We start from the raw sequence: 72,089 nt of genomic DNA, 5'->3' as shown, positions 1-72,089 counted from the left end.
AACTGTGGTCTAGCCATGTGAATGCCTGTCATCCCAACACTGGAGAAGCTGAAGCAAGAGGATCAAGAGTTCAAGGGCAGCCTGAGCTACATGGTGAGACTCTGTCTCAAAGAACAGAAAATGCAAAGGAAATATAAAATATTTTTTTTAAATAAAGCTTTGGTTTAAGCTCAACTTTTTACCAGTCCATTTTGAGAAACAGATATTTTCCATAGCTATTAAGAATGACAGGCCTTTTCTTGTTTAGCTACAAGAGGTAAAGTAACTACAGAGATGTTGTTTAGTGACTCAGGAGGATTAGTGGAGGTTTACTTAACTGCAGGGATAAATTCTGATCCCACAAAAACAGTCAACTTTTGCATGAAGAACCAATCATATAAATGTTCTCACATTTAGGCTTGTGTACAATAGTGTGCTCTGACCCTACATTGCCTAGAATAAAGGAGTCTTTTGTCCCTGCGTGCTCATTGTCTTTGCCTTTTAATGTCACTGGTTCATTTCTACTTTTTGGTGTCTCATTTCTCCACTTTGCATTAGAAATTCCAGAGTGAAAGAGCCTCTATTTCTGACTTCCTTACAGCAGGTCCCACCAGATGTGATCAAGCACAAAACTTCCCTCTTCTAGCCATGTCTTAATTACTGAAGTTTTATTCTGAAGTGTGAGAAAAAAAATCTGTGCAACTTGGATAAGTATCATTTTGTTGTTGTTGTTCTGAAATTGAAGGAAAATAAAATAATAAAAAGTTTCCTCAACTTTAGGCAGTTGTTCAAAGAGGTTGGCATTCAACTAAGTAGTAAATGAATAAAATGAACCTTGATCAATGTCACCACTTTCATCATTCTCCCCCATCCCTACACACCCTACCCCATCCCACAATTTTCTTAATTTTGTAGAATATGCACTGAATTTTACAACCACATTTCCCCCTTCCTCTCTTTTTTTTGAGTACTGTCTTTAAACAGACGTTCAATATATGTTGAACATATGGTCAGCATCACATGTTGAATAGTGATTGTTAGAAGATGAAAATGAAAAAAAGCTCTAACATCCAAATGCTGGATCCCTTCATCCAGACAAAAATACAAGCAGGACTGGCGATGTGGTACTGAGGTGATAGTGATGAACTCCCCTTTGAGGCAATCTCTCCTTTTATGCCCAACAAATTTAGGGTCAGTTTGGAAGCCATATCTCATCCCTGCAAGAGTCTGAAAAATGCATCCTACCATTGGAGACCCAGAAGACCAATAGGTGACTGACTTGGACCTGCCTAGAAGCAAACCAACTGCGAAGATTGTGAATCCAAAAAAGGAATTCTACACTGGGACTGAGCCAAAAACAAAAAAAGTACCTCCAGGTAATAAAGCAGATACCTGTCAGGTATGACATACACCCGACACATCATATATATGTCAAAAAGGAATGAATATGGATGAGTTATTTTGCTTCTAAACCAACAGGGCTACTTAGAGGAAGAAGAAGCAGAAAGGAGCTAGGGGAGCTTATGTGTCACAGTTGTCCAGGAAACAATCAAGCCTGAGAGAAAACCCACTAGGCTTCCTCAAGAAGAGCTTAGAAAACACCCAAGAGATTCTAAGTACACCTGTACTCCCAGTTAGTCAGAAGTGGAGGAGACAGGAAGATCATGATTTTCAGATCCAAGAGTAGCCTGGGAGAATTGGCAAAGCCTTGTCTCAAAAAATAAAAAAGAAGAAAAAGAAATAAAAGAAAAGAAAGGGCTCGAACTATAGCTCAAGTAGCATTTGCCTAGTAAGTATGAGGTTCAATCACCAGTACCTCCAAATTTAAAAAAAAAATCAACAGCAAAGAATGACCTCATTTATCTTCCACATTACCGTTGGCTGTTAGAATTAACCACCTGTTCTGTCCAAATATGGTGAAACCCCCTAACCAACCATTGTCCTCCCTCAACCTTGTGATCCCTCCACCCATTACCTTGGCAGCTCTAAACAACAGACAGAGAAGAACAGAGAGGTGATGTGTGTGTGTGTGTGTGTGTGTGTGTGTGTGTGTGTGTGTGTGTGTGTGTGAGAGAGAGAGAGAGAGAGAGAGAGAGAGAGAGAGAGAGAGAGAGAGAGAGAGAGAGAGCACAAAACAGAGAAACAAAGAGCTTGACTAGGGAGGCAGAACAGAGAATTAGCCAAGAAGTCGGCCCTTTCCCTAAAACAGGAAGATCATGAGCATGCAATCAGCCTTGGATACACAGTGAGATGGAAGGTGGGAAGGAATTAAGGAAGGAAGGAAAGAAGGAAGGAAGAAAGAAAGGAAGGAAGGAAGGGAGGGAGGGAAGGAGGGAGGAAGGGAGGGAGACAAGGAGCAGGGAAATCACAAGACTACTAATGTGTAAGCACACAGTGGTAAATGTTTATTCAAACAACATTTTTAACACATTCCAAGCCCCATTCCTGTTCCATGTACTAGGGTTTATTATGTGACTATGTGATCATTTACTTTTGTTCAAGGCACCATACTAAACGCATACTGAATCAATTAGCATCTCAGGAGAAAACAAAAGACATTGTCAAATTAGAATTTTCTTAAGGAAGCTTAGTAAAGGGATTATTTGCCCAAATGTCTCAGAGAGTAGTGTTGTACTCTGAGCCTAGCAAGAGCAGGCTGCTGTTAACCCTGTCCTTTAGTCTAAAGTGGATAGAGAGGGCATCAGCTTTCTGTCATGCGTAGGAGAGGTCCTGAAGAAACTGTTGAGGGAGGAATAGACACAGCCCAAGACCACACTAGAGGGAAAGGGTTCAAAGTAAACACCTACCATCACCCCAGCTTCTTCTTGATGTTTGGTCTGAACTTCATAGGGCCAAACGAAATGGAGCAAAACACAAACGAGCCCCTGGGATCCATGAAATCCAGTCTCATGTCAGAAGGTGACAAGGAGTGAGAAGCATGGAGAGGAAATCTGAGAAAGCAATTGAGATATCAGTTGCATACCTGTATCTCACTCCATTTGCATAATACTACTGGTTAAGCACATCTACAGTTGAGGAAACTGAGGTAAAAGAGATTCAGTCAATCCATCAATTGGATATGCAAAGGAGTCAAGATTTCCTCCCAGCTCTGCCCAGTGCCTATATTAAAACCATTGGTTATGTAAGTTTTATCATTAAGACAGCCCTTGTAAAATATCATTATCTCATATAACTGTAAATCTGCTTGCACTGACATAGTTGTTACAGATATTCAGGTCATATGTTTGGGGTACCAAGAAAAAATAATTATGATGACAATGGTGGGTGCTTTTTGATATCACTTCAACCAAAACTTAAGCCTTAACCTAGATTTTTAAGATCTAGAGTAGCCAAATAATTTTTGCACATATTATTGCTTGCAAAAATTGAAGTAATTAGGAGGAAAACTGGATATGGGATATGAAAAAAATTGAGTTCTATTCTGCTTGACAGAATAAAAATGCTAGCAAGTCTTTGACACATGACCTCTATATTAAAACGAAATAAATTTTTAACCAAAGTACTCAAATCTGGAAAAAAATCTCACAGAAGAACAATAAAAGAAAAAATGATTAATTATTAGAACCTCAGGAATAACCTCTTGAGGATTTTCATTCTTTGATAAGCATTTATTACCACATGGCTCCCCCAGCTGACAAAACCTAGAGATGCAGGCCCAGTGTTTTGTTTTGTTTTTAAACTTCGTTTGTTTCCATACATTTTGTTATTGTTCTTATAAAGGTGACATACAGACAGGTTAAATATACATAAATCAGATAAGCAGTATACTTCTTTTTAAACAATACTACCCCTTCCCTTTCTCTGGCACAGTTTTCCTCCCATGCCATCCACAAGTTGTATAGTTCATTCTTTCTTTTATTTTTCTTTGAAAGGCAGAGAAAGGAGATTTATTCTCTGGAAGCTATGGGAATACAACACTGAGTATATTGTCAACCATCTTTAGAGGTGCTGGAGTTAGATTAAATAAAGAGATGTGGGGGCTGAGGGTAAGAAAGGTACACTGAGTTAAAACAGCCCCAGGTCATGGATGTGGCCTAGTTCAGTCTTTGTCCTTGGAGTAATTCTGAAGAAGCTGTTATTGCAAGGAAATGCCTGGTGGATGGTCTCCGGATCATTTGAATCTTCTCTTCAGGATGATCAAAAGAAGACATGCAGTGGTGGCTCACATCTGTAATCCTAGCTACTCAGGAGGCAGAGATCTAAAGACTCCAGCCCAAGCAGAGAAGCAAGTCTAGCCCCACAAAAGCATGTTTGTGTGTGTGTGTGTGCGCACATGTATGTGTGGGTGTATATGTATATGTGGCCAAGACTGGCAGTCCACCAATTGAGCTCTACTTCCAGCTTCTTAAAAAAACGTATTGTTATTATATAGGTGATATACAAAGGGGCTACAGTTACCTAACTCAGGTCAAGATTGCATTTCTTTTTGGACAATGTTACTTCCTCCCTTGTCCTCTCCCAGTTTTTTCTTCCCATTACCACCCACAAGTGATATACTTCATTTTCAGCATACTGTCTAGGGAGTACCACTGCTGCATTTGTTTAGCCTTTGTCCCACCATTTCTGGGGTCTCCCCTTATCTTCCCAAAGACAGATAAATGAACAAATAAGACAAAAAGAAAAGAAACCAAAAACTGCCATCAGGAAAAAATTTAAAAAAAAAAACCCTTGTTACTATTTTCTTGTGTGCAGTTTGAAAAAATGTTCACTTCTGTGTTCCTCCCTTAGAAATATTTTCCTTTGGTCTCACTGTATGTGAATGCCTAGAGACCTGTATAACTAATCATGGACCATTGAAGCATTTTTTTTACCATCCACTCTGTTTACTTGTAGATTTATAGACACACTTGAGGTACCACAAGTAAGGGAAACCATGCAATCTACGTTTCTCTAGGTCTGGCTTTATAAACCCTCAAAAAAAAGCAATTGATAAATGTGCTGGAGATTTAAAGAATGACTACTCAGGCTGGGAAGGTAGCTCACGCCTGTAATACTAACTACTCAGGAGGCTACAATTTGAGGATCGAAGTTCAAAGGCAGCCCAGGAACAAAAGTCCCTGAGACCCTTATTTCCAGTTAACCACCAGAAAACAGAAAGCAAAAGTGGCTCTATGGCTCCATGTGGTAGAGCTCTACTCAGGGACAATGCCTATGCCCAGAGTTCAAGCCCAAAGACCTAGGGGAGAGAGAGAGAGAGAGAAGGAGGGAGGAAGGAAGGGAAGGAGAGGGAGGAAGAGGGGGAGGGAGAGGGGGAGCGGCAACATCTCTGACAATGAAGGAGATGCAAATCAAAACATTGAGGTTCCATCTCCCCACACTTAGAATGGACATTATAAAAAAATGCTAATAACAACAGATACTGGCTGGGATATAGCCAAAGGGGAACTCTAGTACACTGTTAGTGGAAATGTAAACTTGTTCTACCACTCTGGAAAGCAGTATGGAGGTTCCTCAAAAGACTAAACAAAGAATTTCTCTATGATCCAGCAATCCCACTCCTGAGTATTTATCTAATAGACCACACAAAGCCACACTAAAACTACCAGCACAACCATGTTCATTGCAGTATTGTTTACCATAGCCATGACACGGAATTAGCTCATGCTTATTTTTATTTCCAGAAAAATTCCTTAAAATTCTAGGTTTAGTAATTAGATGTATTGTCTATCATATCAAACCAAATGAAGAGCCTAAGGTAAAATGTGTGCCTTATTCACACAAAATATTTCCCACCAGATGATTAAGCCAACCATGGCACATATATATCACATTATAATACATTTGATTATAGCTAAGAATTTAATTCCTCCAGGTAGCAGTTCTATGTGTCATGTAGAAAAGTAACTACAGGCCGGGAGTTTGGCTTAGAGGTAGAGTGCTTGCCCAGCATGCACGAAGACCCGGGTTCGATTCCTCGGTACCACATTCATAGATAAAAGCTGGAAGTGGTTCTATGGCTCAAATGGTAGAGCTCTAGCCTTGAGAAAGTCCAAGGACAGGGCTCGGGTTCTGAGCTCAAGCCCAGGACTGGCACAAAAAAAAAAAAGAAAAGTAACTACAGCGAAAACCATAGGTCCTTTGAGATAATGTTTCAACAACAACTTAAATGAATCTCAAAGAATACAAATAACCCAGATTTTAAGATCTAGAGAAACAAATAATTTTTACACATACTATTTCTTGCAAGTAGAGGTTGAGGCAACTAGGAGAAAAAAAACATAAAAATTTAAGTTCTACACAACTTCAACAGTATGTCAAATAAAAAAGTAAGACATGATTTTTATATTGGAGGAAAAATGAATGGCTATCCACCTATAGGCACCCCACAATTTTATTACTTTTTTGTTTTTACTTTTTTCTGGCAGTACTTAGCTTTGAACTCTGGCTCTTTGTTCTCATTTATATTTTTGCTCAAGATTAGTGTTCTACAAAGTGAGCCACATCTCCTCTCCTTTTCTTCACTAGCTAATTGGAGTAAGAACCTCAGGAACTTTTCTCCCCTTGCTGGCTTCAAATTGTTATCCTCAGATCTATGCCTCCCGAGTAGCTAAGATTACAGGTATAGGCCACTAGGACTGGGTTTTCTTAACTGTTTTTGAAATATGAGCATAAAAAGAGCAGAATACCAAAGGCTTGTCTGCAATATCTGTAAACATTTTTCCTAGTATTTTAAACAATAAAAGAAAATATTGTACATTGTTTTTTATAGAGTATCCTTCTAATCTTTTTAAAAGTCACCTCAGACTTCATTATGTCTGTTTTGACATTTAGGTAGATAAAATTTGATAGGAGGATTGCAGTCATAGATGAATTTAAAATATTTCTCTAAGGATGGATCAATCATACCTTTTGATTTCATAAATTTTCCCATCAGATGAAAATCCACACCTATAAGGGAAAATATCATCTCTCAAATATCCAGATAAATTGAACCTATATGGCAACACTAACTCCACCTACCATCTCCCTGCAACTCCATGAAAGATTTCAGGTGACATGATTTTCACTGAGAAGCATTATCTGTACATGGAATTGTGATGTGCCAATAAATCCACTTGAACTACCATAGATTGTGATGGTTGTTGTTAGACATAAATCACTGTTGAAAAAAGAAAGCATATAGCCTTCAACTCTATCTAATTATCTCTTACTTAGTTTCATGAAGGATGGATATATTGGGCTGAAGACTTTGGACAGATTCAGACAAAATATTTCTCCATCTAATATTTAGACAATGTGAAAAGTAGCACTTCAGCCATCACACAGAAGGGGTGAATGCCTTCTGCATCAAATACTTTCAGTAGACACAGACACACTGTCAGTCAACTCAACAAGAGAAACACATGAGTTGGATGGTAAAAAAGAAAAAAGTCATCTATGCATACCTGCTAACAGTTATGATAACTATGTCAATTAAAGATACTGCCTTTTACAAAACCATAAGGATCTGAAACTGAGGATTACTGATGCATATTTCCATTTCAGTTCAACACATGGCATAATAATTGACTAAAATTTGCTGATTAATTCACATCTCCAAAACATGAATTTGTGGAGTTGGGAAAGATGATGGAGTACAATAAAGGGTGATATTGACCCAGATGAATTGTACTTACAAACTGAATTGTTAAGCTGCAGCCTTTTTGTTCAACCACTTAAAACAAAGAGAGTGTGTGTGTGTGTGTGTGTACATTTTATGGCCTCATCTCCCAAGCATTCTGCCATATTTGTTGGTGAAAGCAGAGATTATTAAGTGGGTGGAAATTTTGAGTCACCACAAAAACTGTAACCACTCAGCAATAATGAGTTATAATATTGCCTAACCTAGTTCTAAGAAAGTTTCTCCATCAAGCCATAAGATCTTGTTTCTCTGTTTCTGTTTCCACTGTGGTTTGGTTTTGAGGTTGAGGAGTAGAGAGAGTAATTCTTAAAGGTCCCCCAAAGAATGGTGTCACATAGCTATTTATGGACTTGTGAGTCATTAATGTCACATAAGATACTGAATTAAATCATACCCAATTATTTTTTAAATTGTAGGGTTTTCAGTGAGATACGTACTATTAGTGTTTACCATCATCTATCTCTCTTGCCTCCTCAAAGACTCAGTTTTTAAAAGGCAGAAAGAAATATGTAGTGGTACTTTCTTGACCATGATAGGGGTGTTCTACATCTGGAACCATTAATTTGTAGAATTATAGGGATATATGGGGTTTGTTAAATTTAGTAGTCTATTATTTGCCTTGTAGGATAGAATGTATTCTTACAAAATAAACCAACATTTCCTAACAATGAGAGAGTTAGCAAGGGAAACTGACCTGAGTGTCTAACTAATTCCATCATGCTGATTTATCTCACCATACACTGACTTGATAGAACTGGCAGGATGTCAAGAATATACAAGACGTTTTTCAGCAAATTTAAATTATTTCTGTTTTACTTTCAAATAAGAGCCCCGAGGATTAAAATATCATCTGATGTTAATTTTTGTTCATTTCACAATGTTCCACACAGAAATACATTGGGAAAATAACGTAGAGCTTTAAAATTGGTCTTGGTGTTTAGACTCCATTCTGTGTGGTAAGCATTTTGATATATATTTTTTTTCAGTGTTGTCATCTCTATGAAGGTATTCCTCACAAAACTGGAAGAATGAAGAACAAAAATAATAGAGTTATAGGTTAAATTTTAAGATGTGACACAAAAATGTCATTCCAAATTAACAGAGAAAGTGCTTTCACTTTCTTTAATTTCTTCTTGGCTAATTTTTAAATTAGGTTTAAAAATAAAATGCCTGTGTAATGACTAAATCAAGTGAATGGACATTACACAGTATCCATTAAAAAGTAAAGGTGGACTCACCAATAAACATATTCCAGGTAAATTACATATTTAAATAATAAACAATGGAATTTGAAGAGACTTAGAATAATGTACAGAAACTTTTTTTTCTGTATTTGTGTGTGTGTGGCAGAGAGAGGAAGAGGGGGGAACATTTTGGTACATGAAATCAGGATGGGGCACCTTTTGCCCAAGGTTAGTATTCCACCATATCTTTACTTCCTGATTTCTGGTGATTAAGTGGAGCTGGTAATCTCACTCTCAGGGTTTTTTTTTTAAATATATTTTATTTTAATTAATAGAAGGGTTACATTATATTCACCAGACAGAAGGTGCAATACTTAACAAACATTGCTACCCCCTCTCATGTTTTTGTCCCCAATTCCCTCCCCCATCCCTCCCCTCATCTTGTTTTCCCCCCTTCCCAATCCTACTTCAAATAAACAAACAAACATATATATATATATATAATATATCAGATAGCAAGATACTGTAACAATATGAGATAACCAAGGGACAAAAGAGATGAGAAATAACGTAGTACATTAAGAACAACAATCACATATTATATGGGTCTTGTTTCTATATCCTGGAGGTCCTTTCATTAAGCCTCATCCTACACAGCCTTATGTATCTAGGTTATGCCCTATTATAAACCTCTCAGGATCTTTTCTGCTTGGACTGGCTTCAAACCAAAATCTTTATATCTCAGCCACCTGAGTAGCTAGGGTTTTAGGCATGCACCATTAGTACCTAGAGGAAAAATATTTTTAATTTTAAGGACATTTAAAACAAAACTCAAAGCAAAAAAGGAAGAACGATATTTCACTGTCAAATCGTTGGATTTAAATTCTCCCCCACCCAAAAAAAAAGCAATCTTCTAAAATAAAGACACAAAAGATGCATTGAAAAGTATATCTTTAGCTGGGCGGTGGTGGCTCATGCCTGTAATCCTAGCTACTCAGGAGGCTGAGATCTGAGGACCAGCCTAAGCATTTAAGTCTGTGAGACTCTTATCTCCAGTTAACCACAAGGAAACTGGCAGTGGTGCTGTGGCTCCAGGGGTAGGACCTTGAACTGAAGAGCTCAGGGACAACACTCAGCCCCAGAGTGCAATTCCCATGACCGACCAAAAGAAAACCAAGTATATCTTCAACTAATATGACAAAACATAAGTTTTCTCAATATACAAGACAATGTAATTAATCTATAAAGAAAAAGCCAAAAATTTAGCAAAAAATATCAAAAGCCTCTTCAGATAGATAGAAAAATAGATAGATATGCTATAGATAGATATAGATACAGATATACAAATATAGATATGCATAATTTTAAAGCATGCTAGCTTTGGCTGGGAGTTTGGCCTAGTGGTAGAGTGCTTGTCTAGCATACACAAAGACATGGGTTTGATTCCTCAGTACCACATACATAAAAAAAAAGCTGGAAGTAGTTCTGTGGCTCAAGTGGTAGATTGCTAGCCTTGAGAAAGCCCAAGAACAGTGTCCAGGCCCTGAGGTCAAGGCCCAGGATGGACAAAAAAAATGTTAGCTAGAATACCTGGAATGTATCTGTTTTAATGTCTCTGACAAAGACTTTAAATTTCTTAATGTGGTTGGGCACTGGTGGCTCATGCCTGTGACCCTAAGTGTTCAGGAGGCTGAGATCAGAAGATTGCAGTCCCAAGTCATCTCATGCTGAAAAGTCTGTGAAACTCATATCTCCAATTAACTACAAAAAACTACAGGTGATGATGCAGCTCAAGTGGTAGAGCAGTAGCCTTGAGCACAAAAATCTCAAAATCTCAGTAATAGCTCCCATGCCCAGAGTTTATTCCCAAGTACCAACACCAAAAATAAATAAATAAATAAAAAGTAAAAGTTTTCTAATGTGGACCGGGAATGACAAAATGAATAAGTATTCACTCATGCTGTCACTGATTTCATAGAAGCCAATTTATTACTATCAAAATTATAAATACACAATAAAAATATATGTAAAAATTATAAATACAGTTAATTCTGTTTTACCAGTAGCTAGCAGTCTAGATAGTCACTAAAAATGCTTTGTTCATGAATATTAATTATTTCTCCCCAAAAAAATGTAAGAATGGGTTTCACTATGAAAATTATAAATACACAATAAAAATATATGAAAAATTTATAAATATAGTTAATTCTCAGTTTTATCAGTAGCTTGCAGTCTAGATAGTCACTAAAAATGCTTTGTTCATGAATATTAATTATTTTTCCCCAACAAAAATGTAAGAATGGTTTTCTGGAAGTGTCTATCTACAACAGTTTCAGCAATGCATCAGTACACAGTCTTTTTATTATTTTTCATTTATAAGATATTGTCCTTAAGTAGTTGCACAAGGGGTTTTAATTAAACATGTCAGCAATGAGTAGAACATACCTTGATCAGTGTCACCTCTTTCATCATTATCCCCTGCTTGCTCAACTCCACTCATCTCCTTAAGTTTCCTGGTTCCATTTTCACGTACTGAATAATAAGATTTTATTTTCCATCCTTCCTCTGTCCATTCCTCTACCCCTCCTCACCTTTGACTTCATTCTCCCTGGACAACACATGTCCAATCTTCCTAGTATTCATTCTGTTCATCTAAATGTTAGTTGCTCAAAGGAGGTCCACCATGACATGCCTCCTCTGTATATTTTGTGTTTTAGTCAATATGTTTAAACATATAAACATTTTAAAATGTGTGTTCTACCAATGACAATGGCACATGACTGTAATCCTAGCTAATGAAGTGGCTGTCATCAGAATGACTGAAGTTCAAAGTCAGGGCAGAAAGAACTGTGATACGCATGTCCAAAAAAGCCAGCAAAAATCAGGATGGTACCATGATTCAAGGGATAGATCATAACCATGCATTCAAGGCAAGGTAAGTAAGTCTGAAGCCCTAAATTCAAAAACCAGTACAACCAAAAAAGAAGTTAGTAATAAAATAGTGTGTTTCTGTTTAAAGACATTTTACTTAATATAAAATTGACATTCAACTCATGGCCCACAGCATTATCATTCCTGAAGTAAGTTTGCTGGACATGAGTACCTCCTTCAGTTAAAAACTCTTTAGCACTATAGGCTTGAGGGCCATCAGAAATGAAGAAAATGTAATACAAAGTAGCCTATGAAAAGGATGCTGTTTCCACCATGAGACCAGAAACAGGAAGGCAAAACATCAACTCCTTTCCTCTCAGTTGGAAATAAATGCATGAAGCAACTTGAGTGTTTGCTGATCTGCATACAAAGTTGGGTATGAACCCAGAACACAGAAGTCTGAGAGAAAGAATCATGAGTTGAAAGTTAGGAGTGGGAAGTTCACATTCTATTATGTGATCTTACGTATTGTTAGAATATATACATATATATATATATACATATATATAAGATAACCTAGCTGGACACTTCAGCAATCTTCATTACTCAGGAGACTAAAATTTGAAGGCCTTGGTTCAAATCTTCCCCAGGCAAAAGAAAAGTCTGTGAAACTCTTAACTAGCAAAAAGTTCATGAAACTAATAATTGTGAATTACAAAAGGCCACAGTAGAGATGAGGCTCACGTGGTAGAATACCAGCCTGGAGCTAAAAAGTTACAGTCCCGAGTCTAAGCCCTGAGTTCAAGCTCTAGTACTGGTACACATATACAAAAAGATAACCTGATAAGTACATTTGTTCACATAGCATCCTGCTGTCCTCACAATGAAGCATCTTCATCCTGTCTTTGGTAGAAAAGAGACCTAACACTATTCCTGAGCTTAGAATAAGAATGAAAAAGCAGCAAATTTGAAGGTGCAAAAAATAAAGGGGAGAAATGAGTTGCTCACAGAAGCCAATTGAACAATATTCCACAGGAGTTAACAAATGTGTCATACAAGAAGTCAAGTAAGATGAAGATGGAAAATTCATCTTTGGAGTTAGCAATGTGGAAGTTAGGATGCCTTTGTAGAGCGCAGACAGAGTAGCATAGACAAACTCCAGATGGAGTGTATGGGAAAAAGAAAGAAGAATTAAAACAAAACCGAAAATGCATTTATCTTTGCAAAACAAGCATGGTTATACCAAGGATAATGAGGTCAGAAAAGTTTTCTTCGGGTGGAAAAATAATGTGCTTATAAGCTTGTGGGAATGTTCCATAGAGAAAAACAATCATGTTCAAGATAAAAGGGAAGGTACTTGGGACAATTGAATAAATTCAGACCAGCTAAATAGCAAGTTACTACAGTCTCATTTCAATATACTCTCTAGTTTCTGCTTGCTGTTCTGGTACAGAGTCCTTCAAAGGGAAGCCAAGGGATCCAGAATCTTTGCTAGGATTTGTCAGTGAGCTAGTTCAGCTGGCACAACAGAACAAACAAAAAATATATTCTATAATAAGCAAAATCAGATGCAAGCAGGGATAGAAGAGGTATGCCAAGCATTCTTAAATTATCAGAGACATATGCCATCTGAACTCAGGTGGGAGGTCACTGTAAGAACAAAGGGAAGAATAGGGAAAAAAAGTATTTTCAAAAACTGCACAGCTGGATCATTAGAAGCCTACCATGCCTTTTATTTTGATATATTTGCATTCCAATTATTTCTTCCTTATCTAACTTATTATCAAAGTATTTTATTTGTATTTCTTTTTTATTTGTTTTTATCTATATTCCTTTTTAAATTATCTTTAAGTAGCTATGTAATGCGTTTTAATTCCATATCTCAGTTTGTGAGCACATTGCATCTTGATTATCACCTCTTTTCATCATTTCTCCCCATTTATTTTGATCTGACCCATCCTCTCAAGTTTCCTGGTTCCATCTTCACACATGTACATTGGATGTTATGATTCTATTTATCCATCATTCCTTTCTGTATTCATCTGCCTTCCCTCTTCCTCTAATTAACAACAACACCTGTTCCAGCTTCATGGTATTCATTTTGTTACAGTTAGCTGCTCAAATGAGTTACACCACCATAATTCTCCACTGCATATACCATACTTCAGTCAACTGGTTAGTGCATACCTATGTATATCTCTGTATATGTTTTCATGCACGTTTATAATTTAGATCTAATTTCCACATGAGAGATGACATGTGTCTTTGATTTCTCTGAGCCTGACTTATTTCACTTATCATAATTTTTCCAGGTGCATCTATTTCCATACAAATTCCATAATGCTTTTTAAAGTCAGAGATGTTCTGAAGTATTCTCCTGATCTATGCCACCTAATGCTTAGCACTTGCACTATGGTGTAGCCATGTGGCTTAGCTTCTGTTGCTTTTCCTGGTGTGGTTATGCTCTCTTTCTAGTTTCCTTTTTGCCATTCCATGTTGCATTCTCCCTGTACCCCATCTCAAACTTGCCTTTACCCATCATTTTGAAAGTCTCTTGCCCACTCTGTGTGTGTGTGTAGACATGCACATATATGTGCCCTTTAGAGTTCAAACAGGAACTACAAATGAAAAGTTTTTGATAACCCCTTTAGTAAGCCCTTCATCTAGCTCTTCTCACAGATAACAGGGTGAAATGCCATCTAACCAGGTTAGCAGGTCCAGGTAGACAAATGAAAAAGGAAAATGCCCTGTTTAATAGGAACATGAATATATGGTTTCTTAAGGATAGCCCATGGTTACAGTAGCTTGGGATTGCTGAAGAAGTTAGACAATAAATATGTCATGTAGAGACTAGTGTTAGAAAGAGCAGAAGAAACAAAAAGTCCCTTTTAAACATAGGCCCAATGGTTTCCCTCATCTGTAATAATTAGTACATGTCCAAAACTCTCCTAGCAGAGGATTGTAATACCTCAAATCCTAGATATATAAGGCCATATAGGATGAGGACAAATTAATGAACCTTCAGGACATGGAAACAAGAGCTTAATTATAAGTGACTGTTTCTCTTTATTTATTATGTTTTTCTCCTTTCTCTTGTGCTGCCCTTTGGTTAATCTCATATTATTACTGTATCCCACTTTGTTACATGCTATATTATATAGATGTTTACCTGTTCATTTGAAATAGGAGGGGAAAATGAGGGGGGAGGGAAATAGGGACAAAAACGTAAGAAGGGATATCAATATTTGAGAAGTAATGCACCCTCTATCTGGCAATTATAAATGTAACCCCTCTGTATATTGAAATTTTCTAAAGTAAAAAAAAAGTTCTTTTTACCACAGCAAACTATCACAAATATCAACACAGAAAACAGATCTAAATATATATAATATTCCCTTTGGAAAGTAGCTGATGACTCATGCCTGTAATACTAGCTACTTGAGAGGATGAAATCTAAGGATCATGTTTGACACCAACTTGGGCAAAGAAAAATTCTAGAGAATTTTATCTCCAATTAACTAGCAAAATGCTGGAACTAGAAATACAGATCATGTGGTAAAGCCCCAGCCATAAGCAAAAACAAAAAGAAACAAGCCAAGAGGAATATATAGCCCTCAGTTCAAGTTCCAGTACCATTTTTTTAAAAAAAAATATTGGTGGTTTATAATTCAACAAGAACACAACTAAAAATGCTGGTATTGCTTTCCGATTTTAAAAATCCTATAACCAGCCCATGTAACAGACCCAGAACAAATCTCACAGAAGAAAAATAATAATTGAATTTTCCCTTGGGGACAAAAGAAAAGGTAATAAAATAATGAATAAAGGGAACGATGACAGGGAAAAATCTCATAATAGAGATAGAGACAAAATCAAACTCTACAGAAAGAACATGGAAATGGACAAGATAAGAAAAAGTAAAAATCAGAGACTGAGAGCATTACTTGCCTATTAGGTAGGAAAATTAGTCCTAAAAATAGATTGGAGATGATATTTGCATAATTACTTACCCAAATATGAATTAAAGCAACTTTTGAAGGGAAATGTGGGAATACCTGTCAAAAATTTACATGAGATGTACTTAGACCCCAAACTTTCTATCAGCTATAAAAGAGCCAAAAGCAGAACATGTGATTCAAACAAAGTTTATTTCCTCATTCAGTCATGTGAATTGCCATGGCGGATCTGTCCCCAAATGTCCCCAGAGGTCCTGATCATTGTGTTAAGGTAGACCCCTCATCCTTGCAGTCTAAGAACTCTACTACTCATGGTTCAAGCAGCAGGATGGACAAGAGAATGAAGAAAAATGTGGCAGAAATCACAAGCCATTTTCTTTAAAGGAATGTTCCCAGAAGTTACTAGAAAACATTTGGTTTACTATCCACTGTCCATAATTTAGTTATCTTGCCTACCTAATGCAAAGCAGATGGGAAACACACACACACACACACACACACACACACACACACACACACACACACACGAGCACATAAAAATTCTGGAAAAACATGAAGAATTAAAAAACATGGGCTGGATTGTACTTCAGTGGCAAAGCACTTGCCAAGCAAGTGCAATGTCCTGGATTCAATCCCCAGTAACAAAAAAAAAAGTAAAAGAAAAGAAAAAGACAGGAAATTTTAAAAACTAAATAAATAAACAAAGAGTTCCACAACAGGCCAGATGGCAGCAATTCACACTTGCTAATAACCTCAATACTTAAGAAGCTGGTATCTGAGGTTTGAATGCAGCCCAGAGAGATAAATAGGTTAAACATTTATCTGCAATTAAGTAGCCAGTGGTAGAACACTACTCTTGAGCCAATAATGCTCAACAAGATCTCAAGGACAGGAGTTCAAGCCAGACTACTGCATCCAATGCTCCAAGACAGAAGAAAAGAAACATTGGTAACAATTATCTCTGTTTCAAACTTTTGCACAGGATCACACATATCAAATGTCAGTATAAATATTCAATATTTTCTGTGTGTTTCTTTTCTACTCTCTGTGCTTTTGTAATATTTGCAAGTGATTTTTAAAAATTCATTGTTTCTCTCATGTTAAATCAGCTTGTTTCAGAAATAAGCTTTTGTAATAAAGCTTTATAAATGGTTTACTTGGTTTTGTGCCAGCCAGCTTAGGACCTCACATTCTTACTCAGCTTGTTTACTCAAGGCTGGACCTCTACCATGTATGCCATGTTTCCTATCCAGATTTTAACTGGAGTCTCATATGCTTTTCTGCTGAGCCTGGAATTGAAACATTTTCCCCTATGTTTCAGCCATCTGAATAGCTACCATTAGGCCACCTGCACATGGTATTTCAGAATTTTTAATTTTTTGAATTTTGCAGTCTAATATTTTTGGAATGTTCAGGCACTGTGAACGCTGCTCAACTGTTTTGTGTGGATTGTCCAACCTTGTGCTGGAGACCATATTTAGTAGTAGTGACTACTGTATTAGAAAACTAAATTATGGTGGAGCAGGGAAACTCAGTAATGGAGATTTAGTATGCAATGAAAACTGACTGTCCAGGGCCTGGTAGTGTGGCCTAGTGGTAGAGTGCTCACCTAGAATGAATGAAGTCCTGGATTCGATTCCTCTGTACTACATACACAGAAAATGCCAGAAGGGGTGCTATGGTTCAAGGGTAGAGAGTTAACCTTGAGAAAGCCCAAGGACAGTGCCTGAGTTCAAGCCCTGAGACTGGCAAAAAAAAAAAAAAAGATTGACTGTTCAATCCTAGGAGGGATACTGATTAACTTCTAAAATCAATGTTAATCATTTTGGCAATTCAAATACTCTAAACTCCATCTCTAAATTATATTTGAAAATATAAGAACAAATACCAATTTAGCACTGAATTTATCTTTCTTCCTAGGTAAGTAGTAGTGGCAGGAAGATCAAAATAAATCATCCATAGTTGAATTAACTGTATTTTGAATTACAGAAATCAAAAAGATTTATAATGATCATTTCAAGCTATGTCTTTCCTCAGCCTAGAAGGAGCTTTGTTTTCTCTCTAAGCCACAGTAGCAATTAATAGCTGAATTTATATGTACTAAGAATGTATTAATCAACACTTCACAAAAGTTACTTACTGAGAAGAAGCAGAATAGCTACCATGCCTACTATTACTTATTCTTTCCAATTCTGACACTGAATGTGATTAAATAACACCAGCAGTTAGCCCTGCAGAGAACCTTTCTTTGTTCTCCATCAAAGCACCTCATAAATATTTATTGCTATAATTAGGCCTTAAGAAAGCATTTATTCTTTTTTACTGAGAAAGATGAAGAAAAAGACCAAGAAACAATGAATTGTCAAAGGTCGTATTGTCCTTTACTAGTGGTAAACGAGACAACAATCCCCAGAGCTAGTGACCAAACCAAGTTAGTTTACTTTAAAAGAGATCACTTTTACAATAACATTTAAACAGGAAAAAAAAAACGTTTCCAGTGATGGAACAGCTTAGAAATTACAACTGCTGTCTCTCACAGGTGTGAGCAGTACATTGCATGACCCATCACCTAGGTTTACCCACTAAAATGGTTGACACTACTACCAATTGCTCTCTTTGAAGGGTTATTTGTAAAGAATGCTCTTTATAAATACAAAGCTAGCTCATGGTTTAATTCAATTTCAAAGGTTTCAGTAAAATTTCAGTTTCAGTAAATTAGTTTTTTTATATTTTTTATTGTAATTGATAAAAGGGTTACATGGTATTTGCCAGATAGAAGGTGCATTAATTCACATACATTGATACCCTTTCACATGTCTTGGTACCCATTACCCTCCCCCCCACGCCCCTGTCTTGGTTTTCCCCCCTTCCCTATCAAGTTTCAAATAACCAAATACAAATAAATTCAATATATCAGATAACAAAGTGAGATACTGTAACAATATGAGATACCCAAGGGACAGCAAAGGAGATGAGAGATAACATAGTACGTTGAGGACAACAATCATTCGTTATATGGCTTTTGTTTCAATATCCTGGAGGTCCTTTCAATTAGCTTCATACTATATGGCCTTATGTATCAAGGTTTTGCTCTATTGCAGATCTCTGCTAGTAGAGCACAAGGTTTCTACTGATTATGACAATTAGTTTTAATGCTTGATCCTTAGATATAAAATTTTTCCTTTGGGAGTAAAAACTATTAATATGTACCTAAATGGAAAATTATTTTTAGTTTTACTTAATATCTGTAATGCAAAGAAGGCTGAGTAGCTCATATAAGCATATAAGCACTCATCAAAAAAATCTCAAACACTTGATTTTAAAAAGACAATGTCAGGTAGACAATAATCTATGAAAAATGTATTTGAAATTTTTTGTCACCAAGAAAATGCTAATTAAAATTATATGAGGCCACAGCACACGCTAAAATGAATACCAAGTTACCAGTGTTGGAAAGGACATTCAATAAATAGAGTTCATATGTGTCATTGATGGGAGTATTCAAAAAAAATGCTACCACAATTTTGAAAATTACTGGCAGTAACTATGAATTAGACATACATTTACCATATGGAACAGCATAATTATTTCCTACCTCATTGTTCTCCTTCTATTTGTTTTAGAGAAATGAAAAGCCTATCTGCATAAAATAGCTTATATATAATGTTCAGAGCAAGTTTATTTATGAGTCAAAAAGCAGTAACAACCAATTGACCCAAAGAGAATTTACAAAGAAAATCATTCATAAAATGGAATATTTATTAGCAATGAAGTTAAAAATGTTACTTTGTGAAATAAGTACAAAAATTATATATGAATGACTTCCCAACTGTAAGAATTCTAAAATAAGCAAAATGAATAAATGAGGGAAAAAAACAGATTAGTGGACATTCCTGGAAGGAGTTGCTGAAAGAGTGAGAGATTGTAAAAACATTCTGCTTTTTTACACAGTTATGGTAGAGCACGTGGCATATGTGAGGATCTGAGAGTAATGTTCCTGTGTATAATCTACCCTTCCATTGAAAATGGGAAGAGCCTATTTGCAAATTAAATCTGAACTCCAAGCCTCTAGATCTTTTACCATTATAATTTTTATATGCAACCATGTGGTATATCAACATAATTCAAAATAATTCCACCCCCAAAAGGCTGTATAATACAAAAAAAATCTACTGAGATAATACCATTGTGTTTTCATACAAGAACAATTATACCACTAAAACGTCTTTGTCATAAACATTTCTAATAATTGAATGGAGGGAAAACCTTTCTGTTGATGTAGTCTTTTTTAGTAATATAAGTATAGCTGAGTGGTAGAGTACTTGTCTGATGTACACAAAGCTCTGAGGTCTGATTAATAGCGTCAAAGAAAAAAGTTAAAAGGAGGCTAACATACCGTGACAACTTGGAAAGTTACTCTGCGACAGAATGTACATGATGAAGAAATAGTTCCATAATCACATTTTAAATACTTCAAGGCATACGGTTTAGTTCAACCCAACAACTCTTGCTTTGATTTAATTTCAGAGATCATAGCCACATCTAGACAAATGTGACAGGGGTCAGGTGTGTTAGTGGCCTGATCTTACAACATTTCAGTTCAACAGAGGAAAATTAGGACCTCCTGAAACGAGGAGAAATAAAATCAGCTCACTGGCATGGAAACATTCGTCAGCCTCAAGATTCAATTACATCTTCAATCTGCATCTCAGTTTTGACCTCATGTCATCCTGTCTTCAGGTATTTTCAGGACAGCACTTAGAGAACTAAATAGCCAGAAGTCTTTCCTTCTACATGAGTCTGGCATGCGCAGGAATGTTAGTAATCTCTCACTTGCATGCCTGTGTGTCTGTGTGTCTGTCTCTCCCTCTCCCTCTCCCTCTCCCTCCCTCCCTCCCTTCCTCTCTCTCTCTCTCTCTCTGTCTCTGTCTGTCTCTCTCTCTGTCTCTGATTCTCTGTCTCTGTCTCTGTCTCAGCCTCTCTCTCTCTCTCTCTCTCTCTCTCTCTCTCTCTCTCTCTCTCTCTCTCTCTCTCTCTCTCTCTTCTCTCTCTCTCTCTCACCTTAGCCTAAAGATTTAACCGAATCTCTGTGAATGCTGTGGTATGATCACTTGAGTGACCATACATACAAACACTTTACAAAGGATTTCGTAAAAATCACTTAACAAACAAAAACCGTAACGAGCACAAACAACCACTACAGGGAAAGGAGGAGATAAATCTCCAGTGTTGCCACATTAGAACCATTTTCGAATGCTGTGACACTCCACAAAAACTAGGTTGCATTCAAAAGTAATGAGAAGCTTTAATCCATACACAGAAACAAAAAAAGATCCATAGACACCTGCTCCCAGCAAAGCCCAGATACAGACACTTACTGGAGAAAGACCATAAACTTGCTGTTTTAAACAGGCTTCAAATCTAATGATGTTTCAACCAAAAAATTCCAAAACAAATGGAAATTAATTTTTAGGAGACAAAAAAGTATTCTATAGTTGAGGTATAAACCTTCTGGTTCATTCTCTCACATCACCCCTCTTTCCTAGAATCTGTTAGTGGTTGTATCGATAATGCCAATGGAATTCTGTTCTTAAGAAATTAGTCTGGAAGTGAGCTGAAGAGTTCAGAACTCAGAGACAGCACCCAGGCCAAGTTTAAACCCTAAAACTGACAAAAAAAAAAGAAAGAGAGAGGGGGGAGAGAGGCAGAGAGAGAGAGGAAGGGAGGGAGGGAAGGGAGGGAGGGAAGGGAGGAAGGGAGGGAAAGAAAGAAAGAAAGAAAGAAAGAAAGAAAGAAAGAAAGAAAGAAAGAAAGAAAGAAAGAAAGAAAAAAATATTCTGTGCCAAATTCAAGACCATTTTTGATGTGGTTGTATGCATGTGAAAAAAAATCATTCAAAGTGTTTTACTCACAAGAGTCATATGCCTTTTGGAAAGGAGGATGTTTACTTTGTGTTGCTTTTAAAAACCTGGAGAATATATTATAATTTTTTTCTGGGTGTGCTCTGAAACTTTGAAAACATTTTCAAAATATAAGTCAGTCTTTGTGATGTTAGCTACAATATCCTAACTATACCTGTAGTCTTTGAAAAAGAGCTTGAGCAGGTAGACAGCCTGAGGTGCCAGCCAATGTTTGCCCAGCAAGACAGAAAGGGGCATTTGGGAAATGAAGCTTTAACAGAATCCTCCTACTCTAATACCTTGCGGGTTATTCTCCTTCCATTTGAAATCCTAAATGTACAACGGATGAAGGAACTGCTGTAAGAAATGCTAAATGGGTCTTGAACTAGACACATATTCACTAATATAGCAAATTATCTCCTTCTTGTGCCTTGGGCCCACATTCAAAGGAATGTTAGCTAGAAGCATTTACTGTAATCACCTATGTTTTACCCTGATAGCAGATTTAAAAATCTAAAGGAAGAAGGAATTATTTCCAGTTAACACAATGCTCCAAAATTTAATACCCTGCCTTGCAAGGGATTTCTAAGGGCATCAAAAATGAATTTAACTCTGCTTATTATTCAGAACAAGTACTTAAAATGAGTTAGTCTTAGAAAAATCAGTGCTTATTCACCAAATTAAGTTATTTAGTACTCAGAAAAGTACTAGCATTTATACCTTTGTTAATTTACCTTATATATTAACTCCAAAAATAGAATCAACATCTTAATAATGATAAATCTCATGGAAAGAGGAATAAGGAAATCAAGTTCCATTACCTCTAGACCATTTTTATTCAGTTCTCTACTGTTATCATTTCTAAATCTTGAACATGTAAATGCTTCTGATGATAACAGTTTCTGATGAAAATAATTTCCTTTGGTCACACTCACTCTAGTGTGTAAGGGTTTCAGGTTCAGTTCATTCTTTCATAAGTAATGAAAGAAAAAATATGCTTTCTCCTCTTCCTCCCTCCCTGTCTCCTCTCTTGCTATTTTTCTGTCTCTATGTCTGTCTCCTTCCATCTCTGTCTGTCTTCTTCTCTGTCTCTCTTCTCTCTCTCTTTCTTTCTGTCTCTTTCTCTCTCTCTACACACACACACACACACACACAAAGACAAACACACACTACAATCCCACTATGTAATTCACACTGGTCTTGAACTTGTCTCAGCCTCCTTCTGCCTCATCCTCTCAAACATTGCAATTATTAGCATGTGCCACCATACCTGGTCTTACACTGAAAATAGAGTGCATGAGGATTTTCTATTATGGTAACTCATTTTTTCAATATCTCTAGTGATACCCAGGTCCAACATCTATATGATTCTCTTTTCATGGTGCTATAATGTTTGTTCCGATCTATTTTTGTATATTTTTTCTAACAGCAATTATTTGCCAAGATAGTATGGGTAGCCTCATCTGTGTTGTCTCCTATCTGGGATTTTAGATATATCTGTTGTGTAAAGTTTGTTTTTTTTTCCTTTCAGGGCTATGAATAAAATCCCACTGTCTCTTGGCATCAACATGATGGTATGTCAACTATTGATCTCAGTATTATTCATTCTCACACAAAAGATTATTTTTAAGCAGACACTGGTGATTGACACCTGTAATCCTATCTACTCAGGAGGCTAAGATCTGACGATCAAGGTTCAAAGCCAGCCCAGCCTGGGAGGAATGACCATAAGACCGTTGTTATTCCCAATTAACCACCAGAATACCAAAAGTGGAACTCAGACTTGAAGTAGTCGAGTTCAAGCCCTATGACCAACAACAACAAAGGATTATTTTTCTCTCTTTCTTTAGAGGCTGTTTCTTTTTCTTCATATTTCAACATTTTTACTTTGATGCTCTTCTTTGTGTTCACTGAATTTTGTGGGTATATAAATTAATAGTTTTAATCAGTTTTGCAAGAATTCCCACCTAGTATTTTTCAAATAGTTTTTCTGTTCTTTTTACTTTGTCCTCTATACTTACATTTAAGCACTAAATGGAATCCCACATCTATCAATCTCTGTCCATTTTCCCTTATCATTTTGTTCCTGCTCTACTCTTTAGAATGCATAATCTCTATATTTTAGATTCATGGACCACTCCTGCCAGATCAAATATGCTAGAACAATTTAGCTAGTAAATTTTTCAACTATAGAATTTCCTTTAAAAATAGGCTTTATTTCTTTTTCTGATATTCTGCATTTAGGATCACATTTTCATGAAACTTTCCTTGCATTTTTGTGTTTGTTCTCAATCTTGGCTTTCCTGAGTTTGTTGAACATACTCTTAATTGTTTCTTTGAAATGTGTGGTTTTTTTCCAGTATCTTTTTTTATTAAAGAATTTATTAACATTGATTTTTTTACATCATATTTCAAATGACATGTTTAACAAACAAGTATTCAAAAAGTGAATCTACATAATTATTGGCACTTAGATTTTAGAACATAATTAAAATTAGGCTGAGGGTTTGTATGTCATAGATAGATATTAATCTATGTAATAAAACATTAAGTCTATAGACTCATAGGTTTTTGTATCTATGCAGTTGTGTTTATATTTCCAATACCATGTCCATAGCACCGGGTATGCAAATATTGAATCCTCACTCTTGAACTGTTTGGATCTAATAGCCACATATTAAGGGTACCATGTGCCTTTTGTTCCTTTGGTCCTCACTTTTCTCACTCAACATAATTTGCTCTAGATTCATCCACTTCCCTGTGAATGTCATTATTTTATCTTGTCTGTTGGCTATGTAGAATTCCATTGTATATTTATACCACATTTTTTGTATCCATTCATCTGCAGTAGGGCATCTGGGTTGTTTACATTGCTTGGCTATTGTGAATAGTACAGAGATGAACATAGCTGAGCAGGTGTCCTTATCATATCCTGGGTTATGATGTTCAGGATAGATGCCCAGGAGTGGTATGGCAGGATCACAAGGAATATCTATTTTCAAATCTTTAAGAAACCTCCACACTGCTTTCCAGAGTGGCTGAACTAGTTTACACCAGCAGTGCAGTAGGGTTCCTTTTTCTCCACAACCCCGCCAGCATCTGTCATTGTCTAGGTCCAAAATCTTGGCCATCCTAATTGGGGTAAGGTGGTATCTTAGGGTTGTTTTTATTTGCATTTCCTTTATGAGCATGGATGATGAGTATTTTCTCATATGCTTTTCTGCCATTTTAATGTCTTCTTTTGATGAGTCTCTCTTTAGTTTCCTTGCCCATTTAGTGATTGGTTTGTTGAGTTTGGGGGGGATTAGTTTCCTGAGTTCTCTGTAAATACTGGATATTAAGCATTTGTCTGTTGTATTAGTGGTAAATATATTTCCTAGTTGGTTGGAGGTCTTTCTACTTCAGTATCTATGCTTTTATCTGTGCAGAAACTTTTTATTTTTAAGAGGTACATTCCTTAAAATAATTAAAGCCATATATGACAAACCTACAACCAGTATTATACTAAATAGAGAAAGACTGGTGTCATTTACCTTAAAATCAGGAACTAGACAGGGATGCCCACTCTCTCCACTTCCCTTCAATATAGTGCTGGAACCCTTAGTCAGAGCAATAAGGCAAGAGAAGACATCAAAGGGATTCAGATAGGGAAAGAAGAAATTAAACTATCCCTATTCACAGATGATATGATCCTCTACCTGAGTAACCCAATAAGCTCCACTCCCAAACTCCTAGAATTAATAACCTGCAAAAGTCAGTAGCCTTTTGTACACCAACAATACACAAACAGAAGGTGAAATCAAGAAAAAGATCCCATTCGCAAAACCCCCAAAAGAATAAAATACTTAGGAATTAACTTAACCAAAGATGTAAAGGAATTATTTAATGAAAACTATAAAAGCCTAAGGAAAGAAATTAAAGAGGATACCAGGAAATGGAGAGAATCAATATAGTGAAAATGGCCATATTGCCAAAATTGATATACAAATTCAATGCAGTCCCCATCAAAATCCCAAATTCTTTACTAAAATAGAAGGTATAATCCAAAGGTTCATTTGGAACAAGAAAAGACCTAGAATAGCCAAAACAATTCTAGGCAAAAAGAGCATTGCAGGTGGTATTACAATACCAGACTTCAAACTCTACTATAAAGCCATAATAACAAAAACTACTTGGTATTGGCACAAAAACAGACCAGAAGATCAGTGGAACAGAATAGAAGACCCAGAAATAGAACCACATACATATAGGCAACTTGTATTTGACAAAGGAGCCAAAGATATACAGTGGAACAAACACAGCCTATTCAATTATTGGTGCTGGCAAAACTGGGCAGCCACATGCAGAAAACTAAAATAGCCTTTCGCCATGCACAAACATTGACTCAAAATGGATCAAAGACCTCCATTTCAAACTGGAAACCTTGAAACTGCTACACGATAGAGTCGGAGAGACACTGGAACTCATAGGTACAGGCGAAAACTTCCCGAATAGAGTCCCAGGGTCACAACACATTGGAGACTTGATAACTGGGACTTCCTAAAAATAAAAAGTTTCTGTCCAGTATCTTTTGCACAACATTTCCTCCTGTCTTTTTTTTCTTCCTACATATTGCTCAAACTCCCATATTAATTTTTCCAAATTGTGTTTCCTTAAAATTCAGATCTTTTAGATGACATATTGCAAGAGGTTATATACTGATTCTTTCCCCTACCTTGGCAGATTGGGGGAGCTGTAAGAGAGCTTATTATTATTATGACTACTTTGTTTAGTAGCTTGGCTGGGCTATTTTGGTGAAGTATTTTTGTCTAGAGTATACTGTCTCCTCTATTCTCTTGTCCTTCCTCAGAGGACATAGCCTTGAATATGTAAACAATTTCCTTGTATGGCAGTGGCTTTAATAGAGTTCTTGTGTCTGTCTCCTTCCATGACCTCAGAGTTAGCCATCCACATCCCTTGGTATTCCATCTAGTCTTTGGCCTCCATTAATTATTGTCTGATTGCTTTGCTATTTTGGGCAATATTCCGAGAGGTTAAGCCGCTTCACAATCTGATTTGGTAGATTCAGGCTCTTGTACTGGAGTAGAAGAATACTTTGTGACCAGTCCTTGAGATTTTTTCGCACTCTAGCATGGTCCTCTTTTTTTTCATGTTTTTGTCCCAATTTTCCTCCCCCACTCCCTCCCAATCGTCTTGTTTCCCCCCTTCCCTTTCCTATTTCAAATAAACAAATAACCGTATATAAAATACACCAAGAAACAAAGTCACATATAGTATCTCTAGGAGTAGCATGGTCCTCTTAGATGACTCTTGTCCTTTCTCTGTGTGGTAAACCAAAATTCTGTCTCCACTATAGTTTAGCACGTTTCTGTCTTGGGAAAGTGCCAGTGTCACTAGGTACAGGTTGCTCATGCTTGTGATCTAAATCCTGGCAGAAAAGTCCCTGAGATTTTTATCTCCAATCAACTACCAGAAAAAGCTAAAACTAGAGCTGTGGCTCAAGGGGTAGAACCATAATCCTGAGTACAAAATCTTAGGGACAGTGCCCAGATGTTGAGGTCAACCTCACTTACAGCATAAAAGGAATAATAGAACCAGCTTCCTTCTCATAGCATTTAATTAAAACCTCCATTTTATGTGAAAGTTCTTGTGGGCTTGGATTTCTCTACTCTCCTCCCCAAATAAAGGTACTTCCCATGGAAAGAGTTTCAAAGATATTGTCTATTCTTTGTACACAATGGTTGAAAATTCTCTAGAGAAGAGAGCCGGGGAACATTGGAGTGTTTCACTTGATATGACACTTCTTTGCTAGAAGATCAAGGTTTAGGAGGAATAACCCATCAAAATGACAGAGAAATGGAAAGAGAACTAGCTACATGCAAATGGCACAAGCATGTAGGGTTACCTTACTTTATAAACCTGTTTAATCAAGATTATGTCTTCCTAGATCCAATCCATTCTACAACACTTATAGAGACTGACTTAATCTACCACAACAGCTTGCTCTAGCTGACATAAAGTGCTTGTCCTATGAGTATGACCTACCTAGAGGAAAAGATCTATTCTTGACAACAATAGAGTTTCTGCTACATTGGGCTAGAGAAATGGGAAGTTCAGATGGTGATATTATTCCTCAGGTCTCGGAAATGGGAGAATAAAACAGAGGATGCCCTGAATCCCTTCCATAACTTTCTAGAGCAAAGAATTCATCTTGATGAGCTGGGAATACAGGGAAAAATAATTAAGTGCTTTAGCATATCACCATTCTTAACAATATCTAATGTATTTGTTGATTTTTTTCTTTCTTTAGGACAGTTTGCATGGCTTTTATATTTTATGTTTGCTTTTTAATTTTGTTAATTTTTATTATTTATGGTATTTTTACCGGAGGGGGCTGGTGGAGATTCTCATAGGGTCCAAAAAAAAGACCAAAAATTGAATGGAAGGCAAACTGTCTCAGCGTTTTGAACCTCAAAGTAATGATTTCCCAGGATTTGCTCATTGCTTGTATGTCTCAGCCTGGAACTAAAGAAGCTAGAAACCTAGAAATTCATTGATCACAGATTAAAACATACACTCTTGACCCTCCAAATATGATCTTCTTTCTTTAGCATGGACACCAAAGAAGCATAGCAAGAGAGAAACCTTCTAGAAAATAAATGCTATTTTCTGAAATAGCTAAATAAAGCCAAATACTACAAAAAATCTATTATCTCTACTTACCCCTACTTCTTTGAATAGACCTATGCTCACTATTTCTATATTGATATCCTACCATTAATATTAAATGTGGCAGTATTTGAAGACAGAGCTTTTAGAAGAAAACTGAAATTAAATTAGTAATAATAGTGAGGGCTCAATCTAATAAGATTAGGATACACAGCCTACACTGCCTTATAAGAGACAATTGCACATACTTTGTCTTTCTTCTCTCACCCTCTCTCCAGTTCTCTCTGTGTATTCCTCTGTCTCTCCATCTTTCCCTCTCTCCCCAAACAAGTGACTATCCAGAGAGAAGCAAGGCATCCACAAGCAGGAAACTTGCTATTTCCACCTGAGCAGACTAATAGAATCCATTCTTAGTCTGTACCATGCACAAATGTGTTTGTATAGAATTGACAATGAAAATAGCTTACCATTTCAAATTCTTCCCACAAAAATGCATTATTCTACAATGCCCATTTATCAGTGGTTCTAAGTTATTTCTACTTCATTTGTATTCAGACAGTTACACTGCAAAAATCACCAATAATTACTTAAGCAAAGAAATCTTAAGCAGGATTAATACTTGAATAGTAAGATAGCAAGGTAATTTGATTGGTTGGTGTAAAACATGAAAGCTGTATTTAGCAGTTTGGATTGCCATAGGAGAACATAACAGATGAGGTAGCTTGAGCAAGAAACTGGTGGGAAACAGCGATTTATTCTTGTAATCCTAGCTACTCAGGAAGACTAAGATCTGAGATCACAGTTCAAAGACAGCTTAGACAGGAAAGTTCCTGAGACCCTTGTGTCTAATGAACCACCAAAATCTGCAAGAAGAGCTATGGCTCAAGAAATAGATCAGCAGCCTAGAGAGAAAAAGCCAAGAAAACACACACACACACACACACACACACACACACACACACACACACACACACACACACATCCCTAGGAAGCAATGCTGTGGCTCAAAGGGTGGAAGATTAGCATTAAGTGAAAAAGCTAAGGGACAGCATACTGTGAATGGGAGTTCACTATCTGAAGCATTCGTGTTTATGAAGTGGCTGTCTGCTTTACCCAGGAAGGGCAGAAGGAGCTGGACCTGGCTCAAAGGCCTTGTACAAGAGTTTGACACTGGACAAGCTCAGCCATCTTTTCTCAGTGGGCAAGGATGATTTCTCTGAATAATAATTCATGTACTGTGACATGGCTAGCTCTCTTTTGTTGTTCCAGACTATTATCATTACTTTGCCAGACCTTGTGGTCTCCCAACCTGCATTTTCATTTCATTCTCCAACATAATCAAACTATTTTCCAATATTCTTTCTTATAATAGGCCATCCAGTTTGCAAACTAGATATCATCTCCAAGTTGGAAAAAAAGAGATGAGCAATGGATCATAAAGATCTACAGAACTGAATCAATCCAAGTGAAAATCTGGCAGAAAAGAAAGAAGGGAAGAGAAGGCTTAGGTTTTCTGTGTATAATTGACTTGAGGTGCACACAGATTGACATTGCTTCTCTTTCTGCATCATATGTGGAGCATGTAGTAAGCAGTTTCAACTTTCTCTTGAACAGTGAGATTTGTATGTAAGAGATATTTATTACAGAGCCATTTAACCATCATATTTTCAAAATCTTTCAAAAGGAAATTCAAAGGCAATTGAAAGCAACTACTAGTATAACTCGAAAGATCACTCATAGACTCTTATGTCTGTAAAATTACATGTCAAATAGTTACTACTTTAGATATTCAATGCAAATTTATAGTATGAAAAGATGCTGCAGACATTAAGAAGGCATTTTTAGAGCAAGTCATAGTTATTCTGAGGCATCTGAACATCTCATCTCTTCTCTCTCTCTCTCTCTCTCTCTCTCTCTCTCTCTCTCTCTCTCTCTCTCTCTCTCTCTCTCTCTCTCTGTGCACATGCACTTGTGTATCTGTATGTGTGTCTGGATCTGTTTCCATGTTGCTGAGAACTAAACTCAGAGCCTAGAATGCTGGATTGGGTAATTTTGCTACCACAGAATTATGGCCCTAGCTCTTATGCACATATGAAATGTGAGTTAGGCAGAATGAGTAGGAGGAAAAAAGAGACAAGCTCTAGGAAGGAAGACATGAACAAATGTGTGGATTTAGGACTCAACAGGACTTTTTTTTGCAGAAATTTGCTGGGTTTACTTAACTTTAATAAGAGACATTGGAAGATAATGAGAGATAAGCCTGGGTCATTAGAATAGTATTTAGAGCTCAGAAAAAAAAGGTAACATTTAAGGTCCATTGATTTGTGGCAATAGAGCCAAACTATGCTGTGAGAGAAAAAATTATTTTGAATAAATTGTATTAGTGCCAAGTGCTGATGACTTATGTCTGAGATTTAAGGATCACCGTTCGAAGCCAGCTTGGGCAGGAATTTCCGTGAGACTCCAATAAACCACCAGAAAATGGGAAGTGGAGATGTAGCTCAAAGTGGTAGAGCTCTAGCCTTGAACAAAAAGAATTCAGGGACAGCTCCTGGGACAAAAGAAAAGTATTAGAATAACCATATAACTGCATAAAAATAATATTGTATCATTACCTTCTACCACTCATGAAAACATTAGCCCCAAATGGGTTGAAGACCTTCATGTGATAGTTAAACCTGTAAAACTTTTAGAAAAATACAAAGGGTAAACCTTCTAAAATAAAACTTGGAAATGACATTTTAGATAAAATATCAAAGTATAAGTTGCAAAAAGCAAAGAATTTCATCAAAATTATAAATCCCTTCCTATTGACCTCATCTCCATTTGGCACTACAAGTTCCAACCTTCTGGTATTGATTCTTTTTTTGGACAGGAAGTTAGTTGTTAAAAGAAGTTTCATCAATAGAACTTCTCCTGTTCTTGTGCATACACATACTTTATTTTTTTCCTTTCCCTTATTGTTTATTTCTTTTTTTTGAAATTGTATATTTTATTTTATTTCTTTATTATCCTAGTGATGTATAGAGGGGTTACAGTTACATTTGTAAGGTAGTGGGTACATTACTTCTTTTTTTTTAATTTTTTATTGTAATTAGTAAAAGGGTTACATGATATTTGCCAGATAGAAGGTGCATTAATTCACATACATTGATACCCTTTCACATGTCTTGGTACCCATTTCCCTCCCCCCCACACCCCCCACTCGTCTTGGTTTTCCCCCCCTTCCCTATCAAATTTCAAATATCCAAATACAAATAAATTCAATATATCAGATGACAAAGTGAGATACTATACCAATATGAGATAACCAAGGGATAGCAAAGGAGATGAGAGACAACATAGTACATTAACAACAGTGAGAGGAACGAGGCAATAATCAGGAAAGAAACTCCTCTCACAATAGCCTCAAAGAAAATAAAGTACCTAGGAATTAGCTTAACTAAGAATGTAAAGGACCTTTTTGATGAAAACTTTAAAACCCTAAAAAAAGGAAATTAAAGCAGAACTAAGGAAATGGAAAAACCTCCCATGCTCCTGGATTGGAAGAATCAACATTGTGAAAATGACAATCTTGCCAAGAGCTATCTACAAATTCAATGCAATACCCATCAACATCCCAATGTCATTCTTTAAAGAAATAGAAGAGGCAATCCAAAATTTCATATGGAATAATAAAAGACCCCGTATAGCAAAAACACTTCTTAGCAGAAAGAACAGCGCTGGAGGAATTTCAATTCCAAACTTTAGACTCTATTACAGAGCTATAATTCTCAAAACAGCTTGGTACTGGCACAGGAACAGGCCTGAAGACCAATGGAATAGAACTGAGGACCCAGATATTAAACCACAGACCTATGGCCACCTAATCTTTGACAAGGGAGCCAAAAAAATAGACTGGAAGAAAGACAGCCTCTTCAACAAGTTGTGCTGGCAGAACTGGTTAAGCACCTGCAGAAAACTAAAGCTGGATCCTTCTTTGTCACCTTGCACTAGAATTAACTCCAGATGGATCAAAGACCTGGAGGTAAAAGCTGACACACTGAAAACTCTACAGGAAGGAATAGGAGATACACTAGGCCTCCTTGGCACAGGTCGAAACTTTCTTAATAAGGACCAAGAATCACAACAAATCAGAGAAAGGCTGGATAAGTGGGACTGCATTAAACTGCAGAGCTTTTGTAAGGCAAAGGACATAGCTAGTAAACTAATCAGGAAGCCTACAGAGTGGGAGAAGATCTTCACCAACCAAACAACAGACAAAGGCCTCATATCTAAAATATATCAACAACTCAAAAAATTGAATCACTCCAAAACTAACCTCCAAAGTAACAACCACCCCATTAAAAAATGGGCCAAAGACTTAAAGAGAGTCTTCTCTGAAGAAGAAACAAAAATGGCCTATAGACACATGAAGAAATGCTCAACATCTCTGGTCATAAAAGAAATGCAAATCAAAACAACTCTAAGATTCCACCTCACTCCAGCTAGAATGGCCAGGATCAGGAAAACGAATGACAACAGATGCTGGAGGGGATGTGGCCAGGAGGGATCACTACTACACTGTTGGTGGGAGTGCAAACTCGTTCAACCACTATGGAAAGCAGTGTGGCAGTGCCTCAAAAGGCTAAACATAGAACTCCCCTATGACCCAGCAATTCCACTACTTGGCATTTACCCAACCACCCAGAAACAAGGACATACTAAACCCACTAGCACAACAATGTTCATTGCAGCACTATTCACCATAGCAAAGATATGGAACCAACCTAGATGTCCCTCAGTTGATGAGTGGATCAACAAGTTGTGGTATTTGTACACAATGGAATTCTATGCTGCTGTCAGAAAGAATGACATTGCCCCATTTGTTAGGAAATGGAAAGACTTAGAAAAAAATCAAATTAAGTGAAGTAAGCCAGACTCAAAGGAACTTAGGCTCAATGGTTTCCCTCATTTGTCATAATCAGTAGAAACCTTGGGCTCTACTAGCAGAGATTTGCAATAGAGCAAAATCTTGGTACATAAGGACATATAATGTGAAGCTAATTGAAAGGACCTCCAGGATATTGAAACAAAAGCCATATAATGAATGATTGTTGTCCTTAATGTACTATAGCATACTTTAGTATATATGTTTGTGCATATATGATTGTGACACTATACCTATTTACATATGAATTTATTCATTAGTTAGATCTGATGTCCAGATGTAAGAGGAAAACATGTCCTTTGGTTTTCTGGGCTAATTTATCTCACTTAGCATTAATTTTTCTAGCTTCATTCATTTCTCTAAAAGTACTATATAAGATTATTCTTCCTGATGGATGAGTAAAATTCCATTATAGTTATTATATATATATTATCCATATATATAGTCACATTTTCTCGACCCACTTGTCTATTAAAAGTTATCTAGGCTTGGCTACTGAGAGTAGTAGTACACCAATAAGCACGGGTGTGTGTCATTACTGTTTTTGTCATATAAAAACAATAATTGACAGAGTGTATGTCACAAATATCTTCCCTTATGTCTCCTAGGAATTTTATAATTTAAGGTCTTACATTTAAGTCTTTAGTCTTCAGTTTACTTTTGTGCAACTCTGTTTCATTCTTGTTTATGCACGTTCCTATCATTTACTGAAATTACAGTTTTTTGGAAGAAAGAATACCCATTGTGTGTTACTGGTAACCCCATTGGAAATTAGCTAATTGTATAGGATTGTGTTTATTGAGTGTATTCTGCACAATTGCTTTTGTGTGCCTGTTTTATGCCTAGGAGATATCAGTATTTAACTTCAGTACACTTAGCAGCAAGAGCCAAAGTACAGTTTTATTGATCTTTATAGTCTTTTACCAACAGAACTTTCCAATTCCTGCAAATAGATAAGCTAGAATTTTAATCTGTATTCCTTGATTATGTTGTTTCAAAGTATTCCAACATACCAAGGTATCCCAAGCATAACCACAACTCATTTTCATCCTTTAAGTACTATTGATTGATGTGCTGCTAAACAGTCTTTGAATTTATTGCTATCTCTTTTTCTTATATAGTCTCAATTTGATCATTTTCTAACCATTTTTATGAACAACTAAGAATAACTTAAATATTTCCTTGACTAATTTCAGCCTTTTAAGTCTACCTTCTCTACTTGTCCATGAGGTATTTTTAAAAATTAAATTTCTAAATACAACTGTATTCATAACATAATCAATTGAAGGATGTTTAAAGTATCAAAAAGTAGATAATTTATATCTTCTTATGAAATTATAAATTATGCACCATGTTTGTAGACTGTGATTCCTTTCTCAAATCTGCTTCTGGGCATTTTGTCTCTTCTGGTTGTCACTTACTAATATCTTCGACAACTTAAAGATCAAAGACAGCTGAAAGACAGATGCACTCATTCAGATTTAATATTGGCAACAAAGTTTGGATGAATTCTTTACTCACAATATTTTCCTGTTTATACAGTAGAAATTGAACTACACATGGTAAGTAAATCATTCTCAGAGCTCACTGAGTTGCTAAACTAAATAATGAAAAATTGTTCAACAACATTTGGGTCAACTTGCAATGTTGGGACAATCAGATATTAACATTCTTTACAATATATTTCCATGTTCTCTACAGTGCAGGTCTTCTATTTCCTTGTATTGGACACAGCCAACTGCTATGTTAAAGCTCTTGTGTGTTAAAGCTCTTTTTGTACATGTTCCTGCTTTTAAAGACTGCAGTCTGAGTCTTTCCCAAATAGACAGAGACAATGAAATAAACAGTAAACAGGTATTAGAGAAAAATTCTATATAGGTGTCTCACTAAGTTTAGATAAATGGCCTTTTGCCTTCATTTCTTATGTCTCAAAGAAGAAATAACCTCCACATAGCTCCTGGACACTGGGAGAAGGGAAAAAGCAAAGTGAAATAAAAGTTGGGTAACCATACCATAAAAATATGCTCTGAATTTGCTCCCAGAAATACTCTACAATTTAAATTTCATAACCATTTCTGCATTAATTGTGAGCTACTCTATGTATTTATATAAATAAATCACAATTTGTGAACTATAAAAATGGCAATTATTGTTCTAATGCCAGGTATAATTTTATGATTCAAAATAAAGACTAATATTAAACATAGCCCAGTGCTGGTAGATCACACCAGTAATCCTAACTACTCAGGAGGCTAAGAACTGAGGATCTCAGTGCAAAGCCAGCCCTGACATGAAAGTCCACAAGACTCTCATCTCCAATTAACCACCAGAAAACTGGAAATGGCACTATGGCTCAAAGTGGTAGGGGCTAACCTTAAGATGAAGTGCTCAGGGACAAACACAAGGCTCAGAGTTCAAGACCCCTGTCCAACAAAAAAATTAAATATTAAAATGTAATGAAGTTCATACTAGTCCTCATGGAGTGTGTGTGTGTGTGTGTGTGTGTGTGTGTGCATGTTTAATTGGAAATGATAATGTGTATTTGTTTTCCCAACTTTTTCATTACTTAAAATCAATCTAATGGGAGCTGCAAAGTAATGGTCATCTTGAATATAACACTTCAGTTATTTTAAGCAGAGTGACTATTTGGTGATACTTGAGGACATTTTTGATCACACATCAAGAAGTGAAGATATTCCTCTCTATGAAAGTGAATCCAATAAAAGTCAGCATTTTTTTCAAACCTTTCTTCAGTGGATAGAACTTTGCAATACTATAAATTAACACTTTGTGATGCATGGGATATGTCTCCCAATAAGGAATTATCTGACATGAAAATGCTAATAATGTGACAGTGGGTAAATTGGCTTGGTACCAACATGAGTATATGTAAAGAATACTAACAGCAAACTGCAGATGTGGTTACATGAGTTTCAAAAGGAAAAATTAATAATTTACAAAATATATGTTTGTTGTAACCTTTTATAACATACATGGAAATCACACACAAACATCACGTGGCTTACTACTATCTGAGAAAGCAATAAATACCAGTGGAATTTCAAAGCTTTATCTATAACAACTGATATAATATATTAATAACATTAATACATTGTGGTAAAATATGTTATTAAAAAGAAACCACACTTATAGTCCTATTACCTGCAGATAAATACAAGGAGCATTTAGGTGTTTACTTTCAACTTTCATTTATAATTATTTGCATAAATGGGATAAATAATGTTCAGTACTTAAACTTTCAATATTGTACGTACATTCCCTTCAAGATATAGACAATCAAATATTGTTATCAAATATTATTATCAAATCACCTTTTCTGTCTATTATCTTTATAATATTGTTTATGATTTAAAATGAAAGCTCTGAAACTATCTCAGGCAAAAAAAAATGTTAGTGGGACCCTAGGAGGGGTGTGTGACCTATGGCCACATAATCTTTGATAAAGGAACAAAAAAATAGAATGGAAGAAAAACAGCCTCTTCAACAAGTGGTGCCGGCAGAACTGGTTAAGTACCTACAGAAATCAAAGTTGAATCCTTCTTTGTCACCCTGCACCAGGATTAACTCCAAATGGATCAAAGACTTCAAGGTAAAAGCAGATACTCTGAACACTTTACAAGAAGGAATAGGAGATACAATAGATCTCCTTGACACAGGTCGAAACTTTCTTAATAAGGACCCAGAAACACAACAACTCAGAGAAACTCTGGATAAGTGGGACTGCATTAAACTGCAGAACTTCTGTATGGCTAGGGACATAGCTAGCAAATTAACTAGAAAGCCTACAAAGTGAGAGAAGATCTTCATTAACCATACAATGGACAAAGGCTTCATATTTAAAATATATCAACAGCTCAAAGAATTGATTCATTCCCAAATCTCCAAAGAAACAACCATCCCATTAAAAGATGGGCCAAAGACTTAAAGAGAGCCTTCTCTGAAGAAGAAATAAAAATGGCCTACAGACATATGAAGAAATGCTCAACATCTCTGGTCATAAAAGAAATGCAAATCAAAACAACTCTAAGATTCCACCTCACTCCAGTTAGAATGGCCAGGATCAAGAAATCTAATAACAACAGATGCTGGAGGGGAAATGGAAAGACTTAGAAAAAATCCTATTAATTGAAGTAAGCCAGGATATAGAAACAAAAGCCATATATGTAATGAGTGATTATTGTCCTTAATGTACTATGTAATCTCTCATCTCTTTTGCTGTCCTTTGGTCATCTCATATTGTTGCAGCATTTTACCTTGTTATCTGATATATTGTATATATGTTTATCTGCCTATCTGAAATAGGATAGGGAAGGGGGAAAAAGGATGAGGGGTGGGGGTGGGGAATGGGGACCAAAACGTGAGAAAGGGTATCAGTGTTTGGAAGTAATGCACCTTCTATCTGGTGAATATAATGTAACCCCTCTACTAATTACAATAAAATATTATATGAAAAAGTGTCTCAGTTCCTTTTGTACCCAGGGTGGCTTTGAACCTTGATCCTCAGATCTCAGCCTCCTGAATAGCTAGGATTCCAGGCATGAGCCACCATACCTGACTTGCCCAGTTATTTTTTAGTTTTTGTACTGTGAATGTTTCACTGTATATAAAAATGTGAAACAATTCCAGCCTTGCTTCTGCCCCATAAAACCTTATTATAATGTTTAAATTTTTAAGATTATCTTTATCCTGGGTTGTATAAAATCATTAAAATAATTATAGAAGATTACTTGGAGAGAGATCTTGTGTGACTCATACTCATTAAATATGATTCATAGATTCATCTGTAAAATGATAAATACACCACCACCCTAGATTAGCAAAACAAATTTATGACATATTCACTACAATAAATAACAATAATTGTAAATAGTGAAAATTCCAACTTTCTAGACAGAGAATCACATATATTCAGTGGCAGAAATTAGGCTAAGATACTGTATGAAACTATAATGTTGCTGAAACTCACACTCCCACTGTGTGAATTAAGAAACTGTGTTAACGATACACTCCCAGCTGCATCTCACTGGTACAGTGGCTGACAGTGCTACAGACACTATTTTGATGCAAGAGCAAGTAGCCATTCTACTTCTCATTGAACTTCCATTATCTTGACAAGAAGAAAATTGACACAATAGGCAAATTTGCTACTCAATAACAAATCCAGTATGACCTACTAGAGAACAGGCCATGTATTTATCATTACTTTCTTTGGAAAAGAGTCTATCACCAAAGCTATTCTTAAAAGATTTTTTCCAACGCATTAGATTATCATTGTCAGCAACTTGATATAAACCTACGCACCAATTTAAAAACTTTCAGCCATTTGTTTCTTCAGACATTTATTTTCTCCAACACTTGGGACTCCACCTTCCCTTTCTTCTCTTGTCATCTTCTTCCTCTCCTTACAGTCTTTCATCTCTGAGATTCCTACTTGCTGGGATTTCACTGCATTCTAAAGGCCTTATAGTACTATCAATTTCATTTTCTGATCTAACCTTCCCAATAGTAGGTGAGTGTGTGTGTACACACATGAACACACTGCGCACACACACACACACGCATTAGAATTGGGGCTTGAACTGTGGGCCTGGGCAATATCACTTATCTCTTAAGTGTTATGCTTAAGGCTCATGCTCTATGACCATAACTCCATTTCTGTTGGGTTGTTTTTATGCTTTTTGTTTCTGTTTTTGCTGTATATTGGAGATGGGAATTTCACCTACTTTCTTGCCTAGATTTGTTTTGAACCTTGATCGTCAGATCTCAGCAGCTCAAGTAGCTTGTATTTCCTGCATGAACCACTGGCACCCAGTTTTCAACAATCTTTTAAGGAAAATACAATTATGTTCTCTCATTTAAATGAATATACTGAGGCACAGAAAGGTGAACTGGCTTATCCAATCTTATCTCAAAACTATGGGGGTAAATACTACTTTTAGTGATCCCATATTTTGATATACATTTGAAACATGATTCCATATTTGATATAAATTTTCTGGGTTTATTTTGATGTATTTCATATTTGCCCCTATGGAAATGGTTCCCATTTCTAAAGCAAATGGCCTCATATTGTCCTTTCAACCTTCTGTTTGAAACTTAACCTGCCACATCATCTCTGATGCCCTGTGTCATGGATGCAGTAACTTTACAACTTTACAACTCCCACAGAGATTGGGGCTAATAGGCACAGGACACACTTAATTTACTCAGACCAGTGAAGCAAAAGGTTATGGAATCACTTTTGTCCCATATATTATACCTTTCAATTTGCCATTCCAAAGTGCAGAAATCATTCATTTTTGTAGAGTTCAATTTGTGAATGCCTCATTGGACTACATTAAATATTAATAAAAGAATGCAAGACATGAGGGGACAATTCATATCCATAGGCCATGTTTCTTTCCCCAAACTTGACATAATCTTAGTGTCATGTTGGAAATTATAGTGAGCATGTATTTATATCATATGGTGGCTTACAGCTTGTTTTCCTAGTAACTAATGAGATTGAACACTTTTCCTGTTTTTTACTGTTATTGGAGTATGTTTATTTTTATAGAATACATTGAAGTCTTTACTCTTTAGGTGTTGACTTATCAAATTTTAGTACTCAGTGGGGTCGGAAGATGGCGCCGAGACAATAGGGATACAGCTTCGCTCTCTCCCACAAAAAGAGAGAACCAGGGAATCCCACGAGCCAACTACCTTAAGAAATCCACAACAACAAATTCAAGAAGCAATGGAGAAGGATTCAAACAGGAAAAGAAATCCAGATAAAGCTTACATCCAACTTTCTCAAAGAATTCGGAACATGAGGACCCCTCACCACCTGCTCCAAGCTGGGAAAAGCCACGGCAGAGCGCGCCGGGCTGGGCAGCCCCGAACGGCAGAAACCAGCATAGACCGGGCCAGCAAGTGGCAGAAGCCAGACACAGGAACCAGCACAGAGCAGACCAGCAAGAAGCGGAACCCAGACGCAGAGCACAAGTGACGGCTGAGATCCGAGGGGAGTGAACGATTCTCCAATATCGCGGAGCAGATCACAGCCAAACGCAGAGGAGTAACACAGCAGGTAGCCCAGTGGGTCCCCAAACCCATCGGGAAAGCAGAGCTGGTGGCCAGCTATAGAACTTAACTCAGACCCCTCCACCCCACCCGAGAAAGACTGGCAAGTGCAGTGGGGCAAGGAATTTAGAATCCTGTCCCTTCCCTCAACAGCCCCCTCCCCCAGGCCATTGACAGGAGACTGACAGGCGGGCGGGTGCTAAGACCTAGCACCCCACCAAAGTGGACAGAGGTGTCCCTGCTCCCACCCATCCAACTGGTTCCTCTCCCAGGCCACTGGGTCTGGAGAGTGAGGGGCACTGAGACCATGCCTTCCAACAGCGATTGGGGTGTGCTGGAGTCTAGGAGCCAGCATCTGTCCCACCCAAATCTTGAGCCGGGCACCCTCCAGCTGGGAATCCCCAGCAAGACAGCACCAAGGGGCCCCCCACAGTCACAGACTCTGGCCAAAGCGGTGGAAACACATCAGGGAACTGAAGGGCGAACCAGTAGCCAAGCTCGCCTTCTGAGAGTCAGAAAGGCGTGGCTCTGTCCTTGGAACCCACGTCTTAGGCTGGGCACCACCCTAGGAACAGAGCGGACACCAGCTGGTGTAGCTGAGAGCTCCCGGAAACTCCCAAACCCCAGACCCTTGGCCAGGGGCTCACCCCTGGAAACAGAGTAGGAAAATCAATCATCCACCCAGCACGCTGAGACTGAAGCACGCAGATCCCTCCCATGCCCACTGTGAGGCCACTGGTCAGGCTGAGAACTATTCGTGCAGCAGCACACAGTCTCTGGGAGTAGGCCGAACACCTGCAAAAACTCCAAACTCTGACCTAGTCAACAGCAGAATCAATTTGGCTGAGAACCACAGGTATACACAGATTCCCAGAACCACCAGTCCCAATCCAAGTAAAGACCGCCACCTACCAACCACAGAGAGAAGCTACAATAGCAGTTGTTGATGCCTAGGAGAGTGCAAAGACGAATTACGACATACATAAATAATCAAAGTCCCACACAAAGCCTAAAAGGAAAAAAGAGCAAAGGGATGAGAGAGATGTCACCATCCCAAGAAATGACACCTGAAGAGACACAAAATATGACTCAAATCAATAAGATGATTTTGGAAATGACCAACGAAATTAAGGCTGAATTCCAAAAACAAAAGAAAGAAATTTCCAAGGAACTCTTTGAATTCAAAAGAGAAGTGAAAGAAAAGTTCAATACCCTCTCAGCAGACATGATCAGCTCAGTGTCCACAATTCAAGCAAAAAAGGAGGCATTCAGCAGCAGATTGACTAAGATGTAGAATAGAACATCAGGAACGGAAGAGAAAACACAAGAGCTGGAACAGAGAATCACCACCTTGGAAAGATTAGTCAGAATCCAGCAGAGAGAACTCGAGGACTTGGCAGATGCAGCCAAGAAATTTAATCTTTGTATAATAGGGATTGACGAGAGCGCTAAATTTCAGGACAAAGTAATGCAGTCCTTATTCACCAAAATCATAGCAGAGAACTTCACCAACCTCAAAAGGGAAAATACTCATATTATTGAAGGTTTCAGGACTCCAAACAGGAAAAATCCTAGAAGGAACTCATGTAGACATGTCATAGTAAAGACACTAGACCTGAATACCAATGAATTGATCTTAAATGCTGCAAAACAAAGAAAGAGCTATACTACAATGGGAAAAAAATCAAGAAACATCACAAAGGAACTTATGGGACACAGCAAAGGCAGTTCTAAGAGGCAAATTTATCCCACTAGGAGCGCATATTAAAAAGACAGAAGAAGAGCATATAAATAACCTAAAAAAACCCTGAAACACCTAGAGGAGCAAGAAAAAGTTAATTCTAAAACAACTAGAAGGACAGAAATAACAAAAATAAAATCAGAAATATGAGAGACTGAAATAAGATCTACTATACACAAAATTCATAAATCAAAAAGTTGGTTCTTTGAAAGAGTCAACAAAATAGACAGACCCCTGGCAAGATTAATCAAAAAAAGGAAAGGGGAGACTCAAATAAGATTAGAGACCCCACGGAAACAATCACAACTGATATCCAAGAAATTCAGACCATAATGAATAAGTACTAGTAGAAATGAGTGATTTCTTAAATAAATATAGGCTACCCACACTGAACAACAATGAGGTAAACAAATTGAACAAACCAATCTCTTACAAAGAAATTGTGGAAGCAATCAGGGAAATGCCAACCAAAAAGAGCCCAGGTCCAGATGGTTTCACTGCGGAATTCTACAAGACATTTAAAGATGAAATAACACCTATACTCTTGAAACTCTTCTGAGAAATAGAAACAGAAGGAGCAATACCAAACTCATTTATGAAGCTAATATTACTCTCTTCCCAAGGCCAGGGACAGACCCAACAAAAAAAGAAAACTATAGATCTCTCTTTAATGAACACAGATGCAAAACTCCTCAATAAAATATTAGCAAACAGAAACCAGAAACAAATTTAAAAAATCATACACTACGATCAAGTAGGTTTCATCCTACAGATGCAAGGCTGGTTTAACATTCGCAAATCAATCAATGTAATACATCACATCAATAGAGCTAGGGAAAAGAATCATATGATAATTTCTCTGGACGTGGAGAAGGCATTCATGTTGAAGGCATTAGAAAAAATAAGAATGAGAGGCACATTCCTCAAAATAGTTAAAGCCCTATATATGAAAAACCTACATCCAGTATTATACTAAATGGTGAAAGAATGGAACCATTTACCTTAAAATCAGGAACTAGGCCAGGATGCCCACTCTCTCCACTTCTCTTCAAAATAGTGCTGGAACCCTTAGCCAGAGCAAAAAGGGGAAAAAAGGACATCAAAGGAATCCACACAATAAAACAATATCAGAAAAAAAAGAAAAAAGAAAAAAAAAGGAATCCACATAGGGAAAGAAGAAAATAGACTATCCCTATTCGCAGATGACATGATCCTCTACTTAAGTGACTCAACAAACTCTACTCCCAAACTCCTAGAATTAATAAACAGCTTTAGCAAAGTGGCAGGATGCAAAATTAACCTTCAGAAGTCAGTAGCCTTTTTCGTACCCCAACAATACACAAACAGAAAGCCAAATCAAGAAAATGATCCCATTCGCAATAGCCCCCAAAAGAATAAAATACTTAGGAATAAACTTAACCAAAGATGTAATGAATTATTCAATGAAAACTATAAAAGCCTAATGAAAAAAATTAAAGAGGACACTAGGAAATGGAAAGACATCCCATGCTCATGGCTAAGGAGAACCAACATAGTAAAAATGGCTATACTGCTAAAATTCATGTACAAATTCAATGCAATCCCCATCAAAATCCCAAAGACATTCTTTACGGAAATAGAAGATATAATCCAAAGATTCATATGGACAAGAAAAGACCTAGAATAGCCAAAACAATTCTAGGCAAAAAGAGCAATGCTGGTGGTATTACAATATCAGACTTCAAACTCTACTATAAAGCCATAATAACAAAAACTGCTTGGTGTTGGCACAAAAACAGACCAGAAGATCAGTGAACAGAATAAAAGACCCAGAAATAGAACCACATACCTATAGGCAACTTGTATTTGATAAAGGAGCCAAAGATATACAGTGGAACGAACACAGTCTATTCAATTATTGGTGCTGGCAAAACTGGGCAGCCACATGTAGAAAACTAAAAATTGATCCTAGCCTTTCGCCATGCACAAGGATTAACTCAAAGTGGATCAACGACCTCAACGTCAGACCAGAAACCGTGAAACTGCTACATGATAATGTAGGAGAGACACTGGAACTCATAGGCACAGGCAACAGATTCCTGAACAGAATCCCAGGGTCACAACAGATTGGAGAGAGACTCGATAAATGGGACTACCTAAAAATAAAAAGTTTCTGTACAGATAAAAACATAGTCGCAAAAGTAGAGAGACAGCCAACCAACTGGGAAAAGATATTCACCAAGAATACATCAGACAAATGCTTAATATCCAGTTATCTACAGGGAACTCAAGAAACTAATCCCCCCAAACCCAATAAACCATTCACTAAATGGGCAAGGGAACTAAAAAGAGACTTATCAGAAGAAGAGATTAAAATGGCAGAAAAGCATATGAGAAAATACTCATCATCCATGCTCATAAAGGAAATGCAAATAAAAACAACCCTAAGATACCACCTTACCCCAACAAGAATGGCCAAGATTTTGAACTCAGACAATGACAGTTGCTGTTGGGGTTGTGGAGAAAAAGGAACCCTACTACACTGCTGGTGGGAATGTAAACTAATTCAGCCACTCTGGAAAGCAGTGTGGAGGTTTCTTAAAGAAATGAAAATAGATCTTCCCTACGATCCCGCTATACCACTTCTGGGCATCTACCCTGAACATTATAACCCAATATATGATAAGGATACTTGCTCAGCTATGTTCATCTCTGCACTATTCATAATAGCCAGGTGCTGGAAACAATCCAGATGCCCTACTGCAGATGAATGGATACAGAAAATGTGATATATACACACATATATATATGCACAATGGAATTCTACATAGCCAACAGACAAGATAAAATAATGGCATTCACAGGGAAGTGGATGAATCTAGAGCGAATCATGTTGAGTAAGACAAGTCAAGACCTAAGGAACAAAAGGTGCATGGTATCCTTAATATGTGTCTATTAAATCCAAACAGTACAAGAGCGAAGACTCAATATTGCATACCCAATGCTATGGACATGGTAATGGAAATATAAACATAACTATATAGACATAAAAACCTATGACTCTATAGACATAATGCTTTATTTCATAAATTAATATGTTTCTATGACATACAAACCCTTAGCCTAATTTGGATTAAGTTCTAAAAACTAAGCCCCAATGATTCTGTATAGAGATTCCCTTCTTGAACACTTGTTTGTTAAACACATCATTTGAAATATGATGTCAAAATCCATGTTAATAAATTCAGTTGATGAATGGATCAACAAGATGTGGTATTTGTACACAATGGAATTCTATGCTCCTGTCAGAAAGAATGACATCACCTCATTTGTCAGGAAATGGAAAGACATAGAAAAAATCATATTAAGTGAAGTAAGCCAGACTCAGAGGATGTTAGGCTCAATGGTTTCCCTCATTTGTCGTAATCAGTAGAAACCTTGGGCTCTCCTAGCAGAGATTCGCAATAGAGCAAAACCTAGATACATAAGGCCATATAGTATGACACTAAATGAAAGGACCTCTAGGATATAGAAATAAAAGCCATATAATGAATGATTGTTGTCCTTAAGGTCCTATGTTATCTCTCATCTCTTTTGCTGTCCCTTGGTTATCTCATATGTTATAGTATCTCACTTTGTTATCTGATATATTGGATATATTTGTATTTGGTTATTTGAAATTAGATAGAGAAGGGGAGAAAACAAGATGAGGGGTGGGGGTGGGGGAAGGGAAATGGGAACCAAGACATGTGAAAGGGTATCAATGTATGTGAATTAATGCACGTTTTATCTGGCAAATATCATGTAACCCTTCTATTAATTACAATAAAAATATATGAAAAAAATTTTAGTACTACATCTAAAATCAGTTCATATGATAAAACAGAGAAAATAGATAAGGTTTATCTTTGTTCATATGCAATGAGTACTATGCAGATTCAACAATATTTTGTAGAGATTTCCTTTTCATTGTATTAGTGTTACTATTTAAAAACCAAGTGACTGAATGTATGAGTTTGTTTGTAGTATTCTTTTTTTAATATATTTTTATTGTAATTAATAAAAGGGTTACATGATATTTGCCAGATAGAAGGTGCATTAATTCACTTACATTGATACCCTTTCACATGTCTTGGTAAATAATGTTACTATTTCAAAACCAAGTGACTGAATGTATGAGTTTGTTTGTAGTATTCTTGTTGAAGATATATTATCTCACACTACCCAGGAGAAAATGCCAAGCAAAAATAAAGTGGCACTCAGCATTGATTAGAATACTGAGTAGTACTGGGCCAATATCATGAAAACTAGAAAGGGTTTACTAAGCACCCCAAATTGAAGGACACCAAGAAGACAGAACAAGTAAGTACAAGGTGGGATCCTGACACACCAAAAGAATATTAGTGGACAAGACTGAAGTTTGGATTAAGATTGTTTAGATAATTATTCTTACTAGGGCTAATTTTTCACATTAGACTATCATTTTGCAAATATAAAGATGCTAACATTATCCATGCTTAATTGTGATCACACAGTCTAAAATTAAAAATGAGTCACAACAGAGTGTTGAGGAACTTTGCTTGCACATCCTCAAGTGCATTAAAACCATCTACTGAAATCCGCTTTAGATCTTTTCTAGTTCTGGACGCAACTAGGATTCTTCTTGATAGAACTGTTTTCATTCTGCCATTGCTTCAACTTCCATTGCTCAGCATCACCTGTCACATGCTATTGTAAGTCACTTTTATTATATTATATAAAATGTGATTGCTACCTCCCAATATCCCTGCAATTGTAGACTCATTCATTTTTGTTGTATCTCTATAAAACTTTTAAGAAGTCATAGAAAAGTAAGGAGTGTGGTCATTCTGCTAATTTAACACAAAGCTTTCTGATATGCATTTAAAAACAACTCCTAGTGCACATACATATGTGTGTATACATACATATACACACATTTACAGTACATGCAGAGATTGTTTAATCACCCCTGGACCAGATATTTAACATCTTGGACATCATTTTCATTTTCTAAAATGGAAGCAAATGAGTGACAGTTAGACCAGCTTAGGATATTTGTGTGTCATTTCTTTCAGCATGGCCGTATCCTAAACTGAATCTTTCTGTTGATCTTTTGATACTGTTACTAACAATAACATAACATCATTAATTGTAGAATAAGTACTTTTTAAATTTTACTTTATTGTTATTATAAAGGTGATATGCAGAGGGGTAGCATGAGTCAGTTAATGAGTGCATTTCCTTTCATACAGTGCCTTCTGTTCCCTCACTCTCTTCCAGTTCCTCCCTCCCATTTCCACCTGCCAGCTGTATTAACATTGGTCGGTGTCTAGCAAACTTCACTGCTGCATTTTTTCACCCCTTTCCTCTCCATTTCCTTACCCTTCCCTCAACCCTTCCAAAAATATACACCTGAATACACCAGACATAAGGTAAAGAAGAAAAAAATCATCAAAAAATCAAAATTTTTAGAAAGAGAAAAAAAGTATCTTTTCCATGTCTTGGAATTCGTGTGTGTGTGTGTGTGTGTGTGTGTGTGTGTGTGTGTGTGTGTGTGTGTGTGTGTGTGGCCATGTAAGCAATGTGCCTTTCTGTTTCTCTCCTAAGAGTATCCTTTTTGGGTCTCACTGTATGTAAGCATCTAGATTAACTACTTTGAAATGAGAAACACGTGTTACTTAATTATCAGGCAGTTCAGAGGGCTTAAATCCCTTGCTTAAATATGTTTAATTGGACACCATATGTTTCTTCAAGTTATATCCAGAAGTGGATGTCAGATCTAAATTATACAATGAATAATGAATATGCAGGTATTACATCTAAATGCACATACTGGGAAGTGAATTCAGATGATGCATTTTAGAACAGATCACCCATGCATTAATAAGAATCTGTGCCTCAGTTAACATACATTGAAGTATAATCCTGGAATCAGCAATAGCTATTGATGTAAACATATTGACCACAACATTGCTATAAAGGTCTGTTAAAATTATGAAAAAACTCAGGAACTGGAGTGTGGCCTAGTGGTAGAATGCTTGCCTAGTATGCATGAAGCCCTGAGTTCGATTCCTTGGCATCAAATACACAGAAGATATGCTGGAAGTGGTGCTGTAACTTAATTGATAGAATGCTAACCTTGAGAAAGGCCAAGGACAGTGCTCAGGCCTTGAGTTCAAGCTCCAGGACTGACCAAAAAAAATCAGTATTCAATATTTCCATAAGTCCTTTAATCCTTCTAGCAAGTGGTTGACTCCCTGCATTCTCTACCAAATTGAGATTCTCATTTATCACTGGATACCACAGAAAATAAAACTTTTATCCTGTCTGGTTCAGGGTAGGTTTTTCTTTATTGTTTGTTTCCATGTGTCTACAATCCTAATTCAGTTAAATTCTGGTGGTTTGGTAATGTTAAAAATTTTCAATATTAAGTTGTTGAAAAGTAAAAAGGGACAGGTACTAGTAGCTCACATCTGTCACCCTTGCTACTCAGGAGGCCAATACTTGTCAGATTGAGGCTTAAAACCAGCCCTAGCAAATAAACTTGGGAGATGTTTTCCAATTAGACAGTAAAAAACTGGGCTGGAAATGTGTTTCAGAGGTTAAAACACCAGCAATAGGCAAGTAAAACCAAGCAGTGAAAGGCTCCAGAATTTTAGTCCCAGTACAAGCTAAAAAACAAACAAACAAAATAAAGAAAAATAAAGAGAAATAAGTATTTTAATGTAATTAAACTGTTCCAAAATTTGAAGAACAATGAATTTTAATCCATCAGCCAATTTTCTATGAAAATATGAAGAAAGGGCTGGGAATTTGGCCTAGTGGTTAAAGTGCTTGTCTAGCATGCATGAAGACCCGGGTTCGATTCCTCGGTACCACATACATAGAAAAAAGCCTGAAGTGGTGCTGAGGCTCAAGTGGTAGAGCTCTAACCTTGAGAAAGTCCAAGGACAGTGCTCAGGCCCTGAGCTCAAGCCCATGACTGGCAAAAAAAAAAGAAAATATGAAGAAAGGTATAGTAATATATTCACAAATATTTATGGTACTTTTTTCCATATATTTTTATTATAATGAATAGAAGGGTTACATTATATTCACCAGATAGAAGGTGCATTACTTCACATACATTGATACCCTTTCTCATGTTTTGGTCCCCAGTTTCCTCCCCCCAACCCCGCCCCTCATTTTTTATTTGCCCCTTCCCAGTTTCCTGATAGCTGAAAAATATGTTTATATAAGCATTTATTACAGTATAATGTATGATTTTGTTTGCTCATCTGTTTCTGCCTCTAAACTATAATTCCTTAGGGTCAGAGCCCATGTCTAAACCATTTCTGTATGCTCAAAAACTTTGATGACAAGTAAAATTGTTATCTGTATAATTCAAAATGTATTGCTTATATTTGTAAAATAAAAACATACAAGATGGTCAGGTATCAGTGGTTCACACCAGTAATCCCAGCTACTCAATAGGCTGAGAGCTGAGCATCTCAGTTTAAATCTATCATGGACAGAAAAGTCTGTGAGATTCCTATCTTAACTAACCCCTGAAAAGCCAAAAGTGGAGCTGTGGCTCAAGTAGTAGAGCACCAGCCTTGAGCAATAAAAAGCTCAGGGACAATACCTGTGCCCAGGTTTGAGTCTCAGGTCCAGAAAAAATGACTGTTATCTTCTCTGCTCTCACATACTCAAAAAATAAAATGCATGAAAAATTACTCTGAAAAAAATCTATGCAAGCATCAGGGATTCTAACATAATGATTTTGGCTTTAAATAGTAAATTATACAAAATATATTACATTATCTTTGGTAAAATAATTCCTGATGACATAGACCATTATGTTGATCAATGCCCTTACTTGAAAAGTGATTTGAGAGCATATTTAAGATCTGACAGTAAAAATTGCTCTTCAAGTCTACTGTTAATACAAAATACATATCTTCTTTCTCTGAGGGTATTTTCTTGTGCTAGATAATGAAAATTCAGTAGTCTCTGCTTTCGTTTTGCCTTCACTGTTCAACAACAAATACATAAAATAAAAGCATAATTGCTTTTGCCTGATATAGGACATTATTCTGGTTTAATTGGTACTCAATCTTGCTCTCCAGTTTATCATATATAAACATTTTCCAGGCTAGTTGTTTAAAATATATATTCCTAGATATCATCTCCTGGGACTTGAATATTATCAATTATTGTCTTGTATACTTTGAATTTTGATTAATTCACAAACTGTCAAAAGTAATGGTTAACTTTGATTATCAGCTTTATTGGCTTGCAGTTACCTACTAGATTAATAAAATCTCTCAGCCTAACATTGCCACTATGACATGGGTTTTTCTGGCTGCTTTAAACCGTTTAAAATGAGAATTACCTGTAAAAAAAAAGCTGAACAGAAATGTATGAAAGAGAAAAAGAAAACAGTTGTCGAAAATGTTAGGGTCATTAAAAAGAAGGCAAGTATCTTGAATTGGGACAACAGGAAGATACACTGAAGACATTTCAGAAATCAGAAAGAACCTGTTATAGGCAGAAATGTACAGAAGTGTAAGTTCTTTAAAAGACTTTCCCTTGAGAAGAGATCCCTGCCAGCCTCCCTCTGATCAAACAAGGCTGCTTACAAAGTTGCTTTCCCCAGATTCTACTTCTTTTCAATTAGCTATTGCAGGCACTGGGAAGACACCACAGCCATGTTTCAGGGACTGGCTAAAACTTCAGCAAATAGTAGATCTTGGTGTCCCCAAACGATGAAGTTTTGGGGGCATGCAAAGGCCTCAAAGTGATTTTAGAGTAAAGTTTGGGTGGCCAGGCAGGTTCAGAAATGTGAATTGGCAAAAGCAAGGCCTTAGAGAAGCTCATTGTAATAGCTAAGTTTCTATCATTACCATACTAAATGCTGGACATGCAGAAGGAAGACCATTACTGTGACTAAATCTTGCCATATGCTTCTTACAGGATTTAATATTTTTCCTTCTGAGTTTCAGTCTTGCTTTGGTCTGGTCCTTTGTTTTGATCACATTGGAATGGGAATATTTACTCTGTCATGGCATGTTGAGAACATCTATTTTTAAAAAATTTTCATGGACTCATGGCTAGTAGTTGTCCTCAGTCTCAGAGAAGACTGGGTAGTTGTACTTTGTATTTTTCTTTTGTTTTCATTTTTATTTTGTTTTGGGCAAGTACTGATATTTGAACGAAGATTCATACATCCTTGACTTGCTTGTTTGCCTTGTACTATACCATCTGAGTCATACCCCTAGGCAGACTTTTGCTGTTTATTTTGAAGATTGACCTTCACAAACTTTTCTCCTGGGCTGGCTTCAAACTGTGATTTTTGAAATGTCAGCGTCCTGAGTAGCTAGGATTATAGCTAAGAGGACTGACCAGTACCCAGATTAATCAGTTGAAACATGTCTCCAGTTCCTGTCACAATTTTGCCAAGCACTTACATTGTTAAAACTCTGCCAATCAAGTTTTTAGCTTTTCTCAAAATATTTTAATTGATATTTTCCATCTAAATCAATCCTTTATTTTTCATATATTTTATTGTAATTAATAGAAGGGTTACATGATATTTGCCAGATAAAAGGTGCATTAATTCACATACATTGATACCCTTTCACATGTCTTGGTCCCCATTTCCCTTCTCCCCACTCCCATCCCTCATCTTGTTTTCTCCCCTTCCCTATCCAATTTCAAATAACCAAATACAAATATATCCAATATATCAGAAAACAAAGTGAGATACTATAACAATATGAGATAACCAAGGGACAGCAAAAGAGATGAGAGATAACATAGTGCATTAAGGACAACAATCATTCATTATATAGCTTTTGTTTCTATATCATAGAGGTCCTTTCATTTAGTGTCATACTATATGGCCTTATGTATCTAGGTTTTGCTCTATTGCAAATCTCTGCTAGGAGTGCCCAAGGTTTCTACTGATTATGACAAATGAGGGAAACCATTGAGCCTATGTTCCTTTGAGTCTGGCTTACTTCACTTAATGGGATTTTTTCTAAGTCTTTCCATTTCCTGACAAATGGGGTGATGTCATTCTTTCTGACAGGAGCATAGAATTCCATTGTGTACAAATACCACAACTTGTTGATCCACTCATCAACTGAGGGACATCTGAGTTGGTTCCATATCTTTGCTATGGTAAATAGTGCTGCAATGAATATCATTGTGCTAGTGGATTTAGTATGTCCTTGTTTCTGGACAATTGGGTAAATGTCTAGTAGTGGAATTTCTGGGTCATAGGGGAGCTCTATGTTTAGTCTTTTGAGGAACTGCCATACTGCTTTCCATAGTGGTTGAATGAGTTTGCACTCCCACCAAAGGTGTAGTAGTGATCCCTCCTGGCCACATCCCCTCCAGCATCTGTTGTTATTAGTTTTCCTGATCCTGGCCATTCTAACTGGGGTGAGGTGGAATCTTAGAGTTGTTTTGATTTGCATTTCTTTTATGACCAGAGATGTTGAGCATTTCTTCATGTGTCTATAGGCCATTTTTATTTCTTCTTCAGGAAAGACTCTCTTTAAGTCATTGGCCCATCTTTTAATGGGATGGTTGTTTCTTTGGAGATTAGTTTTGGAGCAATTCAATTTTTTGAGCTGTTGATATATTTTAGATATGAGGCTTTTGTCCGTTGTATAATTAGTGAAGGTCTCCCATTCTGTAGGCTTCCTAATTAATTTACTAGGTATGTCCCTAGCCATACAGAAGCTCTGCAGTTTAATGCAGTCCCACTTATCCAGCCTTTCTCTGATTTGTTGTGATTCTTGGTCCTTATTAAGAAAGTTTTGACCTGTGCCAAGGAGGCCTAGTGTATCTCCTATTCCTTCTTGTAAAGTTTTCAGTGTGTCAACTTTTACCTCCAGGTCTTTGATCCATTTGGAGTTAATTCTTGTGCAGGGTGACAAGGAAGTATCCAACTTTAGTTTTCTGCAGGTATTTAACCAGTTCTGCCAGCACCACTTGTTGAAGAGCCTGTCTTTCTTCCATTCTATTTTTTTGGTTCCCTTGTCAAAGATTAGGTGGCCATAGATCTGTGGTTTAATATCTGGGTCCTCAGTTCTATTCCATTGGTCTTCAGGCCTGTTCTTGTGCCAGTACCAAGCTGTTTTGATAATTATAGCTCTGTAATAGAGTCTAAAGTTTGGTATTGAAATTCCTCCTGTGCTGTTCTTTATGCTAAGAAGTGGTTTTTGGTATATGGGGTCTTTTATTATTCCATATGAAATTTTGGATATTCCTTTATTTTTAGTGCATTGTAAATGTGAGTAGGTAAAATTAAAATTTTCTTTTTTTGAATTAGCAATCTCCTACAATTCTGGGTCTTAAACTAGTGCTCTTCAGAGCTATTTGAAGCTTTAATTATGAATATCTATTCATAAGACAGCCTCAGTTCTGATTTGGTAGCTTAATGAGGGATTCAGAGAACTCAAATTTTGAACTGATGCTGTCATTATTGGTCTAGAGACCACAGCTCAGGAGTGAATGCTTCTCAGCATTCATAGCTTTGTCAGTGGAATGTAAAAGAGGAATGAAGACTAGAAGTCATGAACCTGAGTCCTCTCTAGTTGTCATGTCTCAAGTTCATCGTCTATGTACAGAGAACAATCCCGTTATCTCCTGATGCATTTCAACATTCAAATTTACTATTTCTCTTTCAAGACCTAGTACTTGAGGTCAGTGATTTTTTTCTTTTATATTATCTACCATGTCATTTTTGAATATTAGTTCATAGAAATGTGATTGAAGGGGAGCTGTTGAAAATGAACACGCAGTGAAAATTCCGTATCAAAACTGTGAAGTTATTATTGTATAAATTCATGATTTAAAGAAGGTGATACTTACAAGACAATATGTTGGAAATGAACTCTACAACTTGGGAGGAGGTGGAGTGAGGGAAAGTGGGAGAAAAACATGGGAAGGGGTAACAATGTTCAAGAAGTAATGTATTCACTACCTCCTGAATGTAACTGTAACCCTATAAATCACTCTGATAATAAAATAATCTTTTAAGTTGATACTTTCAAAAGCCAACCTTAATTATAAGGGGAGTTGTTAAAAATTAAGGTTGTGAGTATTAACATGATAATAAGCACAATTTCGGGAAGTTCTCTTGACCTCAAAAATGACCAGCTGTCTTGCAAGGTGTGATCCTCTTGAGTGTTTTTCATTGAACAGCTTGGTGACTACATATCACATTCCAGTACCTCTTTTGGTATCCTGCCTTTTTTCTTCACCCCCTTTCTGTGACTACTAATACAAACAGGTGTAGCAAAATGAGAATCTTCCAAGTGAATTAATTTCACTCTGGAGAAAAGCCACTGCAATTAAATTAATGTGTATAAGATGTTTCTGCAAAGAATTTATAATCTCTCATAAGCATACTTTCTACTAGAATCTATTAACATAGATGCCATCAAGAGAAAATGTTGTGTCACAGGTGGAATAAATGGTAGTGTAAGTAATCCAGAGGGTGCAAGATACACATCATGTCATTTATTTTAGTTTGGTTGCTTAGAAATGTCAGCCTGCAATCTCACTAATATTTATTGGTAGTTAAGTGTCTTCAGAAACTAATGATTATTTAAGAAAAGGATTCTTTATACCATTTCTCCTTTTGTTATTTCTCATAATAATTTTGATAAACTATGATGTTGACACTTCTAGATACTGAATATTATCAAGATAGAAAACATTTTGTTCAACCAAGAGTGGTGGCTTACACCTGTAATCCTAGCTACTCAGGAGGCTGAAGTCTGAGGATCAAGGTTCAAAGCCAACCCTGGCACAAAAGGACTTGAGACTCTTATCTCCAATTAACCTCTAGAAAATGGGAAGTGGACCTTGGCTCAAAGGTAGGATGGTAACCTTGAGCTGAAGAACTCAGAGACAGCACTCAGGCCAAATTCAAGCCTCATGACATACACACACATACAAATTCAAATGAGTGATTTTTTTTATGAGTCATGGGGGTTGAACTCAGGGCCTGGCATTGTTCAAGTGCTCTACCACTTGAGCCACAGCACCACTTCTGGCTTTTTTGTGTGTGTGTATGTGGTACCAAGGAATCAAACCCAGGGTTTCATGCACACTAGCACTAGGCAAGCACTCTACCACTATGCCACACTCCTGGCCCAAGTGAATGTTTGTAATATTAATTTACAGGAAAAATGCACACAAATGCTTCTTCATATATGTATATATGTATTCGTTTTGCACAACAAGCCTCTCTAAATATAAAGAAAAACATCATAGATGCGGGGTTTGCTTTTATATCTATTAGTTGGCCCAGTAAAGGGCTGGAATAATGGGAAGAATGGGTTTATTTGATTTATCATTATCCCTAAATAGTTTTCCTCTGAGATAGGCAGATTGAAAACTCTGCTTTTATTTTCTTCTTATTTTAGGTTTGATTTAACTCATCCCTCCCCAATGGGAAAAGCACTCCCTGGTTTTTTACATTATCCATTGAGCTAACCGATTTGGAATTTGTTTCCCTGTGCATTTTACCCAAGGCCAGCTTTGTCACACAGTGTGTTACCAACCTGTCCCTGTCCTAAATCAAAACACCACATGGGAAGGCGGGACCTGCAGCCCTTTGAGGCTAATGATAGAATATAAGATGCTGCTTCTCAGTAATGCATCTGACTCAAAGAGAATTCAGGCATATGACTTGCGGCATATTAATACTAGCTAAGACATGACTGTTTTCTGTCAATTAGGCAGTTAGTGACTCCAACATGTTGATAAATTGGTAGATCTGTATTTGGAAATATTTAGCATAGTCTGAAGAAAATATTTTCCCATAGAACTGAGAGCATCTCTAAATACATTCACAGTTGCTACCCACTGTGCCTTCTAAGGCCCAAGTAAATTATGGAAAATGCCAGAGGCTTTCTCTGTAACTATCCAATTCTTTGAGGAAATGTTGTCAAACAAGAGCAAAATTCTCTTCTTTCTACAATCTCCATTGGTCAATATCTGATTTTCCCTTAATTATGACCAAACTTTTCTAAGGAATTCTATTATTTATTAGTCATTACAGCAGGAAGTTTTTTTTAAAAAATGTGTTGTATGTATTTTTTAAAGAGTTGTTTTTAAAGGAACATTTTGGAAAAATAAAAAGAATTTGTTGAACTATGAAATATGGTGATAACATTAAAAATGCATTAGTGAAGGGAAAAATAACATAAGGTTAAAATGAGAAGAGAAGAAAGCAAAAATAATAAAAGAAACAGGACACAGATAATTTCAATTCATAGAGGTACTGTGATAATAGTCAATTTCTGTTCATAGGTCTAATTATGAACTTCAACAATTACATTTTTTACATCTTCCTAAATATATGTTTATCTCTCTTCTGCTGCTTTCTGTGCTTTATCTCTCCTCCCTTATTTAATTTTTCTAACGTATTTTGTTATCTTTAAGTAGTTGTACAATGGAGTTGCCATTCACCAAATCAGTTTATCAACAAAATGAATCTTGTTCGGTCACCCTCTTCTTTTTTTTCTTTTTTTCTTTTTTTTTTTTGCCAGTCCTGGGTTTGAGCTCAGGGCCTGAGCACTGTCCTTGGACTTTCTCAAGGCTATAGCTCTACCACTTGAGCCTCAACACCATTTCTGGCTTTTTTCTATGTATGTGGTACTGAGGAATCAAACTCGGGTCTTCATGCATGCTAGGCAAGCACTTTAACCACTAGGCCAAACTCCCGGCTCTGTCACCCTTTTCAACATTCTCCCCTCCCCTCTCATCCCACCCCTTCCTTCACTTTTCTTAATTTTAGGTTATATATTACATGTCTTGCCACTTAACAACACAGTATACATGCACAATGCCTCTTGATCTGTGTTAAAAACTCCAACATCTCCACCCACTTTGATTCACCCCTTCCCTTAAATATAAAGGAATACCAGTTCCCTTATAAACGCAATGAATGTTTGCTTGAATCCTTCCCCTTCTTCCATTTCATTTTTCTACTTCTTTCTCCTTAGCCCCACTATTCCCTCTACCAAGTACCCATTCCCTAGAACTTATTTCATTGGACTTTCAGTTGGCCTTTTTAAAATATATTTTATTGTAATTAATGGAATGGTTACATTATATTCACCAGATAGAAGGTTCATTATAAAACAGATACTACTACCCCTTCTCATATTTTTCCCCATTTCCCTCCCCGAACCCCTCCCCTCTTGTTGTTTTCCTCCCTTCCCTATCCTATTTCAAATAAACAAATAAATATATACACAATATATCAGATAACAAGGTAAGATACTGTAACAATATGAGATAACCAAGGGACAGCAAAAGAGATGAGAGATAACATAGTACATTAAGGACAACAATCACACATTATATGAGTCTTGTTTCTATATCCTGGAGGTCCTTTCATTTAGCCTCATCCTATATGGCTTTATGTATCTAGGTTTTGCCCTATTATAAACATCTGCTAGGAGAGTACAAGGTTTATATTAATTATGAGGGAAACCATTGAACCTATGTTCCTTTGAGTCTGGCTTACTTCACTTGATATGATTTTTTCTAAGTCTTTCCATTTCCTTACAAATGGGGCAATGTCATCCTTTCTGATGGCAGCATAGAATTCCATTGTGTATAAATACCACATTTTGATGATCCAATCGTCTACTGAGGGGCATCTGGGTTGGTTCCATATCTTTGCTATGGTAAATAGTGCTGCAATGAACATTGTTGTGCTAGTGGATTTAGTATGTCCTTGTTTCTGGACGATTGGGTAAATGCCAAGTAGTGGAATTGCTGGGTCATAGGGGAGCTCTATGTTTAGTCTTTTGAGGAACTACCATACTGCTTTCCACAGTGGTTTTCAGTTGGTCTTTTTAAAGAATTATACTAGTTTGGGGCTAGAAGTTTGGTCTAGTGGTAGAGTACTTTCCTAGCATGCACAAAGCCCTGGGTTTGATTCCTTGGTATTACATATACCTAAAAAGTCAGAAATGGTGCTGTGACTCAAGTGGTAGAGCCCTAGTCTTAAGAACCTCAAGGACAGTGCTCAAGGTCTGAGTTCATCCCCAGAAATGGCAAAAAACAAAAGAGAAAGAATTATACTATTTGCACTTCCCATAGAGTGTATTACACTTCAGTTACTTCATTTCTAACCCCTTTCTTACCACCCAGTGTGTTTACTTAGAGATTTATAGGCACATTGTAGCTGCCACAAATGAGAGAGTCCATGCAACCTATGTTTCTTGGGGTCTGGCCCACTTCACTTAATACAATTTTTTCTAAGTCTTTCCATTTCCTTATAAATGCTACATCATTCTTTCTGATGGATAAATAGAATTTCATTGTGTGTGTATATATGTGTGTATACCACATTTTCATTTTTAATTATGATAAAGCTGAGCATTTCCCCTTAATATTGACCTTGCCCCCAGCATGAATTGACTATGATAAAGCTGCACATTTTATTATTTGTAAGATATATATTTCCAATTTTTCTTACTTTCAAATTTTCCACATCTTTTTTATATGTATGTTTTCTTTAAAATATAGAGTAAAATTATTATATATACAGATATATGCATTGTGTTTTTTTGCTTTCATGACATTATTGAGTATAAACTTATACTAATGAACATTGTACTACATATATGTAATTCCAGGAACTCAGATATGTGTTTACCCATGAAGCAAACACAGACAGGACAATAAAGTTATTGAACACACTAGAAATTTACTTGTATGTTTTTTATATAATCCATTCTGTCTTTGTCACCTAAAACAATCACTATCCTGTTACATGTTTATGTTTTATTTTGTTGTTGTGTTGGTAGTGGGACTTGAACTTAGGGTCTCATACTCTCACTTAGCTCTTTCATTTTAGCCTGAAACCCTACCACTTGAGCTACATTTACATCTCCAGCTTTCTGCTGGTTATTTGGAGGTTAAAAAAATTTTAATCACTTAGAACACAGTTTCCTGAGTAGCTAGGCAGTTAGACATCATCTCCTGTCCCATTGACAAGTTTTCTGTCATTATATATTAGTGCAAATTTCTGAGAATTTCATAAAAAGGAATAGTAGTTTCTTTTGAATTTTACTCATTCTAAATTTTTGAAACTCATTCAATATACAATTGTTATTTTGGAAGTCCCTTATCTATAAATATACCACAAATAATGATCTATAGTTTTCCTGCACAAATACTTATGTGTACTCATTTCATTTCTCTCTTTAAAATGATTAAAAGTAGAAGAGTAATGTCCTTTTGTAGGTGTGTTTAACTTTAAAAAACTGACAAACCTAGTGACAAGTTGATTATGCCTTTAAAAAATTTATTGCTGGGGTAATGTATAAAAGAGTTGCATTCTCATGTAGTGGGTACAGTATTTTTTGAACATTAATACCCCTTCCTATGTTTTTCTCCCATTTTCCTCCCCCTCCATCCCCTTGCACTCATCTTGTTTTTCCCTTCCCTTCCCTATTTAAAATAAACAAATAAAGAAGTACCAAAGTCAGATGCAGTAACAACATGAGATAAACCATATTGGGAGAAAAAGAGAAAAGAAATAACTTCACATAGTACATTAAGAACAACAATCACAAAGAGAAACCTCTTGTTTCTCTATCCTGGTGTTCATTTAGCTTAGCTTCATCCTATATGACCATAGCTTTTGAGCTACTGTGATCCTCTTCTAAGAGAATCCTAGTAGTGTACTAATGGTTACAAATGCAGGAAACTGTGGAGCCTATGTTCCTTTGGGTCTGGCTTACTTAATATGATTTTTTTCCAAGTCTCCATTTCCTTACGAATAGGGTAATGTCATTCTTGCTGATGGCAGTGTACGTTTCCACTGTGTATATATACGATATCTTCTTGATCCATTCTATACCATTTTTTACTCCAGACAGATGTGTCAGTTTTTACAAATCTTGCATTATCTTCCATAAGACTTATAAGTTTTATGTATGCTAATTAATTTTATATAGTCTAATAAAGTTGTAATGATAACTCCCTCTAATGCTAATTTATTTTTTGTTAAAATGATATTGAATGATTTTGTACCCTATTGAAAATTTATATCATCTCATAATAAAAGGTTGTTTCCACTTAAAAATTTGTTTCAACTTTTTAAAGTTGTTTTTTATTGAATTCTGTAAGCTTTTTATTTATTCCAGAAAAAAAATCCCTATTCAAAATATACTTGAAAATCTTTCAGCCTGTCTGAGTTATCTTTTCATTGCTGAATATATTAATTCTAGTGACTTTATCTATTTTTTCAGTGCTAATGTATTTTGTTTGATAGCCTTCTTTTGTTTTCTGGATTCAGGTAAAAGCTATTTTAATGAACAAATGAAAGTTCTGAAGAATAAAGAAGCCTTGTACACAATTGGAGGGATACTAAATTAGTTCACCTGCTAAGATAGAAGTATAGAAGTTACTAAAAATAAAACCACAATATGGCACTAATAGTGTGATTCAGCAAGCTCAGACTTAGGTACTCAAAGCAAGTGAAATCAGTGAGACATTTCAACTCTATATGAATTACAGTTCTACTCAAAGCATCTAAGATACAGAGACAAAAGAAATGTTCAGCAACTGACAATGGGTAAATAACACATTGCTCATATCTATTCAGCTATTCAGCTGAATACCACTCAGCCATTTAAACAAATGATCTTGTCATTTGTAGGCACACAGATGGAACTGGAGAGCATTCTGTTGGTGAAATAACCAGATGATGTCCCTCATACGTGAAATTAGAAAAAGTTTATCTCATGGAAATTAAGAGTAAATGAAATCCCCAGAACCTTGGGAAATAAGGCCAGGGGGAGTGGTAAGAGGAACAATATATGTAAAGTGACAATTAGATAGACCTCCTCTTGTAGTATTGCCCAGCAGAGTGACTACAGATAATGACCATGTACTATATATTTTACAAAGACAGAAAAATCAGGATTTTTGAAAACTTTCAACATAAATAATTAATGTTTGAGGTAATAGATAAGTTTACCTTCACTTAAATAGACAAAGCATTCCATGTACTGAAGTATCACATATTTACCCAGTACTACTCACAATTTTTGTTTCTATGCATCAACTAAAATTTAATTTATAATAAACAGAATTTTGGGATAGAATGATGGAAATATTAAAATATCAATTTGGTTTTGAAAATTTTTTGAGCTGAATAAGGGGGCATGGTAGGAAGAATATCAGCAAATACAGTTTTCAGAAGGTCTTGAATGTCATACTTAAGAAGAGATAGCACAGGTAATAATTTTAAATAAATAAAATTTCAGATATCATAATATAGGCAGTTCAAATCTATAATTTATGAATCACTGTTTTAAATAGCTGTAGATGACTTCACTGGATTACAATATTTATTTTTTCTCAGAATATTTTCTTGTTATTTATTTATTTATTTAATTTCATTATCAAGGTCTAAGGTCACCATTTTCAAAGGGCTGTTTATTCTCAGTTCTCTGTTCCCTCTCTTCCTTCACCTAATTATTCTCATTACAGATGGACATACAAATTTGCAAATCATGAAAAGTAATTTGAACTTTTTCACCTATATTTTTTGTCTTTTCTCTTTTAGTATTATGGATTGAATCCAGGTTGTTGCACTTGCTAGGTCAGCACTTTGCCACTGAGCAACTTCCCAGCCCTAATCGACCTTTTGATCAAACCAGGACACTGATAGATTCTCCTCTATACAAGTTTGACTTATAGTGTATGTATACAATACATATTTGTTTTTATCACTATCACAGGAGAATCTCAGGATTTGTCACTTAGCCTGCGGGGGGGGGGGAATCTTTTTATCACAGAAAATTCCCTTTGTCCCTCTCTTGCTTTCCTTCCATTCTTTCCTTTTCTCCCCACTCTTTCCTCCCTCTCCTTCTCCCTCTCCCTCTCTCTCTCTCTCTCCCTCTCCCTCTCCATCTCCCTCCCCCCCTCTCTCTGCCTCTTGGTCACCTCCACTCTCCAGGTATATCAACTTCTTGGGAGGAAGAAGCATTCTTTGAGTGACAGACAAGTGGGACTGGGTTCGCAATTACTTGTCTTTAGAGAAAGGATATAATTAGTTATATCTTGGTAGTATAGAAGTTGAGATGCTATAATGCTAAGAACATAGCTTGACAGAGCTAAAATGTCCTTGCTAGAATGAGTTTAAATTTTGAATTACAAACAGTTCTTCTCTGCAAGCATCCTGCTCTATAATTACTTTCATCCCTTTAGGCAATGATCCTGCTGCTATTAGCCAGCACTTCTTCAGATACATGCCAAGGATTATGAAAATTAATTATTTGGCAAGCAGTAACTGCATTAGTTATTCATTGCAATATAGCAAGTGAACCCTAATTTTAGCAATTTAGGGCAATGACATCTATTAGCTATCTGTTTTCTAGACTATTGGGGTAGTTTTCTCTCAGATCTTCTCTTAAGGTTAAAGTGCTCAGCCCATGTAGCCACCATATGAAAACTGGATGATCTAATCGCTTACATTTCTGGCAGTGTCTTACAGTGACTCTCCTAGATTAGATTTCATATCACAGAGAAGGCTACTAAGGAGCAGTGAGGCAATTGGCTCAACTGGTTAACAACTATGAATTAGTAGTGATTTTTACAATAATTTTAGTCTTTTTAAAAGAAAATCAAGTCTAAATCAATTGGGACTGGGGATGATTCTAGTACTGCTAATAAAACAAATCTAAATTTACTTTTATGAGACCTAAGCTGTTCACCTTTCTAATGTGTTTGAATACTGCTAGGTTTGTAATAATCATGTTTATTTATTTTATTCTGGGTGTATATATGAGGTAGTTCAGCATAAAGGCTAGATTTCTTACTAGATATTTTGCAATAATAAATGAGTCATATCCTCCCTGCCTCAGTCGTTACCCAAGTGTCTACCCAAGTAGTCACACTCATGCTGAGGTAAATGACTTTATGATTATAAAGAGCAATAGGGGGCCAGGAGTGTGACCTAGTGGTAGAGTGCTTGCCTAGCATACGTGAAGCCCTGGGTTCAATTCCTTGGTACCATATACAAAGAAAAAGCTGGAAATGGTGCTGTGGCTCAAGTGGCAGAGTGGTAGCCTTGAGAAAGCTAAAGGACAGTGCTCAGGCCCGGAGTTCAAGTCCTAGGACTGGCAAAGAAATGAGAGCAAGAGGCAGATGTCTCCTATAGTCTCAAAAGGATTTCCCTACTCCAATTCTTGCTATATAAATAGAACCTTCCAGGAACCAGGGACTGTCTTCAAGTTTCTAGACCTGAGATTTTCTTTCTTTTTTTTTCAATTGAAATTTATTTATTGTTATGGTAAAGGTGATAGATGGAGGGGTTACAGTTACAGGCCAGGTAAGAAATATATTTCATTTTGAACATTCCCTTATTCTCTCCTATATTTTCCCCTCTAGTCTCTCTTCTCCTACCAAGTTGTATAATGCATTTCCAACATTGTGTCCAGTGAATACTAATGCATAATTGGTTCAACCTTTGTCCAACCATTTCTGTGATCCCCCTTCCCCTGCCCAAGTCAGATAAACTTATATACAAGAAAAGAGATACAAAAATACAGTGACAAAAGAAATAAACCAAAGAAAGCAGGAAAAAATATCTGAGAAGGAAACTATCACTTAAATTAAAATCATCCAAAGGTAAGTTTTATATTTTTACAAACTCCATGAAATGGGAAAAAAGATGTTTTTATTTTCTTTGTTGCTGTTTATGTTTTCCTTTTGTGTTTTTTTGATTGATTGTCTGTCATTATTCAATTGCAAAGTTACCCCTGCCCTAGCTCTCTCCCAGTTTTTCCTTCCTATCCTCACACATAAGTTTTATGTTTATTTTCAATTTAGTATCTAGTGAATATTTAACTAATATTCCTCATTTATCCCAATGTTTCTGTGACTACTTTTCCTTCCAAAGATAGATAAAAAAACAAACAAGACAAGAAGAAAAGAAAAATAACTGCAACAAAGAAAATAAAAACTTCTTGGGGACAGGAGTTTGGCCCAGTGATAGAGTGCTTGCCTAGCATGCACAAAGGCCCAGGTTCAAATCCTCGGTACTACATACATAGCAAAAAGCCAGAAGTGGTGCTGAGCCTCAAGTGGTAGAGATCTAGCCTTGAGAAGGTCCAAGGACAGTGCTTAGCCCCTGAGGTCAAGCCCAAGACTGGCAAAAAAAGAAAAGAAAAGAAAAATTTCTTTCTATTTTTTGGTTTCTTTAAAATACAAACTTGGTCTTTATATGATTGTAATTTAAGTGATATTTTCCTCCTCTAAGAAAAACTTATCTCATAATAAAATAAGAATGTAATTTAACTTCATTTTATATATTTATGTTGATGTATATTCAAAATATAACTGCAAAATTTTTAAATTGTGTTAAAAAATTCAACCCCAAAAACAATATTAAGATTATAGTGTAGGTTGAAAACAATTCAAAGAGCAAATGAGAATGAAATGTAATCATTGCACTGGATATTATAGATTCTGGCCATAACTTATTATTGAATCAAATAAAAGAAAAACATCATTTGAATATAATTTGAGGATGAAAGTTTGGGCCTTAGTGAAGCTCAGCAGCCTATAACTATAGTTGCAGAAACAGAAGGCTCTCAGAGCATAATTCATATTCTGGTGATTGTAAAACAAGAAAAACACAAGTACTTAATGACTTGAGGACTGAAGACAACTTTCATTATTTTCATCTTTCATTAGCTAGCTCATTAGAGATGAATAAATTGAGTCCTAGTGAACATTATTTCTGGTTTACGTTAGAATTACCTTCAATATGTAGGCAAAAATAGACAAAGGAGAGAAAACAATTATATGAATTTCTACGTAAATCTGCCACTTGTGATTGTAGTCACTTAGACCTGAGCTTAATTGTAAATGAAATGTGTTATATACCAAAGGTAACTGGCAAATTAAGGAAAGTATCTATCTATAGATAGATAGATAGATAGATAGATAGATAGATAGATAGATAGAGGAGGAACATCAGTAATTTATCCATTAATTCATTAAATTTATTGATCACTGGTAACTACCAGGAACTTTTATAGTCATTTGGGAATCATCAATGAACACCTCATGGACACTCAGTGGTATACTGAAGTTGGAAAAATCTATTTATGAGTGTAGATTTTTTTTAAATATTTGAGATATTTCATGACAATTTTTGAATCATGGTCAATGGTAGCATGAAATCACCCACAGTAATGATATTTACCCCAGATCAATTGAGCAAACAGCATAAATCAGGATATTTTGGTTTCTTTGAGCTAATTTTAACAATACACCATTACAAATCTCCCTTTTCTAGCACAGAAAAGCCAATGATAGACATAATGCATGATGTGTGATGGGTATCAGGGTCCTGCTAGGAGGTTGTGACAACTGTTATTAATAAGAACAGTGGCTAGATTGTGAGAGTGATAGAACGCGTTTGCAACATTACATAATTTAGTGAGACTAAGCCTCATGCCAGAAAATGCTGCACAATTTGTGTAACAAACAATCCTTCACATACACAGATTTGACTCGATGGCTGAGAGCATCCATGAAGAAGAGAACAAGCTGGAGTGGGAGATTTCCCTGTGAACATGAAGAGTTTGTACTGTAGTAAAGGATTGGAGTGAGCCAGGAAGTAAAGTGAGAAGTTGAAAATAAAGAGATGTTCCAAGAGGTGATAAAGATGATAAAGTGGACCTGAGATTTTCTTGAAATGAGAATACCTAAAAAGTGAGTATCTGCAGTTTTCTAGGTACTTCAGGACATTACCATAGGAGCCTACTCTTGGCTGACATCTGGCCCTCACATCAGGGCAAGAGAAGTTTGACTGTTGCCTCCAGTCTGAGAAACCCATTAGGACAAATGACTACAGTTCCAGTTTTCATCATGTGTGGACTCTCAGAGTGAGTACAGCTTGGTACAAAAACACAGATCTATTTGCAGGTTAGTACTACTTACTCAAAGGTTGAAACATGGAGCAGGGGTGGAATGGGTCAAGATGCATTGTATTCATAAAGTGACACATTGAATTATAACACCTATGTATAACTGTGAAGAAAATAATATCATATTTTTAAAAGATGAAAAAATATAAGGCTTTAGATACGAAAGCATGAAGTGTATCAAATGCATACCCGGAGAAAGGAGGAAATTCAGAGAAGCATTAAGAGCCTCCTTGGGGGCATGTTCTTGGGATGCCAAGATAAGGAAGCCTGGCTATGAGGTGGAATGAAGCTTCTCTGTACAGGATCTTAGAATATCTACCTTCATCTTTCCCCAGTGTATCTACTATATTAAAGTTAATGTTGGATGAATAAAGCAATTTTTTCTGTAAAGGTAGGGTTGAAAAGAACTCATATGCAAATTGCAGATTGCATTAACTTATAGCATAAAAAATCTCACTGAGATGTAAAATCATTAGATAGATGAGTAAGTAATAAATTGTTTACTAGAATCCATCAATACCCATTGTAGCACAGGAAAACAAGATGAGAGTAAAAATCCTACAGAGAAAAGAAAGACTATTACTGGCAAACTAAATATTTGTAACTTGATAGTTACAATCTCCAGGCTGTTATCAAATTTACTTTCTGCTGTGATAAGGATCAGATTCAGATGCAGTTGCTTTTCTTGAGTCACTGGTGGTATTTTTCAAATGAAATCTGATCATCTGAAGGAATCTTTAATCCTAGAAAATCCATTTTGTAAACTGTCATATTTGAAAGTAAGATTTTAACATCTCCTCTACTTTCCCTATAACTCTCTCTGGTATAACTTCTGTATTTCAAGTTTTAGAAAGCCACACATGGCATTAATATCAGATCCAAGCCCTTTCTATGAAACATAATTACTACCGAGTGTTTCTTCAGAAACAGAAGCAAATATACACTCCCCATTGGATGTTGAAAGAAATGCCCTTGGGAATCAATTCAATTCCTCCTGCTGGAGGAAGAAAAAGGAGAAATCCAAAATGATTTGGAAAGTATACGTCAGTTCAATCTGGCTGAGATGCATTTACAGACTGGAAAGCAAACATGGAATTTTCCTTTTGATTTTGTTATCTCACATCTGTAACTAGTTTTTGCTTTCCAATAACAAAGGGCTTCTTGGCTGTCCATACAGCTTCTTTTGTACATCTTGGACTGTATCTTGAAAGACCAGAAGAATAAACTTGTCACTAATATGTTGTAGTCAACAAGCAATGATTCTTACACAAGGAGCTTTTACAAAAAGTTCATTCTGTTTCTGTGTTAAAGAATGTTATATTTAATGCTATTCTTTAAGGTCTTAGTCACCACATAATATACTTCATTATGTAAATTTTATTGAAGTAGATTTTCTACTTTGAACATCTATTTGTGGTATAATCCATAAAACTACTATAATGTAATGTAAAAATATAGAACAGAAAATTTATGCGCATATGAGAACACAGAAACAGATTCATCTTTCTAGATACTTCTTGTGGAATAAAATTATAGCAACAACCCTCTCCTGTCCATAGGCCTTCTTATCCTGTCTTCTAGAGATTTCGTGAACGCACCTTAAAAATGAAAAGAAAGATGGGAGGGGCCAGGAGTTGGGCCTAGTGGTAGAGTGCTTGCCTAGCATGCACAAAGACTGGGGTTCGAATCCTCAGTACCACATACACAGAGAAAGCTAGAAGTGGTGGTGTGGCTCAAGTGGCAGAGTGCTAGCCTTGAGAAAATCTCAAGTACAGTACTCAGGCCCTGAGTTCAAGCCCCACAACTAGCCAGAAAGAGATAAAGAACAGAAAAGAAAGATGTGAGAATTATGACAGGGTAATGTTGATCAAGTCTCATTATATGCATAAACTGATAAGTTGAGCTGAAACCCCTCTATATAATTACTTAAAGATTTGTTTAAAGCATGGAGAAGGAAAAGACTTAAACACCAGATTCGTAATGTAGATTTGTAACTTTCAAATAATGAAATTTAATTGAAAAAAATGAACTAGTAACAACATAATGAGATAATATTTGGACTGCACACATTCCTTTTGTTCTTGTAAAGTGAGCGTATCTAGCTTACTTTTTTCAAGGTATTTCATTCAGGCATTAGTCAAGTTAACTAGGAATTACTGAAATGCTAACTTAAGATTTCTGTAACTCATAGGAAAACAGACTATTCAGATGTGAGTACAATGAAATGGCCCAACCAGGCATCAGGGCATACATTGTAAGTGCATAAACCATCATTCTTAAATACTTTCAGACATACTGACTTGTTCTTTTCAATCCCAGAGACTCTCCCTTCTTTGCATATTGAATATTGCCTGCCAGAATATAGAATGCTGATTTTTGGAAACTAGAAAAGTAATTCAAATCAACATTTAAGTATTTTTTAAGAAACAATATTTTACTGAAATTTTTTTACTTCCAGTATTTTATGAATTTTCTTCCAAGTACTACAATCATAAAGAAAATACTATTAATTTTAAAACACACCTCATTTTTATGAGAAAAAATGTATAATATGGGCTAGGTAAAATTTCAATGCAATCAAAAAAAGTAAAATTTCCTATCATTCATTTAACTTATCCATTTAGAGGACATGACTGAAGATTTAAACGGTTTTGTTATAGATGTTATTGTTTTAAAATAAGACTAAGACACTGAAAAGGAATGTGGGGTAAATAAGGTCATAATACTCGATATACATATGTGAAAATGGAGCAAGAAAATTTGATAAAATGGGTGGAGTTGGAAAGTTCAGACAGGAGGGAGATAACAGAGGAGGTAACTATTCAAAATGCATGGTCACCTAAGTGCATATGTTAAGTTGAAACCACCTTCTACAACTATTTGAAGATAATTTAAAACATTCTTTGTTGTTATAGAGTTTGATTATAAAAGAAGATATAATATACAAGTTAAGGTATCCAGAAAATTGTTGCTTCACTTAAATCCCATATTTTAAACTCCAAAGCCAAATTCAATATTTTATCTTCTAAGTGTAATTAAGGAGGCACTATCTTTGCATAATTTTTAGAAAGTACCTTTCAGTAGAATTATTTCACACCAAAGCCCACAGAATAATTTTTACAATGATTTCCAGTACTCTGATAGTACCTTTTCAAATATGTTAAAGATTATTTCTGAGGAGAGAAAATTATGTAAAATGAAAAGTTCAAGATGTTAACACTTGGATACTACATATATAAACAATATTCTATTCTATTTAGGAAATTTGTTAAAATGAAATATATTTGTAGCACAAGATAAAAATTGTAATTATTTTATGTTATCATTTTCCTCTATTTAAATAGCCAACCCATTTTTTTATCTATCCCTAACACATAGCTTTTTATTGTTTAAGTATTAGGAAGATTTATTAGAGACAGTTATTTGAATAGCGGTCTTACCTCAAAAGAGAAACCTTAGAACTGAACAACTATATAGACCAACTAGATCTAACAGACATCTGCAGAATATTTCACCCAGCAACAACACAATATACGTTTTTCTCAGCAGCACATGGAACATTTTCCAAAATAGACCACATCTTAGGCCATAAAACAAACCTGGACAGATTCAGAAACATTGAAATTATTCCATGCTCACTCTCAGACCACAAAGGCATCAAACTGGAACTGAACACACATCTCCAACAACGAAAACCCTGTAACTCATGCAGACTGAACAACATATTGTTGAATTACCAATGGGTCATCGAAGAGATCAGAACAGAAATCCAATAGTTTATGAAATTTAACAATAAGGAGCACACAAAATACCAACTCCTTTGGGACACAGCAAAGGCAGTACTCAGAGGAAAATTTATAGCGCTGAGTGCCTACAACAACAAGTTGGAAAAATTGCAAACCAACAAGTTAATGTCTCACCTTAAGCTCCTGGAAAAAGAGCAACAAACCAACCCTAATCCCACTGGAAGGAAGCAAATTATTAAAATCAAAGCAAAATTAAATGAATTGGAATCCAAAAAAAAACTATAGAAAGAATCAACAAAACAAGGACTTGGTTTTTTGAAAGAATTAACAAAATTGACAAACCCTTAGTAAATCTTACCAAAAAAAGAAGAGAGCATACTGAAATAAACAAAATTGCAGGCGAAAATGGTAATATCACTACAGAAATTACCAAGATCCAGAATATCATGAGGGAATACTTCTCAAACCTTTATGCCAACAAATTTGAGAATCTAGAAGAAATGGATTAATTCCTAGCCAATATTAACATACCCACACTGAACCAAGAAGAACTGACCCAACTCAATAGGCCTATTTCAAATTCTGAAATAGAAATGGCAATTAGAGACCTTCCACCTAAGAAAAGCCCAGGGCCAGATGGAATCACAGCTGAATTCTATAAGGTCTTCAAAGCAGAGCTCACACCAATACTCCTCAAGCTCTTCAACGAAATTGAAAATGAAGGTTCTTTACCAAACTCATTCTATGAAGCCAGTATAACCCTCATCCCCAAACCAGACAGAGATTCATCAAAGAAAGAGAACTATAGACCTATTTCTTTGATGAACATCGATGCAAAACTTCTCAACAAAATACCGGCCAACCGTCTACAAGAACTCATCAAAAAAATTATACACTATGATCAAACAGGATTCATTACAGGGAGGCAAAGCTGGTTAAACATATGCAAATCAATTAATATAATTCAACACATCAACAGGAGCAGGGACAAAAATCACATGATTGTCTCAATAGATGCAGAAAAGGCATTTGACAAGATCCAACACCCCTTTATGTTAAAAGCTCTGGAGAAACTAGGAATTGATGGAACATTCCTCAATATAATAAAGGCTGTGTATGACAAACCCACTGCTAGTATTACACTTAATGGTGAAAATCTAAAGCCATTCCCTCTAAAATCAGGAATGAGGCAAGGATGCCCACTCTCTCCACTCCTCTTTAACATAGTATTAGAATTCCTAGCTAGTGCAATAAGGCAAGAAGCAAGCATAAAGGGGATCCAAGTAGGGAAAGAGGAAATAAAACTATCCCTCTTTGCACATGACATGATTCTGTATTTAAAGAATCCTATAGACTCTACTCACAAGCTTCTTGAGCTGATTCAAAACTTTGGAAGAGTAGCAGGCTATAAAATTAACCCTCAAAAATCAACTGCCTTCCTTACGCCAACAGGGAGAAGAACGAGGCAATAATCAGGAAAGCAACTCCTTTCACAATAGCCTCAAAGAAAATAAAGTACCTAGGAATTAGCTTAACTAAGAATGTAAAGGACCTTTTTGATGAAAACTTTAAAACCCTAAAAAAGGAAATTAAAGCAGAACTAAGGAAATGGAAAAACCTCCCATGCCCCTGGATTGGAAGAATCAACATTGTGAAAATGACAATCTTGCCAAGGGCTATCTACAAATTCAACCCAATACCCATCAATATCCCAATGCAATCTTTAAAGAAATAGAAGAGGCAATTCAAAATTTCATATGGAATAATAAAAGACACCGTATAGCAAAAACACTCCTTAGCAGAAAGAACAGCGCTGGAGGAATTTCAATTCCAAACTTTAGACTCTATTTCAGGGCCATAATTATCAAAACAGCTTGGTACTGGCACAAGAACAGGCTTGAAGATCAATGGAATAGAACTGAGGACCAGATATTAAACCACAGACCCATGGCCACCTAATCTTTGACAAGGGAGCCAAAAAAATAGAATGGAAGAAAGACAGCCTCTTCAACAAGTTGTGCTGGCAGAACTGGTTAAGCACCTGTAGAAAACTAAAGTTGGATCCTTCTTTGTCACACTGCACTAGAATTAACTCCAAATGCATCAAAGACCTGGAGGTAAAAGCTGACACACTGAAAACTTTACAAGAAGGAATAGGAGATACACTAGGCCTCCTTGGCACAGGTCAAAACTTTCTTAATAAGGACCAAGAATCACAACAAATCAGAGAAAGGCTGAATAAGTGGGACTGCTCAGGCTCTGAGCTCAAGCCCAGGACTGGCAAAAAAAAAAGTAAAGCAAAAGAGAATAACAAATATACTTCAGAAGACCAAAATAAATACTATGGATTAGGAAATTCACAAAGGAAAATAGTTATCAAATCAATCAATAGATGGTGTATGATCCAAATTTA

This window comes from Megascapheus bottae, chromosome 4 (assembly GCF_031878675.1).
Source record: "Megascapheus bottae isolate mThoBot1 chromosome 4, mThoBot2.hap1, whole genome shotgun sequence".
Taxonomy (NCBI): Eukaryota; Metazoa; Chordata; class Mammalia; order Rodentia; family Geomyidae; genus Megascapheus; species Megascapheus bottae.
This window is presented reverse-complemented; position numbering follows the sequence as displayed.